This window comes from Xenopus laevis, chromosome 3S, assembly GCF_017654675.1.
Source record: "Xenopus laevis strain J_2021 chromosome 3S, Xenopus_laevis_v10.1, whole genome shotgun sequence".
In the NCBI taxonomy this organism is placed as follows: domain Eukaryota; kingdom Metazoa; phylum Chordata; class Amphibia; order Anura; family Pipidae; genus Xenopus; species Xenopus laevis.
In genome coordinates, this window is record NC_054376.1 from 98,688,795 (window position 1) to 98,760,883 (window position 72,089).

The following is a 72,089-nucleotide window of genomic DNA, read 5'->3' on the forward strand; positions in this document are numbered from 1 at the left end:
TCACTGTATTTCTGTCTAAGAATATTAATCAACAATAAAGGCTTTTTAATTTCACTGTATGGTGCTGTCTACATGAATTTTGTGCTTCAAGTCTGGCCGGGAGAGGCTGACAATTGACATGCACCTTATATACGGTGTTCTGAGTGCTGACCATTTATTAGTTATACATTGATTAAGTGCAAGTTGAGCCCAAAGTCGTCTATTAGCAGTCTAACACTACTTATATCTTGGAAACTACTAAAATATAAAAATGAATGTTACTTGCTCCTGATGGGCATGAGCAAAATTGCACATAACTTTATGCTTTGTTCTTGTGTTAGCAAATAAGCCCTGCTATTTGCTACCTAGGGAGCAGTTTAAGTTCTGCATTGTGTGAAATAAAATTACAGTTGATTGCCTTGATTATAATAGATTTGATTATCAGGGGGGGCATGTAGAGAATAGCTAGCAGGAGACTGTACATCCATTGTAGGTAGTTTAACACACGTTGTAAATAAATATGAGTGAAATCTGCTCAACTAAACTAGTCAAGTACTTGCCACTGGCTGACACCTGAGCTAGCAATATGATCTCAGGAAGCACAAACTCAAGACGTAATTAGGAATAATAAGGAAGGAGAAGGGAATAAATATATAATGGTTTGATCCTGGTTATAGAGGCCATCTGGTTGACTGCAAACTACTTAGCATAACTGTTGCTCTATATAGTCTACACTTAAAGTACGTGTGTTCATATAGTATGGTATGTCTGCATCATGGAAAAACAGGCAGATCTCACAAAGAGAAAACATTAAGGAGTCTCACTTCTTTATATAACAGAAGCTAGAGCGAGCGACTTTGTGCCATAAACAGGAAGGATTCATATTTTGCTGTGGAACCCTGCCCCTTTCATCCCATCTTCATACTGTGTGTGATCACAATGTGTTGCTGGCTAATGCAGGATTGCTTATTGCATGGATTTAAAGAGAAGATTAAAAGTGCAGTGTGGCTCTATCCAAATGCTGATACACAATTTACAGTATTTTCCAATAAATGATCAAAGATTAAGGAATGCTGGGAGTTATAGTCTAGTAATATCAGAGCTCAATAAAACATTCTGCCAACCAGATCTCCCAAGCAGTGCTCAGAAGCCCAAAAAGCCCAATAAATAGTAATGGTCTATGGCATCTTACAACAATCACTCTGGCAAGAATCGGGGGTAGATTCACTAACCGGCAAAAAGTCTCCAGCGACCGCTTTCCACCCATCAGCACAATTCGCCTGGCGAAATTTCATACAGACAACGCTAATTCACTAACATGCCGAGTTTCGTCGTGGGTGGCGACCGGTGCCGACTGTTCGCTAGCGTTACTTTGCCAATGCGAGCAATTCAAAGTTAAGATGCGCTATCGTTCATTTCTGCCTAGAGCAAATACGCTAGAGGTCTTGCGCTCAGGTTAATTTGCATATGACGGGAAATTTCAAGTTGAATGGACGTCTTTATGTTACTTGTTGCAGCAAATACATTGCATTTCCACTGTTAAATACACAAGTCCAGGGAACCTTAATAAAGACAATAGAGATGTTACAATGCCCTACACATGAGCCCACTGTATAGTTTATGTTCCATATGTTAGAAAATGTATGGAGATAACCGGTTTCCCAAAAAAAATTTTTTGAACTTTGATGCTTTTTCTACTAAAGAATAAGATGTAAGTGACAGAAGATTGAGGAAGATCTATGCACTCGAGTGCACTTCACCTGGTCTGAGCTGGTAAGTCTGGTGAAAGAGGTAACTTTCAATAAAATCCGCATTTTACTGAATTTGCCGAGTAACGTCCTTTCGCCAGAGCAAATTGTCACCTGGCAATAGAGTGCAAATTAGCGCTTGCGCCTCTTTTTCTAGCGAATTCGACCTACGCCCATTAGTAAATCGGCGATGTCCCTGCAGGCTGTAAAGCTGCCCCCTGGTGAACCAATGTTTCGGTCCCCTCAGGCCATTGTCAAGATTTCACCTATATATACTACAGTGCCTTGTAGGCGATATCCTCCAGGAAGCCTAGAGTTTTGTGCTGGGTGAAAGCACCTATAAGTCAGTTGCCATGTGAATCCTGGGAAATTTGCAATGGCTCCATTGCAGCCATTCACACTTCTAAACTGTCCAAAACCCTGCCTGTCTCAGGTTATCCACACTCCCTATGCGGCCAGCTTTACAAGGCTGATCTCATTCTCCAACTCAACCCCCAGTAAGAGGTGAGCCCTTTGCATCATAAGTAGCTACAGTCACAGCCGAACGCCAGAGCTAAAGTAACACATTTATATTTATAGACTCAACTGTAATGAGGTCCAGCACTGTCTTAGCTACTGGGTGCCTGCTTGACCCTTCACCCTGCACAGGATTTAGCTCCAAGTCTCCATTGGTGGTCTGAGGGGATATTTTTTCCAATATAGGCCACCCTAAAGTCTGTCTATATAGAAACACGGCCCTGTTTGTGGAAATTAAAATACGAGAAATCTCAATTATTATCTTTACACAGGAGCCAAGTGTAGAAGTGTGCATGAAATTCATATTAATTTCAGCTGTGATTATTTTCTTGTGTCCTTATATGGAATTCTTGGTAATACTATTGCCTAATGATATAAAATATGTTGATATTCAAACAAATAAACCTTTCCAGTATATTTCGTCAACAAATGAAATGACTAGAATGCTTATTAAAAAAAATAAATGTACTCCAATTTGTCTTCAATTATGCACACAATGATTTGTTTGCAATTTGGGTTTCTAGATAGTATTTACTTTGCAGAGCTGTATAGCAGGAACATAGCTGAAAACACATTTATTCTAATAGGAAAAACTAAGCAGGATGATGAACCTGCTTCTTTTCTTCCACTACTAGGTCAATGTGTTCGTTGTACAAGTTTCCTTCATGAAACTAGTCTATATAAATGTACACTGTGAAATATTGTACTCACGGGAAATGCCATCAAGAGAGACTGAAATAATGTGGTTACTCCTGACACACAATAGTAGGTGTGAGACACTCCTTAGTGAATCAGGGAGCAGTATGTAGAGGTGCTAGTGTGACAGTCATCACATTGTTTGCTGTGTGATCAATGAAATCGGATAGTCAGCAATTATTTTGAACAAAAATCTTGACGTCAGTGGAGTTTGCCCCGCCTTTCCCTTTAGAAGGATAATTTTAATGTCCAATACTGGTGTTTCTGTTCCTTTTAGCTTCTCTGCATGGTCTTGGTTTGCTACACGAGTTACGTATAGTCTATGCCAGTTACGTTAAGTTTCTAGGCAAGGCAGCTTGTGTAAAAGTTACGTAGATTGTGTAAGTGTTAATATAACTTTATACATAGCATGCACAACTTGTATAACTTTTGAGTCATGGCCGGGCCTCCGTCCGATGAAAAATTTCTCCGCGCCCGGCCCAATGGCAGCCCCAGCATTAACCTTCTAAAGGAACAGGTGGGGAAAACTCCACTGACCACCAATGAATTAAAAAAACATAAGGTAATTACATTGACCCCCAATAAACTCACTGACTTATTAGGCATTCAGTTAGTTTTAATATTTATATAAACTACTATTAATTATTGGGCCCCATAGCAAGATTGGCTGATTTTTTCATCTTTCTTCTTTGCTTTTGGCCCAAATCTGCCAACTATTTGTACTTAGGGATACTGACACTAAAAAACTACTTTTTAAAATACGAATGTACATTAAAAGTTACCTATAGGTCATGCTAATATAGGGCCGCCCCCTGGGATCCTAGGATTCACGGTGCACACAAACAAACCATACATGTTAGGTCACATGAGCCAATTATTATAGAGAGTTCTGTCTTTTGCTTCCCCATTTCTTCCTGTTACATAAAGAGTAGTATTTCTGGTCAGGTGATCTCTGAGGCAGCACAGAGGCCATCATGGAATGGTGGTCCAAACAAGAAATGTAACAGGGCAAGATTTACTTAAATATATATTCCAGTTTTGTAAGATTCTTTAATATGCCACTTAATTTGCTATAAACTATCTGTTGCTTAAGTATTCATTTTGATGGTAATAGTTTTCCTTTAAGGTGGTCATACACAGGCAGATTTAGTATACGGATACCCCTTCAGACTAAAGCTGGCCATACACGGAGAGATCCGCTTGTTTGGCGATGTTGCCAAACGAGCAGATCTTTCCCCGATATTCCCACATTGAGGTGGGCGATATCGGGCTGATCCGATCGTTGGGCCCTATCATAATGCTGGCAATACGGGCAGTCGGATCACGGGACCACATCTCAGAACAGATGCGGCCGCAATCTGACGGGATTATTAACCTGCCCAATCAACATCTGCCCGACTTTCGGCCAGATATCGATCGGGGAAGCCTCGGTCAGCTTTTATCGGCCCGTGTATAGCACCTTATCTGCCTTATGGCCTATCCAATAGATTTCTAGGTGAAAATCACCCACACAGGTTTAATAATTCTACGGGGGCAAGGACTGCTTTGGCTCGTTGATGTGGTCCTCTCCAGATGGCCTGCGTGGACCTGAATCCAATTAATTGGATCAGACCTCTCTTTTGGCAACTTTACCAAACAAGCAGATCTTCCCATTTTATACTTTTTTGGGGCTCCTGAGAAAAAAATTATATTCATTAAGCAATTATTCAATGTCATTTATTAACAGTTTCCTTATAAACACATTGTTCAAAAAAGTAGTTACCAACAGCACAACAATTTGACCAGTACACAAGCCTCAAAGAGCATGTTAAACAATTTCTATGATTCACAGTTAAATATAAATTAGGGTATAATCATCAACTTTTTTTAACATTCATGTAACAAATCCATTTACACCGTAAGGCCCCGTGGTCATCAACATCAAATGGAATAATATAATACAACAAAAGAGTATAGGCAAGACTGATACTGATATATAATTTTCATCAAGCAGTCTATAAGATCTGTATATACAAATAGTCCCGGGATACCATGGGATTAACAGAGTAGAAAAACAGAAACAAGGGAAACAAAAAAAAAAAAAAGTGTCCATGATACAGGTGATAGACTTTTAATGATCATTGTATTGCTTGTATCAGACCCGCTCAATCCATATAAGATTTATCAGCCTCAATGTATCATGAAGAGGGAACCATAGTGCATTTTCTCGGATAAGTAATTCTAATATACCAATACCAGTAGTAAATCTTCAAAACCGTATTACCTTTGATATCTCACATGAACAGAAAATTTACCCAAAGTAGGGTTTTATCTTCCATGTCCCTGTATTATACATTCCCATATAAAGACGTGTGCACACAGAAAGGGGAAGTTCAGCTTTCGATAACCTACGGCATACTGGTTACAAAATAGAGAACTCTGCACTAAATTTTTTTCCTGTTTTTTCCCCAAAAATCCTCATTCGAGGAATACAGTAATCCCCTTTTTGGAATTGAACTCCAAATTTATCCCAGGATGTCTCCCATTGACTAAAACAGCAATTAATCTGAGTTCTTAAAGGGCCAGTGTATGATACATTTCGAAAATCTAATTTAAAAAAAAAAAAACGAATTTAATTCCCTAGTCGAATTTGACAGTTGTGGCCTTAAAAAACCTCAAAAATTCGAATAAATTACAAATCAGAAGACTAAAAGCCTAAGAATAGGGAAAACTGATAAGGTACATTCTGGGGGAAAAAAAAAATAGGCCTTGCTTATAAATAAGGTACGTGAATCCCTTTTCTGGTATTGTTTAAAAGTTAACACTAATTGAGATGTGTAGCTAGACAAAAATTGCAATCAATATGGGATCAATCTACTTGGCTGGTACTGTGGAATGTGTTCATTTAATTTTTAATAAGCTCTTCCCTTTATAGCCTAGAGCTTGCTCAGTAATTATTTTAGGTTGCATATAAAGAGTCTAAATTATTTTGGGCACAAAATAGGCTGAATGATTTGTATTAAGGCAGAAATTCATATAAAATTCACACAGGAACATTACTGGTGATGGCACAAGTAGCATTTCTTCGCTGGCGCATCTGAGCTCAATACTCATCTGTGCAGCCTGTCTTTCACATGAATGGAAAGCGCCTATCACACTGGTCAGAGTTGTTTCAACCCTGCAAATGCACTTTGGGCGTTTTGGCAGTTCAAACGGCAGTTTTCCATGCATGAAAATGACAGAAAGCACATAGACGTATCTACCATTTCTGTTACACTTAAACACTTAAGGACACTATGCTGAATAATTGGGGTTGTTTGGGATAATTTATTGCCAAGAGGTGGCTTCAAATGAAAAGGCACCATAACAGGGGAACCTGGAAGGAATGAAATGTGAGTTCAATATCTTTGATTTTTTGGGAGAAAAAAAAAATCTATTTCAAAATAAAATATGTTTAAATTTGTTAAAAACACCACAAGCAGTTAGGGCCATAAATATTTAGAAAATGTTTAAGATGCTTAAAATATATATATATATATATATATATATATATATATATATATATATATATATATATATATATATATATATATATTTCATATAATGAATGTGGACTGGAAGTGTGGACTGTCAACTGTTTAAGGAATTACAGCACTTTTTATATGCAAGTTCCTCCTTATCAAGAGACCAAAAGTAACTGGACAATTGATTGAGTGACTATGGGCAGTTTTCCCATTATTTCATTAACAGTTAAGTGGGTAAAAGGTTGATTTCAATTGTATTTTTGTTACAATATTTTAAATCTATAAAACATGTTAAACGCCCCTAAATAAAAGGTGAAAGTATGCACTTCAATCACATTTTTCTGAAGTATTATAACCAGCAGCCTCAGCATTGGCATAGCTAAGTAGCCAGGATGTTGCCGCTACTTAAGAGCCAACAGTGCTTAGTTTTCTAGGAGCAGTTATGAAACTGATCTCCCGAGCAGTAACTGATTAGAACCTATATATTTAGGAAAACATAAATGTGCAAACAAGAGTAACAAAGAAAAAAATGTCACATTTTACAGCAAAAGGATCACTGGTGCTAGAATCCATGTTGCTTATTCAAGAGTGTATTTACCACTTACAGATAACAATATATGAAAATAGATTTAGATATGAAGCTAAAAAGGGCCAAAAAAGTCACTTTTTTCTTACCCCTCAATATATCCATCTAGAAAATGTGACTGCTGCACCTTCTACCATATTTATTACAATGTTATATACATGGTGCTGTACAGCAGAGATGGCTCCTCTAGTGACCCTGTTCACTGTGGTTCCCAGCAGAGCAGATGTTGATGCCAAAACCAACTCATGTAATCACTGGAAGGTTCAAAGATAGGCAAAGCAGTACTTTAAGTACTCCAAGTACTCTAAAAGGGGCAGCTCCATTGGCTACAACTAAAGAAGCATTGAAAGTGAGCAAAAATACTACCTCTTGTACAGCCCCTATTAAAATAATCTGTATTCATTCTACTGAAGCACAAAATATACTTATATACTATCTGTGAGTGTTAAAAACTGCTCTTGTATAATGGTTGACTGTTTAGCACTGATGACCCTTTAAAACATAAAAATCTAAAAATGTACAAGATGTGCTGGAACATAAGAACTGAGTTAAAATTAGATCACAATTTATTTATGAAGTAAAGATACCCTTTTAAAAACAATGTGCTCAGCACATGCAAAGACACACAAACATCCTTGGATGTACGGAAGCTTACCTCTTAATCAAGTGCGGATCAAACATCATACACAGAGGTATGAGGAATGTATTTCTTTTTCATTAACTCATTTGGTTCAAAATCATCATCATGGCAAAAAAAAATCATTTAAATGGTAGCCTAATGATGGACAAAAGTGCTTTTGTGAAGAGATTACTTGTTCAGTGAATGCAAGAAAATGTATTCTCTTGATTTTTTTGGGGGGGGGGGGGGTGCCTTGGCTGAATTACTATTTGTAAAAAAATGTTCTTGCCCTGAGGAAGATGCAGTAAAACAATATCAATTTTGTGTTGAAATTACGAATCTCTCCCGTCCTCACAAAAAAAAAAAAAAAATCTTCTGATAAGGAGGATAAGAAATATACAATGTGATACTTACAAATCAGAAATTGGGTAGATGTATGTAGATGTATATATATATATATATAATGCACAAATGCCATGAATATCTTGTAAATTATATCCTTATAAACGGTGAGTTCTGATGTCATTTCTGTCACATGACTCACTGAAACTTGTGTATTATAATAAATAAAGTACCCCCAGTTGCAAAATATGAGGATATTAGAAGTCACCTCGGAGTTCCATGACATCAGAACACACCGTCTATAAAAGGGGCCCCAGGCCGCCGAATTTGACGCAGCGCATCCGAATTTAACGCAGACCCCCCCGGCCTCGTGCTTTTATATGGTCACAACTCCTGGGTGACTTATAATATCTTTATAAATGACAGTAGGGGATACATTATTCACTATATAATACACAAAAGCCATGAATATCTTGTAAATTATATCCTTATAAACGGTGAGTAGTGATGTCATCAGTTATAAACGGTGAGTAGTGATGTCATTTCTGTCACATGACTCACTAAAACTTGTGTATTATAATAAATAAAGTACCCCCAGTTGTAAAATATGAGGATATTAGAAGTTACCTCGGAGTTCCATGACCTGTATAAAAACACTCGGCCTTCGGCCTCGTGTTTTTATATGGTCATGAAACTCCTCGGTAACTTATAATATCCTTATATTTTACAAGAGGGGGTACTTTATTCACTATATATATATATATATATATATATATATATATATATATATATATATATATATATTACACAAGAGCCATGAATATCCTATAAATTATAGAGAAATTAAAACATGCTAATGTCATTTGTCACTCACTGAAACTTGTGTATTATTATAAATAAACTACCCCCAGTTGAAAAATATGAGGATATTAGAAGTCACCTCGGAGTTCCATGACCTGGCCTTGTGCTTTTACATGATCGTGGAAGTCCTCAGTAATATTCTTATTTTTAAAACAAGGGCTACTTTATATGTATGTGATATGTATGTGTGTATATAAATATCTCATGTATTTTTAGTACAGGAGACAAATGAAATGTAAAATCAGTTACTGCATTGCAGTCTTTATAACAGTATCCCTTATAATGATATGCCATAGATATACGTGAGTAACCAATTACATGTTAAACGTTTCCTTAAAAACCCCAGTTAAGTAATCTACAAAATCCAAAAAGGGACTGCAATAATTTGCAACATTTTTGAGGACATATGTATAGTACAATGGTGGATCATAAACAAATCTAAATTCCAGTTTACCCATGATTACAAAACATACTGTAAAAAGAGATCTAGCCAAAAAGGTCTTTCAGGTCATTGTTGGCCGAACTACTACTTTTCATAGTATTTGTGGGATGAGTAAAGCTCTGCGGGTTGAAAAATGGATTGGACTGAGTGCCAAAGCCAACTTGATTCATCACGCCAGTCTGTGCAGCTGGGCCACTTGGGGCCAGAGAACCTTGTGAGGGTACAAATTGGTTTAGCCAAGGATTTTGATTCTGTTGAGACATTTGGTTCATACTTACTTTGGGTTTTTGAGGACCAAAAAAATTGTCTAAAGAGGAAATGTTAGCAGTGGGCCTAATGTTCTGGCTCTGTTGTAGCATGCCAGGAGTGCTGCCCAAGGAGTTAAAATTGTGCATGTTAGAAGGCACTGGCATTGCAGTAACTTTGTTCATTCCTATCGGGCCTGTGCTGCTGAAAACATTTTGGTTAGGATTTCCAGCTCCCATGGTGAATGCAGATGGATTTAAACTTGGGTTTGAGTTAAGTCCATTTTGCATATTTCTATTTGCTCTCATATTGTCAACTGGTGTGGGAAATCCAGCCATATTAATCACTGGAGCAAATCCACCAATGGCTGGTTTCGAGGTACCAACTGAGAAACTACCCAAGGATGACATGTTTTCCATGAGGGTCGCTGTCAGGTCCTTGGTCTGCAAAACAGGTGAAGTTATGTTATTCCAACATTAACACATTTTCCTTCAACATACTGTATACACACAAGAAAATAATAGAGAGCACTTAGAAAAGAGAGCAAAAATTGCACTTTCTTTTTATACATGACCGATAAATATCTGAGACAGAGTTAGTGGGACTTTCAATTTGTGAATCAGAATATGGCAAAATTGTTCATGCTAATGACCCTTTTTTACATTTCTTTGTATAGCGGATCATATTTCATGACCTTAACCATCATAACATTTCAATTGTGATTTGCTTATAAATCTTTCCTTACCTGCTTGGCAGGTGCCACAGGTGTCACTGTGCTAGGAGTAAGTTGCTGTTGGCTTTTTAATTTTTGTACTTGCTCCTGTTCTTTTGCTAGTTTTTGCTTCTCTTCAAGTGTAAGTGATGCCTGTTAAAACACAGCAATGTGTGTTACAAACAGCTACAGGTTATGAATTATTTTTTTTGTTTTACAATACAATATTTTAATATATATTTTTTTGTATCATACTTTTCATTGAACCATTTTAATAAATAGGGAAAGGATACAGAAAGAAGGGAGTACACAAATAAGAGTGAGGGACGGGGGGGGGGGTACATGCCTTCATCATATAATGAACATTCAGTTTCAAAAATACAACTATAATGTCAGGAACTCAATTAAACAACATAACATTAATACTTTGCAGATTCACCCAAATGGTGAGCATAAGAAACATATGAAGTCTATATTTATTGCTTACTCTATATTATCCCGCCCTCCTAAAAAAGTCAAGATTAATAAAATGGAACTGGGTCGCCTGTTAGGCAGAACACCTCATAATCCTATAGTCCGTTTATATTCTTCTATATTCTTCTATATTCACCTAAGCCAGGTATCCCTAAGTCTTTCCTTTGCCAGTCTGTATAAGCAGAAAGTTCCTCAAATCTACGATTTCGCTGACCTTAAGCAGCCACTCTTTGGGTGAAGAGGGGGTGTATAACCGTTTTCCTTTTGAGTTTGGCTGCATTCAGTAGGTGCCTCTCCACGGCACAATCTAAAATGCATTCCCCCCTATTCCAAGACCCGTACAGGGAAGTCTGTTTATTTGCATAGCTGCAAGACAGTGGTCCAATATGGCCAAATCAAATGACAGTCCCAGAAAATATGGAGCAGGTACCTGCAGCTGATTGACACTTCCAACAGATATTGCCCGTCTGAGGAAAAATTTATTTCAGTTTACAGAGAGCTTAAAATTAGGTTACACATTTCTTTTCCAAGGGCCTCCTTGGAGAGGTCCAGCCCAAGGCCCCTTTCCCATGACCTAATGAAAAGTAAATGTTTGCTGTCACAAAGAGGGATTAAGATACTATAGAGCTGAGAATGTGTGGTTCAGTGGGGAAGTAGTAGAACAAAGAGTAAGAGTGAGTAAAATGCGTGTAGTAATGGCTAATCTGAGAATACTGTAATCCGTGAAGTTTATTATTCGGTCTGATTGAACACAGCATATCCAGATCTGCTAATCGGCCAGAGGCTATCAGATGGATAAATTGCAGGTGATCATCAACCAGCCATTCTTTAAAAGCATTTGTATTCATTTACAAAGGCTGGATAATTAACAATTGGCATAAGTGGAGAGGGATATCTATTAAGTTTGATATTCCCCTTAAGTGAAACCCTGACCATTAAGATATAATTCAATGTTGGGGAGCATTAAAGGAGAAGTCAACCCCTTTGGTGCTAAAATCCCTCCCTTGCATAGGCACCCTCCCTTCTCTGCCCCAGCCTACCTCCCCCCCCTTGCATAGGCCCCCCCTCCCGTCTCTGCCCCAGCCTACCTCCCCCCCCCCCGGCCAAATGCGCAGTAGGAGGCATTTGCTGTTTGGATCTACTGCAAATGCCCCCGAATTTCGCAAAGTTTCCAATTTCTTTTTTCGGAAACTTCGTGACTTTCAGCGCATGCGCAGTAGATTGAACCGGCAAATGCCTCCTACTGCACATTCGCCAGCAAATACAGGAAGAAGAGCGATCGGACGAAGATGTCTTTGAATGCTATTTATAATTTTGCCAGTATTTGCCTGATGCTTATACGTTACTTATCTTATCCCCTGTGTTCCTCTATGAGGGGGCTGCCATATTTGTGCAGCAGTAATCCGTTAGCATTAGAAACTCTAACTGACAGGTTAAAGGAATAGTTCAGTGTGAATATAAAAACTGGGTAAATAGATAGGCTGTGCAAAATAAAAAATGTTTCTAATATAGTTAGCCAAAAATGTAATGTATAAAGGCTGGAGTGACTGGATGTCTAATAGAACAGCCAGAATCCAACTTCCTGCTTTTCAGCTCTATAACTCTTGAGTTAGTCAGTGACTTGAAGGGGGGCCACATGGTACATTTCTGTTCAGTGAGTTTGTAATTGACCCTCAGCATTCAGCTCAGATTCAAAAGCAACAGATATGACCCATGTAGCCCCCTTAAGTATCTGATTGGTTACTGCCTGGTAGCCAGGGTTACCAGTCAGTGTAAACCAAGAGAGCTGAAAAGCAGGAAGTAGTGATCTGACTGACATGTTATACATCAAATCACTCCAGCCAACAATTCCTATAAGAAGGTGTTATGTTTGGGTAGCCGAGGATGAGAAGAGTATAACTGTGCTTTATTAGCAGAGTCATGCAGGCATTACACACCAGTAACTTTCACTTTTAAGCTGTATGAAGTATGCACAGTATAAGTCTTGAGCACAGTGACATCCACAGGCCATATGTATAAACACCACATATTCCCCCTATATTAGGAAAGCATTTGGGCAAATGTAATAAACAACAACAACTTTATAAGCAGCCAGTAAGTTGCAGGTAAAACTTAGTACCTTTGTAAAATGTATAATGAAGCAATAGAATTCTTAATGAATCAGATGAAAATTAAGCATAGGACTGGCCAGATATGGGATGACTTTGACGTAGTTGGCCAGCTTAAATATATTGCAATATATGGACAAACAATCCCTGTTTTGTTTAAAGGGTAAGGCATTTTTCAGTAGCAGTATGCACAAAATGTCTGTCTTAAATATATTGATAATGGGGGTGAGTGCAGAAGACCTCTTGTATTTGTCTATATGTATTTTGTGGTCACACCCTCATTGCACCCTGCCTAATGGTTTTAAAAATTAGTGGTAATCACAACATTCCCTTGTTTGTTATAAACAACAACAATGCATCTTAAAGAAATAATATACATTATTCACATCACATAGTACTGGGTCCATGCAGGTAGTTTTCGGATTTTCTCAGTACGCCTTATAGGTTCACATTCTTCTGGCCTATTGTAGTTGACATCAGGAGTAGGAAAATGTCCCTCATCAAATGGAGCTTCTCCAAAGTCATATCGAACAGGAGCACGACGACTTGCATTCCATATGTTTCCATCAGACAGTTCATAGGTGTATGGTCCTCACTGGTGTCTCACTTCAAGTGGTGTAGTAAATTTAGATTCTCCTTGTTTCAGTATTCCTGGTTTCTTAATTCTGACTAAAGATCCAGGCTGAAAGTGTACTTCTCTGGCACCACGTTTTCTGTCAGTATAAGCCTTGCCTTTTTGATCTTTTCTATATTGAGAAGTTTTTTGCCCCTGATGAAGACCACTGTGGTGGTTGAAACGCGTCGGGTTTTTCTGTGATGTCTGTAAGTTTTTATTAATATGATATATAAAAAGTCAAAATTTATTGTACGTCTGAGTGTGCAATCCATATATTTATATGATACTTATCAGGAGGCTATGATTGGGCAGCCCCCCTTGGATTAGCACCTCAGCATGCTAATGGGTGCGCGCCTTCCAAATTCTAATGCTTTATAGCAGTAAGAGCAGTTTCATAAGTATCATCAGGTAGTGGCAATGTATAGTATATACGCTGTCCCTCTGCTCCCAGGCAGTGAATAAGTAAAGCACGCTTTCTAGCAGCAGAAATCTCCCCTTGGTCGGCAGCAATAATGTCATTTTCAAACATAGGGATCCAAGCAGTAAAAGGTATGGTAGGCTCACCAGGGTTTGGAAGAAAATGTGCAGGCTGCTGCAGAGGTAGAAGAGCCATCCTTGTCGCCAATTGTTATGTTTTGGGTAGCCCAGGATGAGGAGAGTATAACATTGCTTTATTAGCAGAGTCATGCAGGCATTACACAACAGTAACTTTCACTTTTAAGCTGTATGAAGTATGCACAGTATAAGTCTTGAGCACAGTGACATCTACAGGCCATTTGCATAAACACCACAGAAGGGAAGGGTCAGGTTGGCAAAACAGTCAGGTTTAGGAACTTCAAGTGACACTTACAAAAGCAGAACTATCGGCAAAAAAACATCAACATGACTTATAGGTAACTGTTAATGTAGATTAATATTTTCAAAAGAAAATTGTTAGTGTCAGTATCCCTTTAAAACATAGTGATGGCAGGCATTAAGCACAGAGCATACAATTTATCAGCACTACGTTCTGTTCTTTGCACAGGATTGTAATTTGGTACCAAGGCACACAATGCAACTGGGAATGCAACACCATTAAGCACAATTTTTGATTTTGCACAAAAAAAATCTATTTGATTTATTAAATTATTTTTTTTAGCACTGCATGAATTAAACACTTTATAATGAATTTGTGTGCATCATAACACAAATTGATCAAGTTTATTGTAAATTTAATTTTAATCAATTTATTGAATCAGTAAATAGATTAGAATACAAATTAACTAATAATCACTTATAACAACACTAAGCAATTTAATTTAGCAGTAAGCACTTGTACTATAGTAATTACAGTGGAATAATTGTCTCAAAAGACTTCACTTATTCACCTTTATTTGCTGCTTCTGTACCTGCCCATTTTCTTTCTTGTCATTGACACCGGATAGCAAATCTTGCCCAATACTTTTAAAAATATTTGGCTGTGGAAAAGTTAAGTAAATTTTTAGTTGATTGAACAGTTTAATTAAAGATTTTGAAAAAAGTTACAGTTAAAGGGGTTGTTCACCTTCCAAACACTTTTTTCAGTTCAGTTGTTTTCAGATTGTTCATGAGAAATGAAGACATTTTTTCAATTGCTTTCCATCTTATTTTTTTAAATTTTTTTTAAATAATAGCAACTATTGTATCAATTCTAACAGTTGCCTTTAAATAAAAACTATATCCCTGAACAATATAGGTTTCTTAAAAAATATATTGCATATAACAGCTCACATGTAAAACACTGCTTCATGTAAATAAACCATTTTCATAAGAATATACTTTTTTAGTAGTATGTGCAATTCATACGTATAGATAAGTATTCATTTTGGGGGTATAGTTTTCCTTTAAAGGGATACTGTCATGGGAAAAAAAAAATTTTTGAAAATGAATCAGTTAATAGTGCTGCTCTAGCAGAATTCTGACCTGAAATCCATTTCTCAAAAGAGCAAACAGATTTTTTTATATTCAATTTTGAAATCTGACATGGGCTAGACATATTGTCAATTTCCCAGCTGCCCCAAGTCATGTGACTTGTGCTCTGATAAACTTCAAACACTCTTTACTGCTGTACTGCAAGTTGGAGTGATATCACCCCTCCCTTTCCCCCCCCCCCCAGCAGCCAAACAACAGAACAATGGGAAGGTAACCAGATAACAGCTCCCTAACACAAGATATCAGCTGCCTGGTAGATCTAAGAACAACACTCAATAGTAAAATCCCATGTCTCACTGAGACACATTCAGTTACATTGAGAAGGAAAAACAGCAGCCTGCCAGAAAGCATTTCTCTCCTAAAGTGCAGGCACAAGTCACATGACCAGGGGCAGCTGGGAAATTTACAAAATGTCTAGGCCCATGTCAGATTTCAAAATTGAATATAAAAAAAAATCTGTGTGCTCTTTTGAGAAATGGATTTCAGGTAAGAATTCTGCTGGTGTAGCACTATTAAATGATATGTTTTGAAAAAAACATGTTTTCTGATGACAATATCCCTTTAATGAAACTCAGGGATTCTGAACAGCAGGGCCAAAGATAAATGCATCAACTAAATGTATCAATTTAAAACAGTCGGTGACTTCCCCCCCCCCAAGCTGCTTTAGAAAGACATAAGAAGATGAAAAATTAAACTTTACACTTCAGGATAAGAAAAATTGTCACAAATAGATAGTAGAGATTAGAAACTGATAGAAGTCCTTATTTCTGGTAAATTATCTGAAAACAGCTGAAAAAAAAAATGTTGAAAGGTGAACAATCCCTTTAAGCTGAACACTTCTAATAAATGGCCAATTAAAGCACATGTAACTTACCTGTGACCATTAAACAGTGGTTGTAAACAGAAGGGCCAACTGACTCATGTGGAAGGCATAAAAACAGATCTTGTGAAAACAACTTTTCAAACATTATAAGCTCTGCTTCAGTGCTACCCTGTCCTATTCTCCTAAAACCAGCCAATCAAGAACCAATTTTGACCCTACTAAGTAACCGTCTGGGCAAGTATCCAATTGGGGACTGGTTTAGCCAGACTATCCTGCAATTCAAGGATCATCCAAGGATGATCTGTCCAGTTTGAAAATGTCATCTGATGATGTACCTATACAAAAATCCAAAACATGAGTTTATGCCTATAGCACACACTTTCTGAGCGATGCCCACCTATAAACGCAAATGTTTGTAGGCAGATCAATTCTAATGGCAGTCAGTGGGTACAGAATGGTTAAGAAAGTTTGATGCCTACAGTTCCTCTGCAGTACTGTAGTAGCCATAACACCATGTGTGCTCTTTGGCCGTATGAAGCCACAGTCTTATATTATTACTCAAATGCTATCAAATAAAATAACTCCCCTACAATAAACTATGAAGAGTATTAGAATTACCCAAAAGTGCTATGATTTGTATAATTTAGATAATGTCTTCTGTCTATGACTACCAAAATCTTCTGAGATTTTGAATGAACAGTAGAATACTATGGGGGGTTATGTAATTAAAGGCACTATGTTTGCCCAGGTGCAGTAACCAATCAGCAGGTAGAACTTTCTGGCCACCTGTTTAAAAGCAAATATCTCATTGGTTGCTATGGGTTACTGCTCCTGGGCAAACGGAGTGAATTTTATTACATATAGGGGAATGGGTTTAATTCTTAGGAAGCTAAACGGGTTCAAATGTTCAAGACTGTAAAATGAAAATCTCTCTCATTTAAAATAAGACATTTGTATTTTTTTTTGTTTCTGTTAAGGTGCTTGATCAACAGACAAAAATAAAAGCAAAACCTTTTTTTTTGTAACATTTTGAGGTTAATGGCTATATAGCCCAGCAATTTATATGTGAGGTACACTAGGTTATAGGAATATTTATAAAGGACATTGGACTTAATACCAAAGAAAAGATGGCGGATTGGACACAAACTGTTTCCAGTTTAGGCCTGTAAATTTCACAACATGCTATCTGCATTAACTCAGAACTGTAAATGCCATGTAGCATTTTGCGTACCTGTTGTATTTAAATTTTTGGGGGGTGGTTTTGAGTATATTAAATACATAACAATAAAAAAAAAAAGGAAACGTTACACAAACAGCACTATTTTTAATGAAGAAATGGAGGAAAGCACGAGAGGGTGATGATATTTTACTGTGGTAGAGATACAGAAATGCAAATACAAAGCAAAAATGTACTTTCATTATGTCCGTTTAAACCATGATCTAATTATTACCTGACTGGCAGACTTGGCAGGCTGTTGTTCTGCACTATGGTTGAGTTGGCTTGTTATATCCAGTGACCTTGAGAGAATACATGAAAATATTAATTGTATCAGCCACATTTGGAGTTTTCAAAATGAATTCAAATGTTTCAAAGCAGGAAATAAATAACACATGTAACCACATTTATGATTTTCATAGTCGGATCACAAAAGACAAAAAGCAGGATTGTATTAATTTTAAAGGAGAATTAACAGTACTGTCCCAGTATTCTCCTGCTTCTAATTCTAATCTATACGGATATTAGTCCATCACTAGATTAAACTACCTCTAATAAGAGTAAAATAGCAGCCATATTTTGCAAAGTATTTACATCTAGCATTAAAAGACATTTATAAAATGCAGTAATGTTGCTGTTAGTGCACAAGGATTGCTAGTGATTTTTACACAATCATTATTGTCACCAGGTAGGAATTGGACTTTACTATGCTTTATTACCTTTTTTTCCTAGATTTTTCCTACCCATGAACTAGGGCCCAAGAAATGTAACTTCTGTTTAAAAAGTCTTAACATTAGCGTGTACTTACTTTTGCTGTTCTTGCATAGAATGAATTTGCTCAAGTTTGGTTTTGTGTTCAGATTCCAATTTATTTAACATATCTTTAATCACTGCCATAAATGAATTAAACTGTAAAAAAAAAAAGTTACAGGAAGTTACAGGAATATTAACAGTTTAGAGAAAAAACAAGTATCATTTGGCAGTAAAATGGCAATAGAGTGAATCTCCAAGTTTCAGTACAATGATATATAAGAAGCTCCTCTATTGGCCCATGTTCCAATAAAGGCGTGAAGTGGACATTGTATGACTTGCACCAAATTGAAGCTAAAGCTGAATTTATGGAGCGTGTTGACTAAAGTACTTGCTAAGAAGCTCCTCTACCCAGTAACGGAACTACAAGGCGCAGTGCCTGGTTTCAGGCTATGAAGCCGAGCGCCCCTCTTACTACCCTCCAGAAGCGAAGATCACAGCAGATTCGGAGTTGCGTGAACTGCCGGCTGGCCCCCGAGGAGGTGCGGGACCTGGTGCATTCACACCCCCTGAACAGGTAGTTCCCCAACTGCCTCTACCAGATTTTCTTGTTTGAAGGCGCCCTTATAATAATCTGCAGCCAGGACAATTATATTACTCCAATGCTGGTAAATACATTACTTTATGTGCTTATACAGGCTCTAGACTCTACGAGATATAGTTTCTGATTCCCAGAACTACCATTTTTATTGTCTTCAAGGCAAAGCTATAGGAGGCATGTGGGAAGCTTCTTAAGAAGAACATACATTAGGCGGCACATACACTAGTGCAGGGGTCCCCAACCTTTTTTACCCGTGAGCAATATTCAAATTTAAAAGAGTTGGGGAGCAACACACACATGAGAAAAGCAACCGAGGTTGCCAAATAAAGGCTGTGGATGGCTATTTGGTAGCATCTATGTGGACTAGCAATCTACAGGAGGATCTGTGTGTTAGTCCAACTGGTTTTGTATGCATCCAAAAGTTGTCTCCATTCCTAGAATTCAAATTAAGCACCTGCTTTGAGGCCATTGAGAGCAACATTCAAGTGTTTGGTGAGCCACTGGTTGGGGATCACTACACTAGTCCTTCCTGGGAGCCAGATTACTTAAATTGCTTTCATGTGTCTCATGAACAAGTCAAATGAAAACCCCAGGCTTTGTGTAACCAGTATAAAGATACAACATTAATAAAGGACAAAGGAAAGCAGCAGAAAAAAATCACTTACATTTCCAAATTAGTTATCATGTTAACCCTGCATTATTTCTGTGAGAGGGAATGGTGCTGTACTTTCATCTGTCTCACAATACATACAATTCTACTAGTTTACTTTCTGAAGAGCAAATTTTTGTACATCTTTCTTAGGTATTGGTAATTGCTATTTGTGGCTTCTAGAAATACGAGTGTTTTTTTTGCTGTACAAAATAACACACATACATATATACATACAGTATATACATATACATATATACATATATATATATATATATATATATATATATTATATATATATATATATATATATATATATATATATATATATATATATATATATATATATATACACATACATACATACATACATACATACATACATACATACATACATATATATATATATATATATATATATCTCAATAGTTTCCAGACCAGCAGTCCCTTTTGGTGAAAACATACAATCTTTTATTGTGACATGGTATCTTATTCCAACGTTTCGATCCCTATTGGGATCTTTTTCAAGGAAGAGATCCCAATAGGGATCGAAACGTTGGAATAAGATACCATGTCACAATAAAAGATTGTATGTTTTCACCAAAAGGGACTGCTGGTCTGGAAACTATTGATGTATGCTAATATTACCGTGCACCCCTCCTTATCCTTATTGCCTTGGAGTGCGGATACTCATCTGAGAACTATATATATATATATATATATCATAGTTCTAAGTGTATTAGCTAAAATACATTGTACATAAATTCTACATAAAAAAGCAAGATGTAACACTCTTCTCACCTGGTTGAGGTTAAGGTTATTGTCAATACTAAGAGGAATAAGATGCGGCAGCACTTTGCCAGCCAGTTGTTCTTTGGTAATACCGAGTTTCTTATGTGTAAATGTACATTTGTAAATACCTATAAAACATTTTTGTAAAGGTTCAATATGTTTCTACAAATAAATAATCATGTGCAATTTGAGATAAACATTAACATATCACTATTAAACAACTATTCCAGTGATTTTTCGATCATATCTTTTTGGGACTGACATATTTAAGGAGAAGGAAAGTAACAATCACTGGGGGTGGCAAAACCCCTAGAAATAAATAAGAATACCACAATGTTACGGTCAGTATATTTTTACAGGCAGTACCAATCAATGATTGAAAGGAGTCCTTAAGTAACCTGGCACACTAATTCCTGCAACTTCTTTAGCCATGCTTTAATTAAGATTTGTTTTTTTTTACATTCATCTGATGGAGAGTAGAAATGCTAGTAGCTGGTTAGAGATTTATTTGTAAACAACAATTATAAATTCTGGGACAAGACATTCGACGGTAGACGGCACTTCTGAAAAAAGAGTGGGTTTATTGGAAATCCTGCTGGAATACACCTAGGTGTATTCCAGCAGGATTTCCAATAAACCCACTCTTTTTTCAGAAGTGCCGTCTACCGTCGAATGTCTTGTTGTATACACAGTGGGGTCACTGCTTGACTGTGCACCTGAATAGAGGGGAGAGCGGTGAGCTAGTGCGGCCCTTCCCTTTTGTTTGCCTATCTATAAATTCTGGGCATGATATTTTTGTGTAGTGCTACACAATAAATAGCAGCTACATTCTTGCATTACATTATCTAGCATGTAAGAGGTGTTACAGTGGTGGTGAGAGCCTAAAAGCATGGAGGCAGCCAATTATGTATCCAGAACTACTGGTGTAAGAGCACGGATACCTTCTTTTGTTTGTTTGTAGTATAAATGGACAGATCAGTTGCACTTCCATTGAACTTGACTTAGCCTTGGAGGGCTCCTTCATGACCATTTGATGGGGGATTTCTGTACTTTAGCAGAGCTATTTTGTAGGAACAATGATCAAACTTCCATGTGATTGTAGAAACCACACAACTATCCCTTTAATGGTGGTCTTATGACTTTTAATCTACAGTAAGGGAGGATCGCAGTGAGGGAATAGATCAATACTTTGGTCAGGAGACTCGATTCCCAAGAAATACAACTATGCAGGGAGGAGCAAGCCTTCCAAAATTAAGACTAGGACCACCATATGAGTTTTACCTTGACTTTGCTGGGTGGCTTGCCAAATTGTATCATCATACTTTGACAATTAAATAAATAAATCTCCTTCTTTTTCTATGTTTCTGGTAAAATCCACCAAAAAAATACTAACACAATGCAAATAGTTCCAAGAAATAAATCAAAACTTGACAGCCTGTTTTGATCTTGTTTAATCTGATCAGTGTATAGCTGTAGAAAGAGTTGGATGAATAATTTGCTATAGGGATATAAAGAAGCAATTGCGTGTAGTTGCCCATTATTTTTGGTTTTCAAGAGATGCTATGTGTGTAGCGCATACCTCCTGTTATAAAGAGACTTCCACATATTTTTATACACATGTGAGGACTTTTAAAGTCCTTTTAGTCCAACTAACCCTAAATTCCATGTTTTTTCCCTTTTGACAGACATGTTTATAAATGTGAAACCCTGGAGAAATTGATTAACTGGTCCTATTTCTGTTTTCCCCAATCCCCTTTTGTGCAACTTAAGGCAAGATCAGCTAAATCAACTGGTTTATAGGGGTGAAACAGTTTGCTTGAAAAAAATATGAGGCAAATATGTGCATAAACTAAGAAAATACGAAAATAACTATACCTAGAATTCCCATGAGGACTGCAGGTTCGCGTGATGGAATTTGTTGTAAAAAAGGCAATAATTCATCAATTACAAACCACTTATCCAGGTATTCCAAAATTTTCCCCAAGCAAACCAAAGAATTTACACGAATCTACAAGTAAAAATACATTTATGTAATATGAATGCAACATTATATTGAAAATTCAATTAAATCTGTACAGAAACCGGAGTACCTGGTACTGTCTAAATTCAGCCACTGCGACTGTTTTACCTACTCCTGTATAATTAATAATATTTATAATATCTGTATTGTTTGTTTAAACATTATATAGAAATGTTTGTGAAGATTCTCATTCATCCAGGTCATGTTATATCTGTAGAAATAAGTAAAATCAACTTGACTTGCTGAGTTTTTTCCTTGAAGACATTTCACCAGTCATCCAACTGGCTTTCTGAATTGAGAAAGCCAGTTGGATGACTGGTGAAAGTCTTCAAGGAAAAAAACACAGCAAGTCCAGTTGATTTGACTTATTTCCACAGATATTATATAGAAATATTAGCAATTTGCTAGATAGTTGAAGCTAAGCAAACCAAATCTAAAACATTTGGCTTAAAGAAAAAACGTTGTCCATTAAAAAAGCAAACTGCATCTTCTTCAGCTTGAAGCAGAGGCAGAAATTCACCTGGAGATGACTCTGCAGGCCAGTAAGTTGCCCAAAAGGATGCTATTGAAAAGGATACAAAAGTGTCTCCCATAGCTGCCATACTGGAGTGTGCAAGAAGTGAGTTAACTGCCAGACAACTTTGCTTGCTTATCAAGGGGTCAGATACTCAAGCAACAATGGAGTATATGCTCTACACTACCAGTATGTGGATAAGAATAATGCTTAGTGAAGTTTCAGTTAGAAAATAGCTAGCTATATTGCTAACAAGACTTGCTAAATTACTAATAAGAATTGGTATTCTAATAGGAGGAATTGTGCGGCAAAAATATATATCTTACTTACAGCAAGAGATGAAGTTTGTAAACAAGCATTCTTAATCCTTGGTATTAAGGAGTTCTTCATAGATGGGTAGTCTATTAGGTTGGCAAATGTAGGGATGATGTTGAGGCACAGCTCCTAAAAAAAGAACACGATTTCCAATTTAAATGATGTTGTCTGCATTACATAGATGTATTATTGATACTTCCCTGTAAGATAGTTTCTTCATTACTTTCTCTGCATAGTATTTACTATGTTCCCACACCCTAACTCTAAACAAACAACACATAGAAATATACATTGCAAATACCTGAAAATCTTAAGTACGCAATGTAGAACTCTGATATCTACACACAATTTTATCTAAAGTGGTACTGCAATACTCATGTATGTATGGTGATTGGTTGTCTCATGCATATACAGTACCTGAATCTGTATTGAAGGAGCTTCAAGAGCCCTGTATACCATAGGCAAGACACTATTTTTGATTTCATCAGATGGGGTCTTTGTAAGGAGAAGATCCATTTTTTGCAGGAAAATTAGCAGAATCTGGAGGAAAAAGACGTGTTGAAAACATCACCAACAAGCTTACAGGGTTTCTACACCAGTCCCATTTTCATATATCATTATTATATTTATAACTATATAATACGCAAATACCATTAATATCTTATAAATTCTTATCTTGTAAATGATATCCTTATAAACGGTGAGTTCTGATGTCATTTCTGTCACATGACTCACTGAAACTTGTGTATTATAATAAATAAAGGACCCCCAGTTGCAAAATGAGGATATTAGAAGTTACCTCGGAGTTCCATGACCTGTATAAAAGCACTCGGCTTTCGGCCTCGTGCTTTCATATGGCCATGAAACTCCTCGGTAACTTATAATATCCTTATATTTTACAAGAGGGGGTACTTTATACACTATATCATACATACATACGTATAACATAAAAAACATTCACTCACCATGTTGCTAGCCTGAGGCATGAAAGAACAACATGTGAAAATGTATTACAATTAATGGATACATTTGAATGCATTTAACCTAATGAAACAAAACATTGCAGTAAACTTTCAAAGCAATATCTGTAGATAGATTGGACAGCATTCCACTCACCAGACACCTGCATATTACTTCTAGTAAAATGATTGACAGATGGCCTGGCATTCTAGGTAAACTGCTAGACATGCTGGAAAATAAAGTGAAGTGTGTGTGTGTGTGTATATATATGTACATTACCAACTTGTTATCTATAACCTCGTTCACACATATATATATATATATATATATATATATATATATATATATATATATATATATATATATATATATATATATACAGATCCGCAATGGTGCACTCCACAATGAGATAGGTACTCGCCTAGGTGCTGGTAACGAAATTGTATACAGGACGGCTAGAGTGTACTAGTCGAAACGTTGAGGAATAAATGTCACAGCCCATGGGGGCTTATTCTCTTGCGAAAGTCCTGTGAGTGCGGTCTTTTTTCAAGTACTGTATATATATATATATATATATATATATATATATATATATATATATATATATATATATATATATATATATATATATATATAGATGAACGAGGGTATAGATAACAAGTTGGCAATGTACTTACAGGTTGAGCATCCAGTTAACCTTTATTTTCGATTCTACGGAAAATATGCAAGAGACTAGAATGCCCTCCTGGATGCTCCATAGTCCTGTGTATGGGGTCCAACATGGCCCTGACCTATGCTAATATTTATAAGAACCGATTTGAGGAACTGTATGTTTACACTAATCCACAATATCTTGGACATTGTCTTTGGTGGTTTTGATACATCGACGACCTGCATGATAGGGACGGGGCCACAGTCTCTTGATGTATCAATTCGTGTTCTACATTTATTAGGTTTACTTTATATGTTGATGATTTGGAAATTTCTTTTTTGGACACTAGGGTTTATAGATCTGGAAACATTTTGCCGACAGATCTATACACCAAACCCACTGACAGAAACACATTGTTACACTACAATTGGTTTCACCCAGTGCAGGTTAAAAGGTCATTACCTAAATCAAAATTTACACGGGTGAAGCAGTGTATTGAGTCACAGGTTGAATGAGATGCAGGATAAAATTTATGAGCCAAGGATAACCTACTCTATTGCTTACTCAACAGCTTTTACAAGTAGAGCGGTCAGAGAAATGTTACTTGGTTGTTCTAAGAGACATTTAGACCAAATATCCTTTGTCTCTACAAATATCCTTTGTCTCTACATTTAGTACAATAAGTCCACAGGTAGCTGACATTTTAAATAAAATATTTAATAAGGGATGGCATTCCAAATATTCAATGTTTTAAATCCCCTCCCTTAATGTCCCGTAAGAAAGAACGCATTATTGGCTTAATTTTGGTGTGGTCAGATATTGAAAATAAAAAAGAAACAACAGACTTTGCAACCAAAAAAAATAAGGGACTTTCCAGTGTTTAAAATTGTAATTGTTGTACAAATGATCTAAATGGCTCTAATATATACCAACCCTGTTAAGGAACCCCCATTAAGATTAATGGTCACTATATCGGATTTACATAATTTATTATATATGTAATAAAGTGCCCTTGTGGACTTTTATGTGTAGGTCAAACTACACTTCAGGTGAGGGACAGAATAAGGAAGCACAAGCTGGTGATAAGGACAAAAAAGGTAGAACAAGCAGTAGACCTGGGTAATGGAATGCAACAACTGAAATTCCAGGTGTTGGATAATGTTCCCCATTCCTGACGTGGAGGGGACAGAGCAAAGGGACTCCAAATGGTCTAAATAAAGAGTGAGACTTGCAGGCAATTTCTCGATAATTCTGGATTTTAACAATGGTTTTGATACTTATTTTTTACAGACCTAAAATGGACCGTGAAAAATATGGATGATGGACAGATAAGTGTCAATGTCAGTTTGTTACAATTATCTGGATTATGGATATAAATGTTTATGTGATGTCAAAATGTTTCTAATGATTATTACTAATGTGTATATGTGGACAATAGATGGCGCTGTATTAATGCTTTTTTAAGCTAACTGACACAGTTGCTGGACTTCCTTTTAAAAGAGCCAGCGAACAGCTTGAAACGTTGCTGCATTTTCTGGTCAAAGGAATGAAATAATAAAAGGCTTTTTTAATTCACTACATGGTGCTGTTCTTCACTTAAACTAAAAACTAGGCATTCAGCAGCAATAATTTTAGAAGATGATAGATGGCCCATAATTAAAAGGATAATTAAAAGTGCTGTTCCAGTACTGAAATCCAATTTTTCAAAAGAGCAAACATTTTTTTTTTTAGATTAATTTTTGAAATCTAACACAGGGCTAGACGTATTGTAGGTTCCTAAGGTGCCCCCAGTCATGTGGCTTGTGCTCTGAAAAACTTCAGTCACTCTTTACTGCTGCACTGCAAGTTGGAATGATATCAAAGCCTCCCTTCACCACCCTCAGTAGCCCATCAGCAGAACAATGGGAAGGTAACCAGATAACCGTTCCGTGGTAGAGATATATAAACAGCACTCAATAGTAAAAATCCATATCCCACTGAGATGCATTCAGTTAAATTGTGTAGGAGAAACAGCCTGACAGAAAGTTCCACCCTAAAGTGCTGGCTCTTTCTGAAAGCACATGACCAGGCAAAATTACCTGATATGGCTGCCTTCATACCAATATTACAACTAAAAAAATAGACACTTGTTGAGTTAGAATGAATTATTTGCAGTGTAAACAGTGTAACTTCGAAATTAAAACGACACCATAAAAATCGTGTCAGAATCCTTTTAAAGTGCCTTTCACTTACTCAGGAATCATTTTTGTTAAAAATTAGTTCAAGGACAATGAATGCCTTATTTACTATGGGTACCAATGTTAGTACCATGTTAGGTACTCACCGGTGAATTTGACCACCAAGTTTTTTTTCTTCCAGGCTGGTATTTCTTTATGAAACATACTGGAACCTCACAGTGAAGATGTTCCTTGTCCTTAACCATGGTCACTGCTTCCATGCAGCAATGACGTCTTGAGTACGAAAACTTTTTATATTTTTCCTGAATCTGCATGGGTTTCCTCCCACACTCCAAAAACATATGTAGGTTAATGGACCCCTGATAAAATTGTTCCTAGCCTGTTGAAATGTGATAGCGGCACCAGATTGGAAGCTTAAGTGGGGCAGGGCCTGATGTGAATGACGTATTATTTAAGAATGGCTTGGATAATTTATTGAACAATTATAATATCCAAGGGCACTGTGAATTCAAGATCTCCAGTTAAGTATGGGTATATATATTTATATACATGGATATATAGATAGGTCTGTATAGGTGCATGTAGGCATTGGGTGTCATTTGGAGGGGTCGAAACTGAAAGAAGTTAGTCATTTTTCTCAACCTAAATGAACTATGTGAAACAGGATGTAATAAAAACAAACCTGAATTGGTTCCTGTTGCCTGAAAACAGGTCCCAGCTCTGGCAGGATAAGCTTTATATACTCTTCTTTTGTGCATTCTTCTGCAATCAGCAGAACATTGGGAAGCACAAAGGGCACCATGTCAGGGTTTACAAATTCAGAAGTTAATGCTGGTAATATTCTCTGAACAACCACACGCTACAATAAAAAGACAGACAAGTGTTAACATGTGTATTTTAACTTATTATCTCAGCATTGAAAATACGTTTTCTTCCCAAAACTAGAGTATTTAGTGGACGTTCTAAAGATTTAGAAAAAAATCATCAATTTTACAGTGATATCAAGACAGTAATATCAAGAAAAGAGAAAATATAACAAGATGTACAGTAAAGGGGCTGATGACAAATGCCAATCATACAAAAAAAAAAGTCTATAGCTCACAACCTAAATATGTTCTAGTACCGTAGAATATATTTTGTGGTAGTGTGACTATTACCTTCATTTGTGCCTAGCAGAAAATGAAAAACGATCCTGGTCTAAATCTGATTATTCAAAAAGTATAGAATTACTAGAATCATTAAGTTCCTTTTTTTAGGTAACATTAAATATTACATACACCATTAAAGAATAGGGATGCACCGAATCCACTATTTTGGATTCAGCCGAACCCCCTTTGCATATGCAAATTAGGAGTGGGAAGGGGAAAAAAATTTTTTACTCCTTGTTTTGTGACAAAAAGTCACAAGATTTCCCTCTCCACCCCTAATTTGCATTTGCAAATTTAACATTCGGTTCGATCTGGCATAAGGATTTGCCGAATCCGAAACCTGCTGAAAAAGGCTGAATCCCGAACCGAATCCTGGATTCGGTGCATCCCTATTAAAGAATGGGTAACCTTTTTCTGTTAGGAAAGAAATTTGCATTTTATGAAAATATTTAAATGAAAGTTCTGTAGATATGGATATTTAGCATCTTCCACTTTTCTTAAACTATTTTCGGGCTGCAGCATTGTAATATAAACAAAGGTATGCAAACCACTAACTCATTTTTGGTTGAAAATCACATGACCAGAAGGAAGTAGAGGCTCATATGTGCTAGGGAATACGCAAACAAAAAAAAAAAAAAAGCAGCTTTTTCATAATTAGTGTAAATTAGCGTAATAAGTAAATTAGAGTTTTTCATTCGGTAATCTAGGTATTTGGTTTAAGGCATACATAAACATTTTTTCAGATTGATCATATTTTAAATTTTATGTATATAGCTGCTAAACAATGATCCCAGAAGAGCTTTACTCTTATCGTGCACGAGTCCCTGTTCTAAGGGCGCAACATGCTCACTGTGTGAACTGGCTGCTACCCAGCTTTACTTTTGCAGCTCATATGATTGCCTAAAATCCCAAATTGCTTAATGTGGTGCACTCATTTGTCATTTTTGTGAAGTCTCTGTGAAGTAACAATGTTTTTATGAAGTGTAACAACTGAAATCAACAAGCAATGCATTACCTCACAAAATATTTTACATAGTATATACATATTTACATATAGTATGTTTAAAGGAGTGGAAATTCAAAATCCTGTACATTATATGAAGTTGGAAACTTACACTTGAAAAAAAAAGTGTTTCTCACCTTAGGCAGTTTTTGAAGAACTTTTGGTAACTCTTTAAAAAATTGTGACTTCTGAAGATTGTCTCGTTGAAAAAGGGAATCAAAGTACTGCAAAGTTACAACTCCAACATCATCAAAAAAGGGTATCTAAAATTTTGAAAATAAAATGTCATAACACAGTATATAATCTGGAGTAAAACAAGTGTCTGTGATACTGTTAATAATATATGTATATGACACTAGAGAATGACAATTTCAAATATATTTGTTTGATCTGAAATTAGCTGAAACAGACCCAGGCAGCCATTATGTCTCAATTTGTTGTTAATCTACAGATCATAGGATCCTTCAAGAAATTTTAGTTTTAAGAGGTAAATGAAGGCAAATAATAGCTGGAAGCCTCATGCCTTATATAAAAATCTCATAGAAATCACAATTATATTTATTAATTTTTATAAATGCAGAAGAAATGCATGTCTTCACAATCCACAAATGCCCTTGCAGCATATCACTTTGGCCTCTGTCTCAAGCTTTATTCTTGCAGCTACCTTTGTAATTTGATCTGCATCCGGTCTTACGGCAGGAGTTACATTCAGGAGAAGCTTTACGTGTTCTTTGACTTCTTCTGGGATGTTCACAAGCACATTTGGGTTTAAACGACTCAGCTTCAATAAAGAAAAATAAATCAAAACAATGAATTAGGAGACAGAAGAAACCATTATACATTAAAACTATGGATATATATTTTTTTAAAGGTAAATTTTATTGTTTTAACAACACAAAACAACAAAAAAAAAACAAACAAATAATATACATATTTCAGTTGTGATTGATTATAATTTCTTTAGCCGTTGTTGTTAACAGCAGTTGTCCGTGCCTATGCGGAAGTGAGAATGTAAAGCAAAGAGATGTAGGTCATGTGCGTTCCAGGGAGACTGGGCCACACCAGGCCCCCACACTTATCAAATTTGTCTGGTTCCCCTCTTGTTTCATACGTCAATTTAATTAAAGGAAGAGCTCAGTCTATTAGACATCTCCAGAAGGGTATGGTAGGAGGGGTATTCCCCATCCAGTGCATAATGACTTTTTTTTGCGTAGAACATAAGGGAGCGTAACCGGGTTCTTGGCACATTGGTTGGTATTAGATCATCAATCACACCCAGGAGGCATCCAACCGGGTTGACTGAGGTGTGCCCAGTTCGGTGGCTAGGAGGATCATGTTGGGATTGTAGGAGTTGTGAGAGAAAAACCATTGCAAGTAGTAGATCTGGGAGGCCAGGTAGTAGAGATAAAACTGTGGGAAGGCCAGCTCCCCTTTAGTGATAGGGGCCGTCAATCTTTCCCAGGAGATACGTGGGGTCTTCTTGGCCCAAATAAATGGAAGTATGAGCTTGTTAAGTTTCCTAAAAAATAAACGGGGAATGATGGAGTGTTATGGAAAATGTACAAAAGTTTAGGTTAAGTAGATCATTTTGATGATCATTTTGATGGGGGGGGAGGCCCCAAAATCTATCTCTAGGTTGGCAAAACTAGATAGAAATCGATTGTGTCCAATGAACCAATTTGAACTGACTGTGTTCTATCCAGGGTGACCAATTTTAGAGATTTTTTTTAGGACAAGCCCTTTAAGCATATATGTGTTTGTATGTGGGCATGTGAATAAATGCATTTTGTCAGAAGGATATTGATGGAGCCTGTGTTTTTCACTTTAAAGGAGAAGGAAAGGTAGTAAGCTCTATATAAGAAAGGTCTTTATAAATAGCTAAAGGCTAATCTATTAGCAATAAACTGCTTCAGTAGCTTTCCTTCTCCTTTAAGGTCATACTTGTCTAATTGTTTAATAGGAACACCAATCAGGACCTTCTTCGGGTCTTGTTTGGCCCGATTTGAAACTTAATATCATCACAGTTGGATATGGCTTAACTGGATTTTAGTGAATGGCCACACCATGCGTATACATTAGCAAGAGATTGGTGACATCTTGGCCATAAATCTGCATAAACTGGAGATATATTTAATCTATAAGGCATAAAATACATTCTGTGGAGGACCTGAAACTACACCAGCTCATCTCTGGTCGCCACCAGACAATCAAAAAAAGATTAAAGATTTTCACACTTTATCTACCATTGACGAGGTCCCATTTCTAATCGACAACGAGCCCAGATAGGCTTTTATAATTCCACAAAACTCATTTTGTGAGAAATGTTTTGCAAGATGGGGCAAGTGAGTTAAGTGGTTTACAGTTCATAACCTGGGAACTGGGATGTAATTGGATGCCTACGCCATAAAAATTGGAAAAATAATTTGTTTAGTAACCAGCATTTGTTTTGGACTTAAACCCCTCAATTTTTCGATAAATAATACACTTGACACAGTTAACCTTGTAACTGACTCAGTGTTGGGAAAAAAGTATTTATTGCAAATGGAACAAATTTGGATTGCGCCAAGAGATGCCTAAAGTGGGACATGGGTATGCTGGTTTGGGCAATATGTTTATGATATTTAAAACTGCTTTTAGATCAGTATCTGGGTTGGCCAGGAATATACATTTTTTCAGGATGGGCCCACTTAAAGGCATGGCTTTCTAAGTATCAATAACTATTTCTGGAAGGCAAATACTCTATTTCCACCTTCTAATTCTGGAACACTGGATGTATTTTTTCTGTAGAAAGAGGGGCAATGCAGTCACTAAACAACTCTATTAAAAGGCTTTATAGAGAGTAAATAATGATTTGACAGCTGCCCCTCATGTGTGTTTATACTTGTAACCTTCTTTGTTGGCAATAAGTAGGGAACCACATGTTGGGCCTGCTAACAGTAGTTTGAGTCCTGAATATATGAAAACAAATCTAAATTAAAAACTTTTTCATTACATAGGCTTATAAGCTACATTATCAGTATTGTGCTTTTTTTCAATAAGCCTCTATAGGCTCATCTTGAGAATATGGAAAAATATGGAATGGAAAAATCCTGGGATTCAATTTGCCAAAGTGGGATTCCATTTTTTAAAGTGGTTTTGGTGCATACCTAGAACACTTTCATTAATGTGCACTGTGGCAATAGCAAGATTACTTACCTGATCCAATTGCCTGCTGAAGCTTTTATAAATATCTTGCTTGTTTACTTCAAAAATAGTTTTCCCTTTGTTATATACTGCATGAATAATAACTCCCAGTGAGTACATGTCACTAACTGGGTCACAGCTCACTGATAATATGTATTCAGGAGCCAGATATTCTGGGTTTGGCAGACACAACGGCGGTAAATTGGGATCCCATTCTTTACATAAAAACTTTGCCTAAAAAAAAAAAAAGAAGAAATTAATTTGATTGTGTATATATTATATATGCTATAAGAAGAATGCAAGATTTTCTCTCCAAATCCACTGTACGCAATATTGATTGACGGTACGCAAAATAAAAATGATGTTGCATAAGTTCAAGTTGTTCATTCTTATTTGTTTATTATGAATGCAGTTCAAATAAACAGATCTATGCATGACTGGACAGATGAAGAGCAACTTCAGAAAAGTCCCAGACAGTTGTGGAATATATTGGTATATTAGTATTGCATTCAGTGAAATCTTTCTCTGTTAGCTGGATTTATCTTCATTTGATTTAAAATGCCAGTGATGTACATCAGCATACCTTTTTCTGTATAGTTTTATGCTTACACATATTAACAAAGTATAGCTTTCCTGCAGCTTGATACATAAAGTACAGGTTAAGTGCCACCTTTATGTCAATTGTAACCACAATAAAGACATTTCCGACTCATGCTATTTATATAAACAGCAGAGAACACTGTGCAGGGCTGTGATTCCCAAACTTTTGGGACGTTTTTTCAGTGCTAGAAAAACTCAAATTATTTCCTGCACGAATTGCCTGAACGAAGAATATGGAGTCCAATTTACACAATTAAGAATATGCTAAACCTTAACGTATGAACTAAGAATATGAAAAAGGTCAAAACAATTAAAGAGATGTCCTTTATATATTACCTCTTGGTCAGAGGGGTTTGTTGCTGGATTGCAGAAATCAAAGCCCATTATTTTCCATGCTCCGCTTTTGTTTAAAATTATATTTTCTGGTGTAAGATTTGCATGGATCATCTTAACACTGCTATGCAAAAAAGACAAGCCTTCAGAGACCTTAGAGGATAAAAAAAAGACATGAAATTATTGTAAAATTAACAGCAGCAACACTGTAGAGCAGAGGGGTGCTATCCTCTTCCCTTTACCATGAATGCTGTGCAAATGAGCACAATGCAAGTTCAGAATCCACAATGTCTCCTACCCTCCTACTGCAGAATTTTGCATTATTGTAATGGATCCTCCTTAGGGAATAGCCAAAACCTGGTGATTAAGGCTTGGTTTGCTCATTAAGCCTTGCCACAATTGCTAAAAATTGAGTTAGCCATTCCTTTTTAATAGAAACAAGTGCACAATATTTAAACACTCGAAAATTGTAGAATATTTTAAATAAGCACGTATAAATGTTCTTTTATTCATTGACCTCAGTGACTGTGCACCTTTACAAATTGGTTACAATAACAGTTTCTCAAGTAAATGTGATTCTAGTGGACCCGCAGAAGGATGAAAAGGAGTGGTTACACTTTTGTCTGAAAAGTGGCTTTTGTTCCACAAACAAAAAAATAATTACATTTTGGCCAACAACAAAACGCATAAGCAGGAGTAATATATGGATTTGGCAGGGGTTGTTCAGCTTTAAGTTAACTTTTAGTATGCTACAGAATGTCTCTTTATAGTTTTTGAATTATCAGGCTTTATCTTCTGCCTTTTTTCAGCTATCAGTGGGGAAAACTGGCCCCCTCAGCCAAAACAATTGCTATTTGAGGCTACAATGTTATTGTTTATTTGTATTTCTATTCAGACCCTTTCCTATTAATATTCCAGTCCCCCATTCAAATCACGGTCTGGTTGCTAGGATAAATCTGCAATTCCAAACTGGAGAGCTGAACAAAAAGCTGAATAACTCAAAAATGATAAATAACCAATATCCAAAGGCAAATTGTCTTAGAATATGAATGTCTACATCATACTAAAAGTTACCCATTAAGTCATATGGGGCTACAGAGCAAAAAGGAAACAACCTTGAAAATACATTTGCAAATAAATTTAGTACTAACCCAGATGATCTCCTTAAATTAAGCAAGTTGTTTTTAAGATCTCCAATGCAAATCCTTAACTAACTTTATTCCATTTCATTTCTGTTTGTTTTGTTCTTATTAAAGCATTTTTAAGAATTTTTCTTACCTGGAGCAATCCATATTTTCCTTCAGCATCAAAAAGTTTATGATCTCGGATTTCAGGAGGAAGCGGAGATGGAAGATTATCCCAGCTCCCAAGCACATTGGCTAGGCTTGCAAAGACTGGTTCTGTACAAAATGCAAGGCAATCCCTGAATAAAAAAAAAAGCAGAGGAAAATAATTTATGTAAAAAAGGTTTGTTTATGTTATCTGCACATCCTAACAAATCATCACTTGCACTTTTCATTTCCAGATAAATGTGTTAAGCTAATAATGATACCCCACAATATGGGCTGGCAGGAAGTATCTGTGCACTGGAATGATCATCACCTCCCACATAGAGTGGCACATATCTATTGAAGTGCTGTTACCTAGAATTAATACCTCACCGTCCATTTTCCTCATATTCCCCTGAGTTAAAAAAAGCGAGTTTTCTGAATACTGTTAGAGAGTTGGTAAGATGTAAGATGTAAGATCAAGGTGGAAATACTATACAATAGATCACTAAGATATATTTCTATGATCTGAGTTACACATTTAAAATCCTAAACAAATCATTACTAGATCAGACTTTTTAAGCGATATTAAAATATTTTTTTCCTTTCCCTCTTTGTGAATTTTTAAATCAGAGCTAATAAATGCTAAGTTTTAACTGGATATACCCACTTACATGGATTAAGAATTACTTCAGAGATGGTTCACAGTTATCAGCAGTATGACACTTTATTTATTACATGCACTTTAATGCTATACATAGAAATACGCATGAATTAGTAATGAATTCTAACAGATTCAATTAATTATATGACTTGATTGCGATTGATTGGAGATATATGAATTGCACCAAGTAAGTTTCCCTCTTTTTGCAAAGACCTTTCCCACATAATGATTTGATGTGCTCACTTTTTCCCCAACACAATAAATAGTTATGTGGATTGTTTGACATTACTTACTCCTGTTGGAGTATTTTTTTATATAAATAATTAATGTTCCTTGTAGCAATAAACGCAACTGAAATATTTTTTTTGGTTAATTACTAGTGATGGGCGAATATAACCAGTTTAGCCGAAATTCTTGAAATGGCAACAAATTTGCCAAATACATTGTGGTCTACGGGCAACAAAGTTTGTTTGACATGCAACAACTGTCTGTGGTCAGCCGTTTCAAGTTGCTGATGAACACCTCAGTGTCTACTGGGGCACAGCTGTTAAAAACATTAAGACATTTATGAAAGAGAAATGAAAAGGACTAAAAGCAAAGGTAAAACTCAAATTTCCACAGGTTCCGCAAGCAACACATACATTTGGAAAATGCAAAGTCCTTGAAGGGAAAAATGACAACCGCATTCCTACAAACTGTGCCTTTTCAATACACGCAGCTACCGAGCAGTCGATTCCCATTCACACATACTTTACTTACTGTTCATTATAAACATCTGTATTGAACAGTAATGGCACATGGCGTTCATTTGGTTGCTTGGGGCGCCACATTTTTAAGTATCCCAAAAACAACCAACCCTTCGTGTTTCCAAACACCTGAAAGCACCCATGTGCTAATGAGGCACCTTCAAAGGAAAGCCAGTTAATATAAGTGGGACTTAAAATACAAGAAAAGGCTGATAATTAAAATGTAATTATTGGTTATTAGTTATTTTTTATTATTTAGTTATTATTATTATTAATACAATTAAACGATTCCAGACAGGACTAAACATAACATATGGATGCTGGGTTTTCATTTGGAGGGGTTGAACTTGATGGACTTTGTCTTTTTTCAACCCAATTTAACTATGTAACTATGTAACTAAAAAACCACACACACAGCTGAGCGACAACTGTATCCCGAAATTCTATAAGTTAAAATGGACAAAAGGCAGTGGCTTGTTGTTGAGAAATGCAATGGCAAAAGCAAGTAAATAAATAACTAATGGCTGATTATACCAAGCTGTACCAGTGGAGATGTCAGCCTCCTGTCGCACAGACAACAAGATGCACAGCAGAAACTCACACGTCTATCAGAGGAAGCAGCAAAAACTGGCCTCAAGATCAACACTAACAAAACAGAAACCATGAGGATTAACAACCAGCAGCAAGATCAAATCCAGCTGCAAGGAGTTGACATTAAGGACGTGGACAAGTTTGTCTACCTGGGCAGCGTAGTAAGCAAGGATGGAGGAGCAGATGAGGACATCAGGAGCCGTATCAACAAAGCCAGACATGCATTTAACACCTTACGTCCCATCTGGAACTCCACTGCCCTTTCACAACAAAACCAAAATTCGTATTTTTAACACCAATGTGAAAGCAGTCTTGCTTTATGGTTCGGAAACCTGGAGACTGACCATGACAACCACAAGTAAGCTCCAAACCTTCATCAACCGCTGCCTACGACACATCCTACACATCAGATGGCCAGAGAAAACTTCCAACATCAGCCTATGGAAAAGATCAAAACAGATCTCCATTGACCGAGAAATCAGAAGAAGAAAGTGGGGCTGGATAGGCCACACCCTCAGAAAAAGTTCTGACAACATCACAAGGCAAGCCCTTGAGTGGAACCCACAAGGGAAAAGAAAAGTTGGCCGGCCAAGACAGACATGGAGGAGATGCATGGAGGCTGAAATGAGGGCAGCCGGATGGACATGGGCTCAGCTGAAGAAGACCGCTGCGAACCGAGTTCGTTGGAGGAGTGTCGTTGAGGCCCTATGCTCCCCGCTGGAGCAAACGGACTAAGAGAGAGAGAGTACCAGTGGAGCTGGATTTAAGGCATGCTGTCCTTGTTAGTTGGAGAATTTGAAGTGCTTTTAATGGAACAGATATTTTGGCTGTAAGGAGTCACTGAAGCAGGACCTCAAAAAAAAAAAAACCTAAATAATTGGGGATTTCATCATGCAACCATCTGCAAATACAGAATATCATCTGGCAAATATCGCAGAGATTCAAGCCACAGCAGTAGCCTGAAGTTTGGTTTCTTTTGTAAATCGCCTCACTAAATAAAACAAAAATTAAATTTGGATATCAGAACTTCACTTACTACAAAAGGTCACTGTCCACTGAACATGGTGCTTGGAGAAAAGAGGAAACTGGACTGCAAACAATCAGGTTATTTATACAGACATTAGACATTTCTTAATTCTTCTTTTGAAGTGGAGAAGTCAGAAATGAGTTTTTATTTATTGCATTTAGATCTCCTTTAAATGTGAAATTGAAAAAATGCCATTCCCAAGAAGCCTCAAACCTTGGCACTGCCGACATACTGAATTATAGACTTATATTGTCAGTGTCCACTTAAACACATATTGACACAGATTATTTAGATATGCAGCCTTATTTTCTGCCTTGTTGTATTTTGCCATGCAAAATACAAAGCTCTAACAAGCATACTTAAAATATTTTAATTTTCAAATTCAATATTTTTTCAAATGTCGGGCACCCCCAGTGAATATAATCAATTACCTGATACTCCAGAGCTCCTGTTAGCAGAAAACTGCAGCAGTCCGGGGACTTCTATAAGAGCACAACACTGAGAACTTCTTCTGCGGTGGGTAGGCATGTGCAGCAGAGTGAAAAGCAAAAAGTCAGATTTTTCACTCTACATGTGCTGGCCCAAGATAACAGAAGCAAGAATTGGTGGAAGAAGAAAATTACTCCATGATACTCATACAGAAGTAACCCTCTGATTTTCTGAAGAACCGGCCGTGGTATCCAGTAACAGTGTTCACATATTAAATAAATATGTGCCACCACAACCTACCCGCACTAAAGTCATTTTTAGTCGTTTTTTTAACAAATGCCGAGAAATGCCCTGCAGCAAAGACAGCGCACAGTCCTTTTGGCATTAGCAGTAAAAAGCCCAGGCAATGCCTCTGTCCAAAACAGCCTGGGAAGAACACAGAGGTAAGCTCTTATAGGGAGTGCCTAACATTTGATTTTAACTTTTCTTCTCATTTGAGGGACCCTAATCAAATTTTGTACCTGAAGGGAAACACAATTCCTAAAAGTCCGGGGGAGGGAATAGACATGGAAGGGATGATCATTTCACAATGTTTCAGAATATTAAAATTAAACTATATGCTATGTATAATGCATAGATAGCTATTCCTATAAAACGGACTATACTTAGGTTTGAAAAGCTAAACCAGATAAAATGATAAGGTACCTAGACTCTTCAAGTGGATGCTGCACAGTAAGTAACCGAGGGTGCCGGAGCCGGGTTAACTGTTGAACGCCTCTTTTAAGCGAGTCTATAATCTGATCCTTTTCGTATTTCTGATACTTATCAATTATTTTTTTGTCGAAAACAAACACTGCAACTTCCTAAAAATGAAAACATACATATTCACCAGATTAAAAGGCTTTAGCCATGTGATCACATTTGGTTTGTGTGGAATATATTAAAGTGATACTGACACTAAAAATGCTCTTTTCAAAATACTAATCTACATTAAAAGCTACATATAGGTCATACTGATTTTTTTTCACTAATAGATTTATATAATATATATTTTTATTACTTTAAAACTTAATTTTTTTGACATAACTGTTCCTTTAAGAAAGATAAAACTAACTACAAATAGGGTGTTTATGAAAGATAAAAAAAAATAGGGTGTAATTTTCTTTTGGTTATGTCTGCATATTTTGATTTTTATTAAATTACATTTTAAACAAACATCTGCAAGTTATGAATTACAAGGGAAAGGTGAACTGTAGCCTTTGTACAATGGTGCAGTGATCTCTGTTAAGGTTACAGGCATTACAAACATAACTTAAATCTACCGTATTTATATTAATCTTCATTTATATTTCAAATACTAGATAAAGAACACAGTGATTAAACACACAAAGAAATGAACAAACCTGTTTTGTAGATTTCTTGGTGCCATTGAAGATTTTCCAAGCAAGTCCATTACCACCACTTGCAATATGCTTGCCTACATCAAATTCCCTTGTCACAGGGTTTCCCATCACAGCACTGGTGACATCGGCCGTTACTTTTGTGACAGTGCTTTTCAGTTTGTTTAGCATCGACTCCATTTTTGCTTGTGTAGTCTGACTGTCAAAAAGAAAGAGACTTTATTATGAGGTTAGTAAGGATGATTTTGATAGGATGGTACAAGTGAATCTATCACAATCGACCCAGCCTTCCTTTGATACATTGAAAAGTATAACTGGTCTGATTTTTTAAATCCTATAGAAATCTATGGCCAATTTTAAAGGTGACCTGTCACCCTAAAAAAAATATTCCAAATCCTATTTTATCAAGTTAAAATAAACTTTAATTACACCATATAAATTATTTTAATCTTGTTTCCTTTAGTGTGGGAATTCATACTTATAGCATGGAGGCAGGAGCCATTTTGTGGACATTGTTATTAAGGCAAGCCTTGCATCATCTCAAAATCTTGTTTGTGCACCAGAATGGGGGACCTGATGTCCATCCCCATGGCCTGGCTACACAATGGTAAAGAGAGAGAGAGGGGGGGAACGAGGGGAGTGCAGTGACATCTAGTAAGTACTGAATGGAAAGTTAAAGTAATTGCCTGCCCCGCCTCTATGCCTAAGGCATAGAGGAGGGGCAGGCAATATTTGATTGACAGCTGAGATTTTTAAAAGACTTTACAACAGCTATAAATGCTTTAATAAAAAAAGAATTTGGATTTCATGTTTAATTTGAAAAGGACTTTTATTATACAGATTTTTATGTCTGGAGGACAGGTCTGCTTTAAGACTTTTTTTTTGTTCATTCAATTGAACAGAAATAAAAATGGAGAAAAACTGATCAAATGGCACAACAAATGAGCTTTCCTAAAGGACTGATCTAGACTGAATAAGATTCAGAACAATTTGTTTTGAAGCAAATTAATTTTTATTTTAATTAATAACTCCCAAAATTGTTATGGATAATCAATCCATAATGATACCGGATATGTGTACCCTTCCATGGTTACAATGCATGAGATAAAGCACATTATTTAAAACGGACCTGTCACCTACACATAAAAAGCTGCATAATGAGAGTCCTTTGCAAATGAAACTATATAAATGTAAATATCTAAGCTGTCAATCATATACGCCCCTCCTCTATATCTGAGGCATATAGGTGGAGCAGTCAATTACTTTCACTGTTCCTTCAGCAATTCCTAGATGCCACTGTACTCCTCAAATATCCCCTTCCCTCCTCAGGCTCTATACTTGTGTAGGGCACTGTGCATGAGCATTAGGCCCCCCATTCTGGTGCATACACAAGTTTTTGGGGTGATACACAATTTGTCTTAATAAAAGTCCACAAAATGGCTCCTGTCTGCTTGCTATGATTGTGTAATTCCACGTCTGAAGGAACCATAATGTATATAATAAATATATAACTCAACTAACATGATAGAAAATAATTTGTAATTATTTCTTAGGGGGACAGGTCCCCTTTAAATACTGTCCATTAAAAGGCATTAACTCTACATATATAGGACAATGTGTCACATAGGTATTAGAAGTCACTGGGTTCCCTAACAGGTTACATAGACTACATGCATATAGGTTTAAACTAGAAAAGCATGTAAAACTGAATAAAAGAACAGAAGGACGAAATGAAGTATAACTCCTATAGACTTTTCGAAAGACTTACAGCTGTACAGTTGTGGGAAAGTTGCTGCAGAAAGGACATGGAAAATTTTAAGCAATATTTACATTTCTCTAAGTACACTTCAAACTCATATGACACGGAGATAAACTGCAAAATAAAATACTTCAAAAAGAGGATGCATACACACTAGGAGAAAGCTACAGAATCTTAAAGGTATACAACCCTTTTATTGACTTTTGCATAAATGTTTTTAATACATCAATTATTGACAGCACCAATCAGTTGTTTCTTTTCTTAAAATGCCTTTATTGGACATGGGCTCTGACCCCAAACACCTAGTTTGACTGAACGGATGGAAAGTGGAAGCCGTTGGACGTGCACCAGGTTACAGCAATTTGGAGGTGAAGGGCGCTGACTGAGAAACCTGTGTGATTAATGTTTTTAATGCCTTGACTGTTATATATTAAAATCATTCTAAAGAATGGATATATAGCAGTGAAAATAGTAGATGCTGCATTTAACAAACAAGTGGACCCATTCCTGAACTGGGAGGGCCAAATTGGACTGATCTATTCAGCGCATGGACTGATCTGATCAGCGTATGGATTGAACTAATCAGCGTATTTTAGTGAACAAAAAAATCCCTTGGGGGCCTTTTTAGAGCCACTGGCAACAGTGCTGCATCCATTGGCCTTATACAGACCTTGCTCTGAATGTGCCTTAATCAGAAATTCAACTGGAAGACAATTATTGTTGGCCCATGCATGAGCCAGCAGGCTGCTATTTTGGTTAAAGGAATTTAAACAGTGCTCGTGAGCAGTTTTGAAATTAACATTGATCAGGTTTTTTTTTTAAGTGTTTAAGATATTGCCATTACTAATATGTGGAATTTGTAACAACAGTACCACCTGGTGGTCATTTTCCTCAGACTAACATTTCCAGTGTACAACACAGCACAGCTTCAAGGAATATTTAGATAAAAAGCCTTTATTGTAGCATTTGGCTTCTGATCTGGAACATGCAATGTTTCCGGCCAAACCTTGGCCCTTTTCCTCAGACTAACATTTCAACAGGAAAACAAGTAATTGAGTAAAGAAACATGTTGCGATGTTGCTCTTGTTAAAAAATGGAAATAGTCATCTTAGGGGAAGCAGAACAACATTACAAAATGCTCTGTTCCTCATTAGCTTTTTTTTTTTCCCCTACTGTAACCATCAGATGGCAGTTTGGTTTCAAATATTAGGATTTTAAAAGTGGATATGTAGAAATCTGGAAAAACATAAATATAAATTGATGCAATGCAATTGCAAATGAACATGCATCCCCAGCCAATGATGCATGAGTATGCTAACTGTTTTACAGGCAGTGATTCTGGTTGACAAAGGTATTTTTTTTTTACATTTTGTTACCCAATCTTACTGTTCTGGGATGCTTAGAGAAGTCAAAGTAAACTATCAAAAAAATACTAAACAACTGGTCTGTTACTTTCCCCTTATTCAAAATGTTGGAACAAAAAATGCAAACCCTGCAAGGGGAGTTGTTCCTGTGCAACAGCTAAATGTGAAGTTCATTTTGCCAAGAGAAATAAAAGAAAATGATTACGAATACAACAGTAATACAGAATGAGGAGGAGGAAAATCATCCAATACCTAAATCTAATACCTTAAAGGAGAAGGAAAGGATTTACATGAAAATCCCTTTAATATAATTACCATACTTCTGCCTCCCAAACAGCTATAGCAGTTCTTCTGGATGAGCATTATTTATCCAGCTTGCTGTCTTGAAAGTAAGCCCTCTCTAAAATAGATTGCAGTTGCCATTTTCAAGCTGCTGACATCACTTCCGCCCGTGTCTCCTACACTGTAAACTGCAGCTTTAGGGAGAGGGGCTGTGCAGGACTGTCTTGAAAAAAACAGAGGAGAGTTCCGATTGGACAATGGGATTAAGTGGGCGGGGCTAACGAGGGCAAGACTTTCAGCACGTACAGGCTGAATATGCTAATGAAGAAAAAAAAAAAACGGCAGCAGCAGCTCAGCAGTGAGGTGCGCATGTGTTTGCCCGGGGAAATCTCTGTTGGAGGAGAAAGGAAGCAGCTCTGGATTGAAACAGGTACTTAATAGCAGGACCTGACTTTGCCATTACAAAGTCAAACTAAGCAACATTACATTGAGCTGGGGGAATATGTTGGAGACTATATTAAGGCTGAGATTTTTAGGGAATGTTGTTTAGAGACTTTCCTTCTCCTTTAATGTTAAAATGCACACAGTACTAGTTCACTACTGTGCCAACAACATGCGATACACTCTGCTTGGGTGTCATCTTTGACCAGTCCCTCTCCTTCTCTAATAATAATAATACTGCCAAAACTTGTCGCTTCTTCCTCCGCAATATAGCCAAGATACGTCTGTTTCTTTCACAATAAAACACGATTCCATGCCGTTATCTTATCCCGTTTAGACTATTGCAATTTTTTACTAACCGGTCTTCCTGACTTCCATTTCTCTCCCCTCCAATCAATCTTAAACTCTGCTACCAGGATCCTTCTGCTCTCTCCTATAAGGGATCCTGCTCAACCCCAACTAAAATCCCTAGCATGGCTGCCTGTTAAGCAAAGGATAGCATATAAATCCCTTCTACGAACATTCAAAGACCTTCATTCCTCTGCTCCTCACTACATTTCTTCTCGTCTCACTGTACATTCCTGGTCCTCTTCTTTGCTCCTCTCAGAAACACCTTCTCTCCACAACATCCACTGCCACCTCTCGTCTCGAACCCTTCTATCTTGCTGCTCCTTACCTCTGGAATTCCATCCCTGAATTTCTCTGTAAGGAACCCACTTTCAATCTTTTCAAGAAAAAAACTAAAAGCCTACCTTTTGGAGCACTAGAACATTAGCCTAGTCCTGTGCCTACTGACTACGCCTTACCATATGCACTTTTTAATCTCCAAATTGTACCTGTATGTTAGCCTCCGATCCAATTAGACTGTAAGTTCTTACGGGGCAGGGACCTCCTTCCCACGGTGTCTCTTAACACATAACTCTTTGTTCTAATATGTATATATTCATTGTGTGATTTGTCTTCCCCGTGTATACTTTTTTTTATATATTGTACTTTTATGCATTTTACAGTGCTGCAGCTCCTTAAGAGTGCTTTACAAATAAAGTTATACATACATACACAATGTATTAATATATATATCATGATGACGACCATGTGTGGGTTAAAACGCTTAGATGTGAGTGTAGAATAAACATTTTTTCACATTGAATTAATGGAAATAGCTGTGAGTGCATTCGTATATTGGATTATATATATATATATATATATATATATATATATATATATATATATATAGTTCGATAAAGAAACAGCACTCGCCATAAATGCTCAATATTTTGTATTAAATAGTAAAACAGTTACATCACCATATATGTGCACATACATAGAAGCGACGTTTCGAGCCGAAAAGGCTCTTTCTCAAGCCATGTGAAACAATGGTGTAAAAAAAAAACTTTTACACCATTGTTTCACATGGCTTGAGAAAGAGCCTTTTCGGCTCGAAACGTCGCTTCTATGTATGTGCACATATATGGTGATGTAACTGTTTTACTATTTAATACAAAATATTGAGCATTTATGGCGAGTGCTGTTTCTTAATCGAACTATATATATTATGTAGGACTGACCGGAGACCTCATGGGACGTGCACCGCAAAGATACTGCAAAGCGTGAGTGCTGTTACTAGCATTTGTATTATATATATATATATATATATATATATATATATATATATATATATATATATATATATATATATATGGAAAACATTTTTTACTTCCTTGTTTGTGACAAAAAGTCACGCATTTTCCTACCCGACCATAATTTGCATATGCAAATTAGGATTTGCATTTGGTTTGGGCAGGCACAAAGATTCAGCCGAACCCTGCTGAAAAAGGCCGCATCCCAAATCGAATCCTGGATTTGGTGCATCCCTAATATATATATAAACAAGTCCCAAAGGTGCACTCCGTTTCCTGTGTAAATGCCCGGGTGCCAGCAAACATGTAATGGTATATCTGCAGGAATAGCGACACTCACGGGACTCCTCTGAAGCTTAACAAATGTGATACTTTTTTGGAGTCTCAACGTTTCGATCCCCCACAGGGATCTTCGTCAGGAGAATACACAACAAACTCGTTTCGATCCCCCACAGGGATCTTCGTCAGGAGAATACAGAACGAAGTTTGTTCTGTATTCTCCTGACGAAGATCCCTGTGGGGGATCGAAACATTGAGTCTCCAAAAAAGTATCACATTTGTTAAGCTTCAGAGGAGTCCCGTGAGTGTCGCTATTCCTGCAGAGAGAGATATATATATATATATATATATATATATAATGTATTTTATTCAAGATTAACAGTGCCAATCACCTCATTGACTTTCAACCCAAGGTGCTGCTATGCTGTTGTTAGAGGGTCCCTCCACCCAAAACTGTTTTGGAATAATAAATTGAAAAACGCAATTCTAAGCAACATTCCAATAAGAGCATTATGCAGTTTTTCAGTGGCTTTAAAGTAACATTAGAAGGAGAAAAGCATCCAGACACATTTTTTATCCAAAAGTGTCTGAACATTCTATTTACAATGACACGTCCTCAGTTGGAAGAATCCCTGTTGAGTGGTAAATGATAGAAACAATATCAGCACAAGGGCTACTTGTAGGGATAGAACAATGGTCTGGGGCTCCTGGCAACACCTGGAGGACAGCATATCCCATCGCTTTCATAGAGAGATTGATCTCAATTCTAGACAGGGGTTTGGAGTTAATTCTTTCATTCAAACAATGCCCTCGCCTTCCTCCCAAACTAGTCGGATAAAGCAGCGCCTACCTCTCCCGGGCAGGCCGGAGTGTGTGAGCCGGTTATATGACAGGTAGGGATGGCTCTCCTCCTGTCAGGCCTCTCCACTTTTTTCCCTGCCTTGTACACTCCGCATCACCCAGCAGCTGACGTCCACGTCACTTCCGTGATGGCGCCCTATGCGTCACTGGGCACGTCCAGTGTAAGAGCAAGGGTTTGTTATTATCACCTGCGTCCTTGTTTGTATTGATTGCAGTATTTTACTAAGAATAACTGCTTACAGCTCTCGTATTTATAGGCTATTTTTGTTATGGTTTGCTAAGCTTTTATTCCATAAACCAGTCGCCAGCTTCTTGTGCCCGCTTTAATAATGGCCACTTCCGCCCTACTCTTCTTGCGTGACGTTTTGAAGCAAAGCGTTCTGGGAGTGATGGATGTAACTTTTTGGATATGGCAGCAGAATTGACTTGGCTACTCTTCCTTTTTCAGATTTATTTTGCCTTTAATCAGTGGGACTCGTTTATAAACAGTGGGCACATTTATGCCTCCGCAGCAACCCATGGCAACCAATCCGATGATTACTTTCAGCGCTCAACCTGCAGCTGGCTGAAAAAAGCTAATCATTGATTGGTTGCAATGGCATACCTCCCAACTGTCCCTTTTTCGGAGGGACAGTCCCTCTTTGGACAGCTCAACCCGCAGTCCCTCATTTGTACTGGAAATCCCTCTTTTCTCTGCACTGAACAGCCAGAAAAAGAAACAAAGTTTCTCACTTAATTGGCTTTTAGCAGAGAGCCCAGAACAGCCACAGGTGCAAATAAGATACTTTGTAACAATTTTGAGACACAAAAACACAGTTTAGATAAGGAGAAATATTTTAAAACTTTCATAACCTGCCAAATTTTGTAAAACAAACATGGTAATTAGGGGGTGTGGCCACAGAAAGGGTGTGGTCAAAAAACATGCGGGGGAAAAAAAAATTTGTCCCTCTTTTTACTTCCAAAATGTTGGGAGGTATGTTATGGGTTACTGGCCAGCTGCAAATTTGCCCACTGTTTATAAATGAGTCCCACTAAGTTTAGTGGTATGGAACGTAAAGTTGCAATACAATTGGTTTATATACAGTGGCAGTCTTCTAAAAGCATGTTGCTATGTCTTTGCAAAACCCCTATAATCCATTTGAAGCATAAGATGCCTTGGTGAGCCATAAACAGCTACTATCATTTATTTACAGACTCCCGATGTGCTGTCAAACCCCTGTCCCTCAGACACTGAGCAGAGGTGCTTCTATTGTTATTATTTAATACTATGAACCACATCTAGCGGTACAAATTCTCCCTTGAACTGCCCTGTCAGGTGTTACAAATTTAGTTGGTTAAATTCGTTTTTTTTTTTTTGGTTGGACTTTTAAAGGGGAAAAACAATTTTTTTCCTAGAAAAAAAACAAACATATTTTTTGTTGTTAAAACCCCAATGGTGTTAAAAGTCTGAATAAAAAAAAAGTACCCCAAGTCAGACCTGCCGAGTTCGTGTTAATCTAATTAACGTTCAAATATCATTTTTTGATGGTTTTAAAGTTCCCTTTTAGACCTAGAAATGCTGATTTCGATTTCAATTTCATTTACTGCAACAGCCACTGTAAACTTTAATGGATATTGGAAATTGGCTTCAACATATTTTTCTTTCAATATGCCAAAACTATTTAGTATACTTTTTTCTACCGCCGGAAAAACAGCACACATGAAAACTGCCCAACATGTGTGCTAAATACATGACAATAATCCACCTGTCCTTTTGCTTAAAGGGTGAATTTCATGCATATAACTCATGTGCATTAAGTCGCCGAAATTCTTCCCAGAATGTGCACTGGTCGGCGAATACCCCTTCTTTCAATGCATCTGTATCTGCCTTATCTTGATGATTCTATGGAGCAAATTTACTAAAGGGTGAAGTGACTTACGATGGCGAAAAATTCGTCATTTCGGAACTTCGTCGATTTACTAACGGTCGCTCGCGTAACTTCGCTAGCGAAGGAGATAGACTCTAGTGGTACTTCGCTCCCTAACGGCAGGTGAATTTGCGCTCTGTCGAATGGATGAAACTATGCAAATTCACTAAGATGCGGATTTTACTGAACGTTACCTCTTGTGCCAGACTTGCCTTTGCCACCTCAGACCAAGTGAAGTGCAATAGAGTAGATAGGAGTTCCTAAAAAAATAGTTGAAAATTTTTCTAAGTCCCAAAAAAACCTAGCGTCTTTTCCTTTTTTCAGGGTGATAGGCTGAAAAAGAGCATACATTTTTTTGGGGTAACCGGCTTCCCCCCTACATTTCCTAACATATGGCACATAAACTATACACTTGGCTCACGTGTAGGGCAATATAACAACTCTATTTTCTTTTATTAAGGTTTCCTAGGCTTGTGTAGTGTAATGTATTTGCTACAACATATACGTCCATTGAACTTTAACCTACCACCATATGCAAATTAGGCAACGCTAGCGCAACTTCCCTTTGTTTGAACGCAGGAAAAATGCAGCATGTTGCTTCACAACCTGCGTACGGCGCCTACACGTGCCTGTGTGAGTACAACCCCATTGGAAAAAATGTAATGCGTCTATCCCTGCGCTCCCCTGCGGCTGAACGCAGAAAAACGGAACGCAGGGGAGCGCAGGTAAAAACGCTCGTCTGTAAGAGCCCTGAAAGAATAACTAAGTGCGTCTGAGCCTTCTGTTGATTGGATTAAAACAGAACGCATGGGAGTGCATCCCAGAATGCCCATGTGTAAGAGAACTAGATGTATGGCCAGCTGACATATAGTTTATAACGCAGCATTCAGTGGTCAGACCTCACCAAACAAGTAGATCTTTAAAAGTAAGGCCATCTGACATTTAGGAGCAGATTTAGCAAGGGTCTTAGTGAAAATTCGAATTTAAAAATCGAATTTTCAAGTTTATTTTAGTGTAATTCGACTAGGGAATAAATAAAATTTGATTTGATTTTTTAAAAAAATTAGAATTTCAAAATTTATGACATACTGGCCCTTTAAGGATTCGACTTTTCGCCACTTTAAACCTGCTGAATTGCTGTTTTAACCTATGGGGGACATCCTGGAATCAATTTGGAGTTGTTCGGTGGCATCCTGAAAATCGAGTTGTGTTTTTTTTCAATTCACCCGAATTTGAAAAGAAAATTTTGTTTTTTTTAAAACATTTCGATTGGTCGTTTTTAACTCAAAAATCAAGTTTATGGGAGTTTTTATAAACTTCCATAAACTTTAAGGGGCAGATTTATCAAGGGTTGAATTTCAAGTTTATGGGAGTTTCTAAAAACTCCCATAAACTCGAAATTAGAAAAAAAAACGGGCAATCGAAATTTATTTATCGAAATTTATTTAAAAATTTTTTTTATTTATTTATTTTTTTTAAAAAAAGGTGAATAGTATTGAGCTGTAAATTAGAATCTAATTCGATTTGACAATTTTTTTGCAAAAACAAATTTTTTTGAAAAAAGTCCACCAAATAACTCCAAATTGATTGTAGGAGGTTTCCCATAGATAAAAAGACAAATAAGGACCGCACAAGCTCACCGCTTTCCCCCTTCCAGTTCAGGTGCGCAGTCAAACAGTGTCCCCACTGTGAATACGACAAAGACTCAGGAAGCAGACGGCACTTCTGAAACTGGGGTTTATTGGAGATACTGCTGGTAACACCTAACGCGTTTCGGGAGTTATCCCTTAATCCCTATGATTAAGGGATAACTCCCGAAACGCGTTAGGTGTTACCAGCAGTATCTCCAATAAACCCCAGTTTCAGAAGTGCCGTCTGCTTCCTGAGGTTTCCCATAGGCTAAAACACCAATTCGGCAGGTTTTAGATATCGTTTTAGATGACGAATAGTCAATTTTGAATTCTTAAAGGGAAAGTACATGATAAATTTCAAAATTCGAATTTTCTTTTAAATTTGAATCGAATTTGGACTATCCCCTAGTTGAATGAAACTAAAATAAATTCGAGATTCGAATTTTCAATTCAACCCTTGACAAATCTGCCTATAAATTCGACCCTTGATAAATCTGCCCCACAATGTATGGTCAGAGTTCTTGTCCTAATGAGGTGTTGTATTGCCACAGGAGTTGGGGCCATTACAGGTATGGGATTAGTTATTCGGAAACCTGTTAGGGCAGCTACACACGGGGAGCAGGGCCGGAACTAGGGGTAGGCAGAAGAGGCACGTGCCTAGGGCGTAAAGGTGGAGGGGTGCCAGGCACATACCTCTTCTTCCTCCTTCCCCTAGCTCAGACCCTTGCTTCCTCACAACGAGTAGTTCCTCCTCTTCAGCGCGTTCCTGCGCTCTTCCTCGCACACGCGCTTGTCCTCGGGCATTGAGTCTCCACGGTCGGCAGCAAGCATCCTCATTGTGCACTTGTGCGCTTTCGCACATGCGCACGTACGTGCTTTGCGCATGCGCAAAAACGCTTGGGGAGGGGGGTGACGTAGCCGGCTAGGTTGCCTAGGGCGCCCAGCCGGCTTGGCCCGGCACTGACGGGGAGATTAGTCGACCGGCGACAAATCGCCTCTTCTTCGGGCGACTAATCTACCCGAACTGCCTTCCCGCTGGCTATAATCAAAATCGCCGGCAGGATGGCACTCGGATCGCTTCGTTTTCCAAATTCGCTTGAAGCTGACTCACGAGGAAACATCAGCCGACTTCGGAAACAAAGCAAATTCGGGGAGATTAGTCACCCGAAGATGAAGCGATTGTCGCCAGGCGACTAAATCTCCCCAAACCTTAGCGTGTGCCCTTACCCTTAACCAGAAAGGTCCAATTGCCAGAAGACCATCTCCCACAGATTCAATTTTACTCAGAGACCTAAACATTTTTTAAAATAATTTCCTTTTTTTCTGTTATTATGAAACCATACCTTCTACTTGATCCTATCATTAATCCTTACAGGGAGGCAAAACCATCCTTTGGGGTTTAAATTTTTATTTTAGTAGTCTTTAAGGTACGGAGATGCAAATTACACAAAGATCCCTTATCCAGAAAAACCAAGGTCCCGCACATTCTGGATAACAGGTTCCATATCGATTTTAGAGTTAAATACATTTCACACTTCGTAATGTTTTTTTTTAATTTTTATTAGAAACAAAGTAGATAAGAAAACATTAAAACAGTGTAACCAACTCAATCTAAGTTATAAACATATAATTTTACACACAAAAAACGGATATAAACAAAACAGCCAAGAAATAAAAGGAGATCCGTGAACAAGCATAGTACACAGACAGACAGCGGGAACTTGTCGCCTTATTGGCGCGGGGAGCGCAGCAGGAATACAACACACACACACACACACAGCTAAAGACGCGCGGATTGTGGCGCGAGCCCGAGATCTTTTCTTGACAGCCAATTAGGTAATCATGTGAGGGCAAGGCCAAACCAGATCACGTGGCAATACAGTGTAGTCGCTTAGCCCCGCCCATAGCAGCCTTGTTCGTATTTCCGTAAATACGATAAGCCCGCCTCCGGACTGTACCATCTACCTCAAATTTCGGATTTATGCTCCTATTGGCGAACGGCTGTAAAAGAAGAGTCCAGACATCTTTGGATAGCGAACTTCATGCCTATTAGTTGTGTATTAACGTTATATTATTACCTGCTGTCTGTGTGCACTTAACACAAAACACATGTAACAACTTGAGCCAGTCCATCTCCTCCCCCTACAGCTGTGAGATTTTGCTGCCTGACAACAAAAACAACCGAGAGGGGACGAAGCAGAAGCTGCCCGTACAGATGCAGGGGAAGACTGGAAAGTAGATGCCAAACAATTAATACCTTTCAAAGCGGAGGACTGTCGGGTCGAACATTAATGAAAGGATCCTGATTAGCGTTATCTGGATTGGGAAATCACACACAATAAAGTGTATACAGGTTCAGTGTATACGAAGTTTGCATTATATACAGACTGGGACAGTGCATGTCTGTGTGAGGACAACAGAGAGAAAGCAGGTAAGGTCTCAAGCAACTTTGCTATATTCTCAATCTCTTCCCTTATGCACAGCTCTTATGATAATGCTTCTTGACTGTCATATAGCAGCCACCCAGGGTTGCCAGGTCTCAGTGGCGTAAGTAACGACCCCGCAATGTGAAGAGGCCCAAGTCTTGAAGGGCTCTGCCGTTCCCGCTACCTAGGGCCCAACAATCGGATCACAATGGAAACTATACAGGCGGTCGGATTGCGGGACTGCATCAACGAACAGATGCGGCCGCGATCCAACAATTTTTTTTACCCTGCTCAATCGACATCTGCCGGACTTTCGGCGAGGTATTGATCGGGGACGCTCGTCGGATGGTCCCACACACGGGCCCGTGTATGGGGCCTTTAAGCGTAGTCATGTGTCATGATCTTCATGCAAAAAGCCATCTTGAAGAATGGCTCTCTTACTAGGGGGCATGTCCTGGCAACCTTTAGACTGTAAGCTCTTGTGAACAGACCCTTTTGATCCTATATACATTCTATAGCCCTTGTTTGTAAAATCATTGTAAAACCCCTGTTTATTATAAATGAATGATGATTATCATTAGAATCTTTGCTAGGATACAAAAGATCAAAAACACAACCCACCAACTATTGACTTACAGTATGTCATATCCAGTGCTTTTCTATTTTTTCACCCGTACCATTCTACCCTTTCAATAGTATCATTTTATCCATAATCCTGTACCATTCTATTCATTAAGATGCGTAATTATATGCATTATCCTTTAACATTCTACCCCTTCACCCGTACAATTCTATCCTTTTTGCATGTATCTTTTTATCCATTATCCAAGCGCAACCAATAAATACACAGCAGAATCAGGCAGTCTGTGGCATTTATTGCAGAAGTAAATCCTCCAAGTGACTTTATGTGATATAGTTTATGCAGCATCTTTGGGGGGCCCCTGAAAGTTCCCGCTGCAGGGGGCCCCACAAACTCTAGTTATGCCACTGCCAGGTCTAATTTTCAAAACCAGCCAAGCCAGCTACAAAACCAGCCAAGCCAGCTACAAAACCAGCCAAGCCAGCTACAAAACCAGCCAGGCCAGCTACAAAACCAGCCAGGCCAGCTACAAAACCAGCCAAGCCAGCTACAAAATCAGCCCAAAACTAGCAAAGAGGCATTTCAAAAGTATTCCAAAAATAACACAATATGTGCACTGAAAAAAAAAAGTCTAAAAAATAGATGAATATATCTCAAAATATGCCTTTTTCAAATCTGTGACTGTTTCGCAAATTTTTTTATGAAGCAAAATCTAGGACTAGCTTTGCCAATACCGGGGATGGGTTTGTATCTCTCTGAAGTTTGGAAGGAGTTACATTTAGAATATGTAGAGCGCAGCAGTGTTTGGTAAACATTTAATATCTGTATTGTGCTTTAGCTGTGTTTTGTTGAATATGTGCGACCCTGGTTGTGATACTTTCCAGAGTGTGCAAGTCAGTACTGGCACCGTGTCCCCTTGCCTTGTAAGGACTGTCTGAAGTGTCCAGTGTCTCACTGCAAGAATCCTGCCTTCCATCTGGTGTCCCCTTATCCTATGATCTAAAACAAAAGACAATTCTGCTTTTATATTTATAATGTGTGTTGTGGATCAGCATAAGTGATCTTATTTTATAGGTGCAACCAGATCTGTCATCTTTTAACTGTGGCTTTGTTTGGGTCATGAATACTGGAACAACGAATGTAGCCTCTATTGTGTTCCTCAAACTAAGAGGCCCCTCACACTTGCAATTATAGTGAGACCCCTGTGGACGGTTCTTGTTGCCTTTCTGCGAAAGTGATGTAAGAATGTATATACAGTATTGTTTTCAGACACCTGTCAAACTAACTTATTTCAGATGTGAAGCCCTTATGCTGAAGCCGTATATTACCAGCAAGTGAGGGTTGTGAAAAAAGTTGTTTTTTTTTTTTTTGTACCAGTAGTCTTTCTGTAAGCCCCTGATTTCCTTTGTCTCTGTAGTAATAAAACTGTTCCATGTATTAGATGTAATTAATCCTTAAAGAAGTGAAAACCATCCTACTGGGTTTATTTCACGTTTAAATTATTTTCTAGTAGACTTAAGATATGAAGATCCAAATTGCGGAAATATACATTATCCGGAAAGCCCCAGGTCCCAAGCATTCTGGATAATGCGTCCCATACCTGTAATGGAAAATAAAGTTAAAAATGCCAACAGGATAATAAAGTACATAGAGTGAGTGCAGAGTTTGAGGGGATCGAGCAAAATGCAGACTGGATGCACCATTGTATACTGCTATGTATGCTAATGTATTGTTGCTATCAAGCAGGAGTCCCCAACCTTTTAAGCCTCTGAGAAACATTCAGATGTAAAAGGAGTTGGGGAGCAACACAAGCATAAAAAATGTTTTTGGGTGCCAAATAAGTGCTATGATTGTCCATTTGGTAGACTATAGAAGGCTCAGTTTGGCAGTACCTGTGGTTTTTATGCAACCAAAACTTGCCTCCAAGCCAGAAACTCAAAAATAAGCACCTGCTTTGAGGCCACAGAGCAACATCCAAGGGCTTGGTTAGCAACCACTTGTTGGGGATCACTACTATACAGCTTAAGATTTGCATGCACTGGAGCCTGTTTTTCTTTATAGAGGGGCCTGGGGACGAATGAGGCCCATTTTGCGTTGCAAGGGGTCCCTCATACTATAGTTATGCTACTGAGCCCATGTATTGCCACCTTTAGCCTCCCCAAACAAAAACAAAAAACACCATCCACCTATGATCCTGCAGAAGTTTTATTGAAAGACACATAAGTTTTAGGGTAGGGACACACTGGGCGATTTGGGGAGATTTAGTCGCCTGGCGACTAATCGCAGCGACTTTTCTCCCCGAATGTCTCCCCTCACTCTGCGCCTGGATAAAATGAAAAATCGCCTGCGCTAATCACACACGGTGATTCGTTTTCCGAAATCGCCTGAAGTTGCCTCACGAGGAAACTTCGGGCGACTTCGGAAAACAAATCGCCGCGTGTGATTAGCGCAGGCGATTTTTCATTTTATCCAGGCGCAGAGTGAGGGGAGGCATTCGGGGAAGATTGGTCGTGGAAAGTCGCGGCGATTAGTCGCCAGGCGACTTAATCTCCCCAAATCGCCCAGTGTGTCCCTACCCTTAAGATGATAATGTCTTCTTTTGCATTTGCGCAACCAAATTTAATGGATGCAGAGGATGCCTGGCAACAGTGTAGGAGATTGTGGGCAGATAGTACCCAGCAGGCATGCAATTGGATTTACTTCTTTTCTACACAGTGGGTTTCCTCTATCTAAGGGGGAAATGCCAATACCATGTGATCCATTTCTAAATGTTTAATAATGTAGATGAAGGTCTGTGATTGTATATTTTAGTAAAAGGTAATTAATGTTTGTGTTTTCAGGGTACTTTTTACATGCTATAAAATGCCACTCAATAAAGAAAAGCCCTGTGGAACTGAGGAGCCAATGAGCGACTCTGATACATCAAGACTTTCTGAAAGCACAACATCTTCCAGCGATAATGAGTCTCCCAGGGAAAGCTTCACTAGTGATTCTTCATGCAAAAATGCTTCTCCTTCCTGTGAGTCTGCTTAGTTTAATCCTAAATAGTATCGCAGTTTAATGTTGTATCTAGATCCTATATTTATGATAAGTCAAGTATGTTGCCTTGAGTATTGGAACAACTTTTTCTAACACATTACTGTCTAAAGCTGGTTATACACATGTCCATAAAAACTCAGACCCTCCAGACTGAGTTGTTTGCTTATTAGTCAATGTATTGGGTCCACAATGTTGGTGGCCAGATCGGGCTAAAGCTGGCCATAGATGCAAAGATCCGATCGTTCGAATCCTCAAGCGATTGGACTTCCCCATCTCCCGACCTGCCACTAACCATTCAGATCAAAGTCTTACCATTCAGATCAAATAAAGTACAAAAGAACAGATCAGCCGATATTCTGCCCCTGACAGCAATTGTACGATAGTTTTGTCTGACAAAGCTAGTGACAGTCTCTCACTGAAAATCATACGACCAATCTCCGCCAGATGAAAAATGACGGGAACTTCCACACACAGTCTAAAAATCATATGAATCCTCGATTCGTACGATCGGATCTTTGCGTCTATGGCCAGCTTTAGGCCACACATTTGGCAACCTGGCCAAACAAGCCAAACTTATTATCTATGCATGCCCAGACAGGAATTGATTATTATTATTATTATAGTTAACATCGCTATCTTCATATTAGACCTCTGATACTTTCATAGCTATAACACACACACACAGTGTGTGTCTATTTGGCCAGTCACTGTGCGGTTGCAGTTGTGACCACCTTAATCAGATTCTGACCCAGGTGTTTCAACTGAGTTTATTGCAGGGCTCTATAAAAATAAATCACATGGAAAATATATTTTTCTATTTTAGTATGTGTCACTGCATAATTCCATATTGAAATAGTACAATCTTAAGTACTAAAGTCCATCCTCTGGCTTTTATGTGACTCTGTGGTGGCACAAACCAAAGGTTTACATACATGCTGGGATGTTTTAACCAAGGAGTGGACAGAGGGGGCTTAACTCCCACAGTATTTCCTGTTACAGTTAGAACCTTTTTATGTTTTCCTGTCAGGTGTCTGTGAGGAAGCACGCAGCACCACAAAATGATGTAAACCAAGCGGGCACAGTGGGGAGGGGAGGTAGAAGTATAGAGGGCCTAGGGGAGATCCTGATTGAAGATTTTGTTGTCTGACATAGTATAGTTATGTCTTGACAGTTGAACATAATTTTTATTTGTATACTTCCCAAATCCAAATTGTATCCGTTACTTTTCATGCATCTTTTATATCTTATTTTGAAAAGAAAAATATCTAGGAGAGTCCTTTCAAGAAATGCATTTCAGACAGTGTTAATTATGTTGGCAGGAAACTCCGCTCCGTTGAAGCAGCAATAATGTTTTTCAGTTGTTTATTTTTCTTTTGTGTCTGTTACCATGGAATGACCATTTGATTCCCTAAGTGAACCAGGCCACAGACATAGTAACACCCAGTGAGCAACTAATTTAGGGATTTTGCAGACTGCAGATTTTTCCTCTGGCTAGGGGTTAGTCTACTTTGAGCCTAAAATTAACCATTTGCCAGCCACAGATCTGCTGTACAGTAGGCAAAACATGTATTTATCTACCGATATCTAATTTCTGTCTTATTTCACAGCAAGTCCACCAAAGCCAGTGACATTAGATGACATGATGGCAACTACAAGAAACCTTGGCAACTTAATGCTTGCCCATGAAATTGTCACAAATGGAAATTTTCAGATAAATCACATAGATCCTCCCCAAAACAGGTATGATATGTGATGTCATTGAAATGTGTGTTGTATCTGTATATGGTTTAGTTTAATCTAGGGGTCCCCAATTTTCTTTACCCGTGAGCAACAATCAAATGCAAAAAGAGTTGGGGAGCAACGCAGGCATGAAAAAAGTTCCTGGGGGGGGCAAATAAAGATGGTGATTGGTTATTTGGTAGCCGACAGAAGGCTCTGTTTGGCAATACATGCCAGGAATTCAAAACATAAGCACCTGCTTTAAGGACTGGGAGCAACATCCAATATCATTGCATTAGCAAAGCAGGAGGGGGGTGGCATCGGTGGTACTGCCTCAGACGACAGCAGCTCCAGGATCACCCTTGTAATCAATAAGCAAAAAAAATGGCGATTAATGTTTTTTTTGTGTTTTCGGTTTGTGTGCTCAACAGCTTAGAAGGAAGAGTAAAGCAAATTGTTCACAAAGCATTTTGGGATTGCTTGGAGTCAGAACTGAATGCGGATCCACCTCAGTATACGTATGCGATCAAACTCTTTGATGAAATTAAAGAGGTAATGCCATCTAAAAGACTATTTAGTTTATTATGCTGATTAGCAGGGCCTCATTGGCTTAGAATTTTCTCCTGGCTGTTCTCTCTGGTCAGGCTAGTTGTATGTCTAGAACAATTAATTCTTATAAAAAAAAAAAAAAACAAATAATGAGTCTGTTAACTCTGTACAATTAAAAGTTTATCTTGCTGCAATAGCCTCTGGCATCTGTGATCAGTCATTTTAATTAGTCAGACATATTATTACATCCCCATGTACTGTTATTATTTTGTGAAGTGGGATAGGCTGTACCTGATTTGAATTCTGGTGGGAGCGACTCACTCATAAATATTTTATAAAGTTGTTCCCTTATCATTAAAGTGTCTAGGCTTAAATCCATATTTTGTACTGATATACAAAGAAATCCGTAAAAATCATATAAATCTCTTTGTATCTCAGAAGCTAATAAAAGGCAGTATGCCAGATCACAGTATATTGGACAGTACTATTTGCCCAAACCCAGTCTAATACAGTATTTCAGACAATCATAGATGAGCATTGGTTATTTATTTGCATAACCTTTGGGAAATGTTTCAGTGGGGCGCCAACAAGTGACTGAACAGTGAAAAGTACTAGGAAAACATTACTTTCCTCATATTTCTTACAGATTAATTTAAGAAATTGTATACACTTGAAGATTTGTGTAACTAACTGTACGTAAAAGTAATGTAGTATTCCAGCATCGTTAGATGTGTCTTCTGTTTTAAAAGGTTTGTTAAATTTTGTTTTTAGATCTTGCTTTCCTTCTTGACCCCTGGTACAAATAGGCTCCGGACTCAAATCTGTGAAGTTTTAGACGTGGACCTTATAAAGCAGCAAGCTGAGCACAATGCTGTTGATATTCCCAAGCTTGGAGGTTACATTATTACTATAATGGCAAAGTTATGTGCTCCTATTAGGGATGAAGATGTTAAAAACTTGAAAGCAACTGGAAATGTTGTGCAGATGTTACGGTTGGTATATTTACTTCCCAATATGTGCAGTTTAAACTTATAGATTTGGAACTGTCTGCAAGACTAGATGTCACTGTATCTATTGCTAGGGGTAAATCACTTTTTGTACATTTCATTGTTTTCTTCTAAGGTGCATTAACATTCTAGTGACATATGTTTTTGTTCAACACGAACAGTGATGTTTTCCGGGTTTTGGATCTTATGAAAATGGATATGGTCAACTACACTATTCAGAATATCCGACCACAGCTTCAGCATCAGTTAGTGGAGTATGAAAGAGGGAAGTTTCAAGACATCCTCGAGAAGACGCCAGGTAAAGAGAGAAAGCAATCTTTGCCTTAAATAAAGCATCCCAGGGAGTGTGTAACATTGCATTTTTTTCAGTCCATGTGAGAATCAAATCATAAGTGTCATTGTACCTTAATTTTTGAATTGTCCATTTGAGTATTTTTTTAAAGAAATTTTAAGTGCTTCCTCCTAGGGAACTCCAAAATGGAAGAATACATAGCAAGCCAACGTGCATAGTGTGAGTTTATGGAACAGTGGCCAGCTAAAAAGTCCATTAAATGGGTTTCATAACAGGAACAACTTCCTAGGTTTTTTCTTGCATTGATATTGCACTGTTCTAAGGCCATTGAGAAGGCACATTTAGACACCTCGGGCCGATTCACTAAGGGTCGAATATCGAGGGTTAATTAACCCTCGATATTCAACTAGGAATTAAAATCCTTCGAAGGATTTAGCGCAGATAGTGCAAACGATTCGAAGGATTTTAATCCAATGATAGAAGGAATATCCTTCGATCAAAAAAAGTTAGCCAAGCCTATGGGGACCTTCCCCAGAGGCTAACATTGACTTCGATAGCTTTTAGATGGCGAACTACGGGGTCGAAGTTTTTTTTAAAGAGACAGTACTTCGACTATCGAATGGTCGAATAGTAGAACGATTTTTACTACGAATCCTTCGATTCGAAGTCATAGTCGTAGTCGAAGTAGCCCATTCGATGGTCGAAGTAGCCCAAAAAAAACTTCAAAATTCAAAGTTTTTTACCTTCGAATCCTTCACTCGAAGTTAGTGAATCGGCCCCCTCATATAGCCAAAGCTGCAATGTGCTAACCACCATGTAATTTTCTCTTAATGGGGAAGTAGACTGCATTCCTCAAACTGTGTCTTATCATTTACTGAAATATATTTGACAAGTTTGGGGACCTTTTTATTTAGCAGTATTTTCCAATAGGAAACTTTTTAATTTATGTAGAATGCTTGTGCAGCTTGTTATGCTTTGTATACTCTATACTCATAATGTTTCTTTGTAGACGCCCTTAATCAAACAACAGAATGGATAAATGGATCCCTTAGAGATGCCATGCAAAAAACATCTGGTGAAAGTTCCTCAGATGCTAGTGGAGAATCTATGGATAATCTCAGTCCCACATTGGTTCTGAATAGAGGATATCTGAAACTTCTGCAGGTGGACTATCAAAATGCTGTGCCAGAGGTAAACAAATACAATAATCCTCACTTCTTATTGACCTTAGCAGATATTTTCTTTTAGTATGCTCATTTTTCCATGATTGGTTTGTAATCTTTCAACTATAGCTATATTTGTATAATCTGTGTATGAAATTGCATGGATTAAATCGTGTCACATGAAATAATCAGTTCTTCATATAATATTCTTTATTCCTTGATTCTTAATCTTGATTATGTTTTTAACCATTGCCTTTATATTTTTTACATTTCTATGGTTACTTACAATATTCCGATTATTTCCCCCAGACTCTCATAACTGAAGATTTGCGTATTCAAGATTTAAGACACAAACTGCAACAAATTAAAATTGTGGCTTCTGTGTGTCTAGTTACTCAGAATGCAATAGGGCCTTATTGCACTTCTGCATTTACTGATCATATCAAAGAGATTTCAGCAATTCTCCTCCAGGGCATAAACAACAGGTAAACCATTATTTTTCTGGAAAAAGAAATCTGTTCAACACATTTTTTTTTTATTTATAAATCAGAAGGTGATGGCTTCTTGAGTTTTATCTCGAAATGCTGGAACTTTCACACTAGAGGGCACATTTACTATAGGTTGAATATCGACGGTCAATTAACCCTCGATATTCGACCATAAAAGTAAAATCCTTCGACATCGAAGTCGAAGGATTTACCGCATTTCATTCGTTCGTTCGATCGATCGTAGAAAAATTTTTAATCCATCGATCGAACGATTTTCCTTCGATCCCAAATTGACAGGAAAGCCTATGGGGACCTTCCCCGTAGGCTAACATTGATGCTTGGTAGGTTTTAGTTGGCGAAGTAGGTGGTCGAAGTTTTTTTTTACTTTGTCGTACTTCGACTATCGAATGGTCGAATAGTCGAACGATTTTTAGTTTAGATTTTTAGTAAGTCGAAGGTCGAAGTAGCCAAAAAAAACGTTCGAAATTCTAAGTATTTTTCCTTCTATTCATTCACTCGAGGTAAGTAAATGTGCCTCTAGTTGTTTTATTTTTTTTTATTACTGAAATTTTTGGGGAGTCAGTGATTTGGACAGTACTTATTGTTCCTCCTAAGGCAGTTGCAGATAAACCAGCACTTGAAGCATGGAGATGGGGTGAATATATGTGATCATATATTAAAGTGATTTTGTGACTTTTCCAGAGAACGGATGTTTTCGTAATTTGGATCTTCATACCTGAGGTTTAGTAGAATACCATGTAAACATTAAATAAACCCAATAGGCTGGTTTTGCTTCCAATAAGGATTAATTATTTCTAAGTTTGGATCAAGTGCAAGTTACTATTTTATTATAACAGAGAAAAAGGAAATCATTTTGAAAGTTTGGATTATTTTGCTAAAATTGAGTCTATGGGAGATGGCCTTTCCATAATTTGGAGCTTTCTGGATAACTGGTTTCCAGATAATGGATCCCATACCTGTACTTAGACCCTGCGCTATATTTTGTGAAATCTAGATGAGTGAATGCACTTACACTATTTAAAAGGTGTAACTGCACTTTATTTTATGCCAACTAAAGTAGTCTATACACAGACTATAGAGTGTGATGGGACACATCACTTAAATATATGATCACAAGTCAGTAAACCAAATCTACTACACAATATCAACTCATACTTCAATCTCTGGTTTATCTTTAATTAGACAAACCATTTTGAATAGTAAGGGATGAGAATATCTGTGTAAATGTTGGATATATTAATGGGGCATAAGATTGTGATGGGATAAAAGGAAAGACAGAAACCAAGAATTTGTATAGTTCCAACAACAAAAAAAAAACAGACCAGAACTTACCTTTTGCAAAACACTACTATTTAGTAGTAGTTTAAAGGAAAATGTATACCTCTGAACAAAGCCTAAAACGGCTCATATGTAAAATCCTACTTCATCTAAACCACTCTTCTCTCACCTGTCTGCTACTATGGTGGAGAAGGTGGCAACCCCCAGCGACCACTACTGCTCACTGCCACAGACCATTTCAGCTCACCCTTGTGGAACTTAGAGCAAATCAGGGTGGTTGATTTCTTTTCTCAAGATAAGAAATGAGGTTATGTGTGTATATATATATTTTTTATATATATATATATATATATATATATATATATATATATATATATTGTTTAAAAAGTTTGCTGTAGTTCTTATATTCTTAGAAGGTAGCATTTACTAGTCACCTGTTAAAATGCCATGGGTACTTATTGGTTGCTGTGTTTTAGTGCCTCTAATTTTGTCTGCTTTGCTGCAATTGAGCTTGCAATGTAGACTCATACATTGGCTTTCACCATGTGATTAAACAATCACTAGCTCTAGTATTTATTATAATATTACTCTCTATTTATTACAAAATAGGTGTCAGGCTTCTGGGGAAGCAGGCCAAATGTAAATTGTGTCCCAGCTTATCTTGACTCTGCTCCATCCCCTCAGCCTGACCTCAACTGCTATGACAGAGGTCTGTAATGGGGATCTGTGGGAAGGCAGAAGGGCACAACTGAAAAGTAAGCGTAACACTGGATAGCTTATTAAAAGGATAATTACATAATCCAAGTGACACTATCCATTTAAATCTAGAGCTGATAAAACCTCTGCCAGAGTTAAGATAAATGTCTTATTTTTTAACAACAGTGTGCAGCAACTGGGTCACATGCTCGTGCAAGGTAATGTTGAAAAGGCTTGTAGGTGCTGCATTACTAAGTTTATCTTCTCTGATCCTTTCAGGGCATTTAATTTGAGAGAGACTCTTACTGCTTTAAGTGTTAAGCTGTGTTTTGAGATGAACAAATCCTTGAAGGAAAGAGGTCTAACCATACTTAGTTCAGAAGCACAAATGAACTTGCAGGGCCAGATCTGCAGCATTATTGAAAAGGATCATCCTATTTACAATTTGATTGGTAAGCCATTTTTACACAGAATACCCACACTCTCACATATATTCAATAGCACATAAAGATTGATTCATGTTTTGCTATAGAGTATTTTATTTTTTTCCAGTATTTCTTTACATGCTACAAATAAAGGTACACTCCCATAAAAATCTTATATCTGCCTTAAAATTAATCTAGAATGTTTCATTGGTTAAAGTAATTCTGAAAGGTAAAAGTTAAATATGTGCTTGCATTGAAAAGCAAAAGTATGGACTACAGAATCCTTGGGGCCTTCCAGGTAAGGGATTGTTCCTATCACAGTGCTATATCTTATTGGGTGCACATGGCAAGGCTTAATTTACATACTAAACAAGTTAGCCACAGCACTCTCAATATATAACCCTCATGGACTCTGCCTTGACAGGGTACGTCTGCTTATGCATGCTTTGTACAAACTTTGTAACTAAAAGTGTCTTTTTTTTAAGAAAGATACAGTTCAGTTGTGCAATAACATTTTTTCAGGGGGTTATATATTGAGAGTGCTGGGGCTTACTTGTTTAGTATGTGTGTGTATGTATATATATATATATATAGATAGATAGATGGATAGATGGATAGATAGATAGATATTAGGGATGCACTGAATCCAGGATTCGGTTCGGGATTCGGCCTTTTTCAGCATTATTCGGCCTAATCCTTGTGCCTGGCTGAACCGAATCGGAATTATAGTCGGCCATCATTGCACATTGCTGCCCTTATAATGAGTACCTTTATGCATTCTATGAGGAGATGTCATACATTTAAAATATTTTCATGTCCTGATAAATAGATCAACTTCAGCAAAGCAGAAGATGCAGGGTATGGTGAAGGAGGATCTGGTAAAGTAAGCCACCAGATTCTTAAATTACATTTTCTTTTTTCCTTCCTTTAGAAAAGCGGATCCAAGAATACCTAAGCATATTTCTCTGTCTTCCTTATCCATACAAACGTGTCCCCTTGCTTCCTGGAGGCCTTACTACTGTTCAAAAGGAACTTGAATTTGTTGCATTTCACTTTGCCAACATTGTGAACTTTAACAAACAGGTGTATGGACCTTTTTATGCCAATATCTTCCGGAAGCTACTTTTCAGCGAGGCGCCAGGAAAACCAGTGGAAACTGTGTCATCATGAGAAAAAGACCTGGACACATTTCTATTTTTCTTTTTTTTTTTCTTTTTGTTGTTGAAGATTTTCTCTTTTTTTAAACACAAGGGAGGGGATTCCATTCAAAAGAAAACAAAATATTATTTTAAATAAAGAGACGGTATTTTTTAAATAACAGACAAGAAGGTCCTGCAGATTTTATGAGAGAATTAATTGCCTTGTCACTTTCAGAGATTTCATTTTACTGGTGCTAAGATGGATAAACTTACACATTCTGCACAGGGAATTCTTATTTTGCTCAATAATCGTTGCGGATTGTGTGTATGTCAGCTTCATAGCAGCTGACATACACACAATGATTCACGATACTAAATTGGTGCTTTTATATTTAGTAATGATCCAATTATTACAGCTTCAGAATTCACCATGGACTATAACAGAATTCCTAAAAGAAGGGAAATTTAGAAATGGATGACACTACAAAGACATTACAGGAAGCAAACGTGGATTTTTATGAAAAGGGAAAGTATACATTTTTTTCTTTTTAAACAATGAGATTTTGGGCAATTTCACTTGATTAAAGTTAGAGCATTTTCCTGGAGATTAATTGAAAAAAAAACCAAAATGTTTATAAAATATTTTGTTGGTAGCACAAGCCAAAGCATCCTGCTATGATTGATGTATATAGAAGATACTGGGCCCAAGAGCAGAATGATTTAGGGGTCCCCATAATGTATCGGTTTAAAATTAATATACTGTAACTGTAATATTATATTAAACAGAACTTCTACAGGGCCCTCTATACTCCTGGAACACCATGCAGTCTATGGGATATATGTTTTAATCAGCTAGAAGGACTGTACCAAGTATTTTCTGCACAATGGTATGCTTAATCATTTTAAAATCTTACGGCTTGAATTAATTTAAAGGGAAGGTTGTGATTGTTGATACAGATCCCATTGGATTAGGTCCATCCAGTAGTGATTTTAACACATAGCCGAATATTGATTAAAGGGCATGTAAAGGCAAACAGGGCATGTAAAGGCAAACAAATAAAATCCAATTTACCGTTTTTATAAGAAACCTGACTGTATTCAGTGAAATTCTCCCTTCATTTACTGCTGTGGATAGGAATTGTCAGATGGTCCCTAACTGCTGAGCAGGGAAACAATCATACTTATGAACAGCAGGGGGAGCCCCCGCCTTACTTCCCAGCCATGCAGAACTCAAGCAGCTTTGTTTATGATGATCCCTAAGCAGCCCAGACCACACTGAGCATGTGCACAGTCTTAGTCTTGCAAAGATGTTTAACAAAGTCACAAGATGGTGACCCCGTGTAGCCAACTTTGAAAGCATAAATCATTTGTTTGATTAGGCTTGTGGTGCAGTAAGTTCATGCTTATGTTTAGTATACAAAATACAGCATTTCTAGCCTTATTCTAAAGCCCTTTAAACTAAAGCGGGTAAGTCTATACCACTATATCAACGATTGGGCATTATTAGTTGTGCTACACTTCACAATAATCCATTTTTAAGTTACAGCATGTTAATTTTAGTTACAACTGATTCAGCCATGACCGTGTTGTTGCAGGTAATCATTTAGGACATAGTAAAGACTTTGCTAAATAATTTTTCTAGAAGTGAAAAAGGGAATAACCTTATTTATTAAATACAGTACGTGCGGGCCCCAAGATAAACTTCTGCTTAAAAATAGAGGCTTACGTAGATTCTTAGTTGCACTGTGAGTATATTTAGTTGAAAGTTGCTCATTTATATTCAATGTATAGTCCTAATCATGCTTTTCTTAACATTGCTGGTGTATTCTGAGAGCTTTCCTGTGAGATACTGAGAACATTTTATGAGAAGCTCTATCCCATGGCTTGAAAATGAGCATGTCCTTGCCCTTTTGATTCCCATCGCCTGTTTTTCTTGTGCACAATGTAGTCATATCACTTGTGGCTTGCCCCCCGAATCTATATAAGCCTTCTGTATTTTACCAACAGTAGGAATGGTAGAGTTTGACAATACCTGGCTTAAACAAATGTGACTTATGAAAAGATGTAGCTAGTAGCTTAGAATGCTCATGTTTATTTACCTGACTTACAGTCATCCTTTCCCCTGGTTAGATGTTTTAAGTATTATATTCTTTAATTATAACCTGGAATTTTCATTTACACATTCCATCTAGGTATTGCTAATATACATCAGTATATGCATGTTGCTTCCCATGTCATGGTGTTGATCTTGGCTTTTATTTGCTTGCTAAGGTTTTATGGTTTTATCTTCTAAAGGCTACTTTTTATTTTAGCATCTTATTCTTCTGTTTACATACATTAGTGAGTTAAGCTATCTGTATATGCAGATTTGTTACCGACAGACCTGTAAAAGAAACAAAACTTAGTAGTAGTGAGGCAGAATAGCTGAAATCTGTCCCTTGTGCCATAGTTCTTATGGTTCAGGTCAAACCAAGAAAGAATTAATAGCTGGCACAGGTGGTTGATTTAATTTTAGTTTTATTACAGACTGTTATTTCTTCTTTCAGCTAATCCTACTTAGTCTACTCCTGTAAACTCCCTACTGAGGGAAGTTAAAGGGATACTGTCACGGGAAAAAGTTTTTTTTTTTTTTTTTTTTATTTCAAAACACATCAGTTAATAGTGCTGCTCCAGCAGACTTCTGCACTGAAATCTGTTTCTCAAAAGGAAACATATTTTTTTTATAATGATATCACCCCCCCCCCTCCAGCAGCCTAACAACAGAATAATGGGAAGGTAACCAGATAGCAGCTCCCTAACACATGATAACAGCTGCCTGGTAGATCTAAGAACAACACTCAATAGTAAAATCCAGGTCCCACTGAGACACATTCAGTTACATTGAGTAGGAGAAACAACAGCCTGCCAAAAAGCAGTTCCATCCTAAAGTGCTGGCTCTTTCTGAAAGCACATGACCAGGCAAAATGACCTGAGATGGCTGCCTACACACCAATATTACAACTAAAAATATACACTTGCTGGTTCAGGAATACATTTTATATTGTAGAGTTAATTATTTGCAGTGTAAACGGTGTCATTTAGAAATAAAAACCACACCATAACAATCGGGACAGAATCCCTTTCATAAAAGTTTGGCATTCATTTCAATCATTGTTAAGGTATTTGTATTCTAAAACGAATCCACCAATAGTTGTACTGTACTGTTTTGTGAGTGGTTGGAAGGCCTTCTCAATACATTGTTTCATGCTATTAGTTGCTATGAGGTATGGGACCTTTTATTCAGAACGCTCAGACCTGGGGTATTCCAGATAAGGTATGGAGTTTCAAATTACAGAAATATCCCTTAAGTCTACTAAAAAAATCATTTGAAGGGGACCTGTCACCCAAACAAAATTATTCCAAATCCTATTTTATCATATTAGTCAAGCAAAATGAACTTTAATTACACTGTACAAATTATTTGAATATTGTTTCCATCAGTCTGGGAACTCATAATTATAGCAACCAGGAAGGAGCCATTTTGTGGACACTGTTATTAAGGCAAGCATTGTATCATCTCAGAATCTTGTTTGTGCACTAGGGGACAGGGACCCAATGTCCATCCCCATGCCCTGGTTAGGTAAGGTCTAGGAAGTGCTGAATGGAAAGTGAAAGTAATTGTTTGCCCCGCCTCTATGCCTAGGCATAGAGGCGGGGTAGGCAACATTTGATTGACAGCTGATATTTTTAAATGAGTTTACAACAGCTATGAATGGTTTAATAAAAAAAAAAAGAAATTGGATTTCATATTTAATTTAAAAAGGACTTTTATTATACAGATTTTTATGTCTGGGCGACGGGTCCACTTTAAAACTTAATTAAACCCAATAGGATTGTTTTGCCTCCAATAAGGATAAATGATATCTTTGTGGCAATCAATAACAATGTTCTGTATTATTATTAAAAAAAACTATTTTACAAATCTGAATTATTTTATTAAAATACAGTCTGTGGGAGATGGCCGTCCCGTAATTTGGAAGTTTCTAAACAGATCCCATACCTGTAACACGGTTTCAGACCCTTTCCCTCATTAACATGATTTGTGTGTAAAATGGCAAACTTTTTTTTTAGTATTTCTACATATTTCTGCAGCAATTTTAACAGCTGGTTGGTTAGAATGCCCTTAAAGGTTTGTTTTGCTCATGAAATGAGCAAAGATATAGGAAAATGTTGGTGTTCCAGTCCGTTTCAAGAACAGCTAGGACAGAAAATGCCCCAATTCTCACCCTAACTGGCCTAGACCTCCTGACACTGTTCCAAGACCCCTCAGAGGATGAGCTCCAGTTTGGGAACCACTGGTTTAAAAGAAACATTTCAACTAAATTTAAAGTTAGATTGCTCATCATTTTATTTGAGGATTGCAAGATACAAAGGAAAATGTATACTGTCAATATGCTAAATTTTGTAGAAACTCCACCACCACCACCTTGTCAATATTTTGACTGAAGTTGGAATACAGTGTCAGAAGAAAGAAAAAGTGTTCTGATGTTGCTCTGCTCAGGAAGGGCATGGGAAAAGTTATCTGAGGTTTTCTTGTCCTGTTCTCCCTGATTTATATCACAGTCTGAAAACTGACTAGAAGATGGTACAGTTGTTAAAATAGCAATATACTTGGTATCTTTAAAAAAATAAAATCAGAAAAGTGCTTAGAATAGCTCTCCAAGAACTTTTATGTTAATTTTAAGGGGTTACATATCCTTGTCTTATAAACTGAGACAGTATCAATATGAATATCAGTAGCTGCATTATGTATAGAGAATCTATACAGATGATTGTGCCTAACATTGCTGCTATACATTTCTGTCACATATTAATCCACCTAATCTTCCAAATTCTCATCCAAACAATGAAGAATGGGGGGGGGGGGCTGTGAAATAATTCACAAAACTTAACAAAACTAAGAACTATATAAATTTTTATATATGAAATAATTCACAAAACTGAGAACTAAATACATTTTTATATGGTGTACAAAAGCTTATCTGTTTCCTCCTCTTTTACAGAGTTTATTTCTGTGTAATAAAACATACCTGTATTTGTTCAACTACTGTCCTATCTGTCTGTGTATGTGTTACTTAAATTTACATTTATTCCTACACAGTTACAGGTATGGAACCTGTTATCCAGAATGTGCGTGACCTGGATAACGGTCTTTTCGTAATTTGGATCTTCACACCTTAAGACTACTAGAAAATCATGTAAACATTGAGGGGGTTATTTACTAAACTCTGAATGCAAAAATCACGAAACATTTGTGATTTATTTTTTATAAAATTGAACTTTTCAAAAAATCTCGAATTTTTCAGAATTTATTAAACACAGAGGATGGAAAAGTCCAAATCAGAAAATCCGGCATCTCAGATCTGTCAAGGTTGCATATAAGTCAATGGGAGAAGTCACCCCGAAGTTTTCAGGCAAAAAATAGTGAAAATTTGATGAAAAAAATCACAAAAATCATTTTTTCCCCCCGCAAAACAAATTTTCAGGAAAATGTAATAATAAATAAGCGCAAAAAATCAGAGCGGCTTTGATCGGAGTTTGTATCAGAAAATATTGAGATAAATTCGGACTTTGATAAATAACCCCCTGGATAAACCCAATAGGCTGGTTTTGCTTCCAATAAGGATTAATTGTATCTGAGTTTGGCTCAAGTACAAGCTACTGTTTCATTATTACAGAGAAAAAGAAAATCATTTTTAAAATTGCGGATTATTTGATTATAATGGAATCTATGGGAGACAGCCTTTCCGTAATTCGGAACTTTCAGGATAACTGGTTTCCGAATAACGGATCCCATACCTACACAAATATTATTGAGTCGTTTAGTGACTAGAATAAGGCTTTAAAGGAAGGACTTTGTGGGATGCTATATAAGCAATTAAAGTTAATGGCAGATGGAGCTATTTTGGGTGCTTGTCAGGCAATAGCTGTCTGAATGCATCTGTATTTTTTTTTTCAGACAACTGTCGTTTTAAGTGCTGGTGCAATTACAATGTAAGTCTATGGAGGAGGAATTAATTTGGCTCTTTAAATAACTGAGACAGTTGCCTTGTATAACAAATAGGAAACGTGTTATTATATATGCCTCATATTAATGGAAATGTAGGCCAATATTTATCAATTAAAAATATATAATAGCTTGTCATAGAATATATTGCACTGTAGATTATGAGTATAATTGTGTTCCCTATTGGTATAGGTAACTACATCAACTAAGCTTCTATAACTACATTAACTGCAAGTGGGGAATAAAAAAAAACTCATAATACATGCCATCCAAATCGCCGTTATTCATCTTTTTAATCTGTAGATGGCGACGATACAACACAGAATGTTACATTGAAAAAAACATGTTCATTCTTTCACTATCACCATCAATCAAGTGTACCTTGTGTACATTCTCCCTATGCTGTTATGATTATTTGTTTTAATGACTTTGCAAAGACAAGATACATTGAGGGCTGGAGAGCTCCGAATCTTTAGTTCTTTTAAAACCATGTGATAACTGCTGTATATTTCTTCAGTGAATTGAGACTGAAGCAACTAGTTCACGTCTGTCAATTACATTGTTAGGGTGACTGATTTGTTCCCATTATGTTTACTGGGCTATTCCCTTTAGTGGAATGGCCTGGGGATAATTTTCTGCTCCTGTCTCAGGAGATTTAACATGAGGACCAAGAAGGCAAACTAAGAATAAACATTTTATGAGACTGTATATCATTTTATAGCATAGGCGGAATAATAGGACATGTCCTAGTAGTAGTTATGGAACACATTTTGTGAGTTATTTGAGCTAATACGAGTCTATTGGTTATTGAGGATGGTCATTACAGTAGACCTTGCAGTAACAGTGTGACTATTAAAGGGCATGTAAAGGCAAAAAAAAATAAAATCCCATTTTTACTTTCTTTAATGAAAAATAAACCTATCTCCAATATACTTTAATTAAAAAAAATGTACCGTTTTTATAAGAAACCTGACTGTATGCAGTGAAATTCTCCCTTCATTTACTGCAGTGGATAGGAATTGTCAGATGGTCCCTAACTGCTGAGCAGGGAAACAATCATACTTATGAACAGCAGGGGGAGCCCCACCTTACTTACCAGCCATGCAGAACTCAAGCAGCTTTGTTTATGATGATCCCTAAGCAGCCCAGACCACACTGAGCATGTGCACAGTCTTAGTCTTGCAAAGATGTTTAACAAAGTTACAAGATGGTGACCCCCTGTGGCCAACTTTGAAAGCATAAATTATTTGTTTGATTAGGCTTGTGGTGCAGTAAGTTCATGTTTATATTTTGTATACAAAATACAGCATTTCTAGCCTTATTCTATTTTAGACTTTATATGCCCTTTAATATTGCTAGCATTTATTTATCAACTATATTTTCTATGGCACTATTCAGTGTGGTTTTAAACAAAACAACATACATGGAGCATAAACCGTTTTATCAGCCTCCACGTGAATGTTCATAGCTCTTTTGCTGAGGAAACCCATGGCACTCACATGACTGAGATATATGTTATTCGAGCATTAGTTCACTCATTTTGTTGTAAAATGTGTCCACTGATCTCATTGGAATGTGAGGATATTTCAACCAAGCAAAAGAAGAAACAGTATGGCGGCTCTCACATTATATACATAATATAATAATAGTATAATAATAACAGTCTTTTTTTGGCAGTTTCAATTAGCAGTAGATTTTAAAAAAAAAATGTGGGAGTAGTACAATAATTGTTTCTTTTGTTGCTTAAATCAAATAATGTTACTTTTTTGAATATTCAGAATTCCTTTGTGAATATTCA

General features: G+C 37.3%; 3 protein-coding genes across 7 annotated transcripts in view; 1 reads left to right on the forward strand and 2 right to left on the reverse strand.

Moving 5' to 3' along the window:
- LOC108713213 (vesicular glutamate transporter 3) overlaps window positions 1–666 on the reverse strand; it is a 38,028-nt gene extending 37,362 nt beyond the window's left edge. The window contains exon 1 of the mRNA XM_018256071.2: window positions 1–666. This exon is cut by the window's left edge and continues 1,928 nt beyond it. The gene's annotated coding sequence lies outside the window, so the exon portion shown is untranslated.
- An 8,158-nt stretch (window positions 667–8,824) lies between these two features.
- On the reverse strand, window positions 8,825–46,080 carry scyl2.S (SCY1 like pseudokinase 2 S homeolog). Of its 4 annotated transcripts, none has more exons than XM_041588678.1 (19): window positions 45,875–46,080; window positions 39,263–39,454; window positions 38,565–38,722; window positions 34,413–34,557; window positions 33,138–33,287; window positions 32,214–32,435; window positions 29,683–29,799; window positions 29,156–29,281; window positions 27,550–27,726; window positions 24,044–24,055; window positions 23,496–23,618; window positions 23,094–23,207; window positions 22,105–22,237; window positions 20,239–20,357; window positions 18,246–18,346; window positions 17,673–17,739; window positions 14,816–14,905; window positions 10,284–10,403; window positions 8,825–9,981 (listed from the first exon to the last, which is right to left on the reverse strand). In XM_041588678.1, exons 2-19 carry the CDS (start codon window positions 39,437–39,439, stop codon window positions 9,337–9,339), a joined length of 2,796 nt encoding a protein of 931 aa, XP_041444612.1. In that variant the 5' UTR covers window positions 39,440–39,454; window positions 45,875–46,080; the 3' UTR covers window positions 8,825–9,336. The 4 variants fall into 4 exon arrangements, with proteins under 4 accessions (XP_041444612.1, XP_041444611.1, XP_041444613.1 ...); XM_041588677.1 differs by having other exon boundaries at window positions 39,263–39,458; XM_041588679.1 differs by lacking the exon at window positions 45,875–46,080 and adding an exon at window positions 42,698–43,179 and having other exon boundaries at window positions 39,263–39,458.
- Window positions 46,081–51,384: 5,304 nt separating this feature from the next.
- Window positions 51,385–65,332, forward strand: tcp11l2.S (t-complex 11, testis-specific-like 2 S homeolog). Of its 2 annotated transcripts, XM_018256072.2 has the most exons (11): window positions 51,385–51,854; window positions 53,504–53,668; window positions 55,270–55,448; window positions 57,076–57,208; window positions 57,619–57,739; window positions 58,508–58,728; window positions 58,905–59,041; window positions 60,045–60,226; window positions 60,508–60,683; window positions 62,961–63,133; window positions 64,038–65,332. In XM_018256072.2, coding segments are annotated over exons 2-11 (1,563 nt in total). In that variant the 5' UTR covers window positions 51,385–51,854; window positions 53,504–53,666; the 3' UTR covers window positions 64,277–65,332. The 2 variants fall into 2 exon arrangements, with proteins under 2 accessions (XP_018111561.1, XP_018111562.1); XM_018256073.2 differs by lacking the exon at window positions 53,504–53,668 and having other exon boundaries at window positions 51,386–51,854.
- The last annotated feature ends 6,757 nt before the right edge of the window (window positions 65,333–72,089 follow it).

Coding starts and splice junctions, on each gene's coding strand:
- scyl2.S (XM_041588678.1), bottom strand. CDS start 39,439: ATGGAGTCGATGCTAAACAAACTGAAAAGCACTGTCACAAAAGTAACG. Junction 33,288..34,412: donor GAAAATATGGATTGCTCCAG/GTAAGAAAAATT, acceptor TTATCCTCTAAG/GTCTCTGAAGGCTTGTCTTT. Junction 17,740..18,245: donor TCTATGCAAGAACAGCAAAA/GTAAGTACACGC, acceptor TATTCTCTCAAG/GTCACTGGATATAACAAGCC.
- tcp11l2.S (XM_018256072.2), top strand. Junction 57,209..57,618: donor ATAGATCCTCCCCAAAACAG/GTATGATATGTG, acceptor TGTGCTCAACAG/CTTAGAAGGAAGAGTAAAGC. Junction 60,227..60,507: donor ATCAAAATGCTGTGCCAGAG/GTAAACAAATAC, acceptor TATTTCCCCCAG/ACTCTCATAACTGAAGATTT.